This window comes from Spermophilus citellus (assembly GCF_964194105.1).
Source record: "Spermophilus citellus genome assembly, chromosome: 16".
NCBI classification, from domain to species: Eukaryota; Metazoa; Chordata; class Mammalia; order Rodentia; family Sciuridae; genus Spermophilus; species Spermophilus citellus.
The window spans coordinates 66,624,577-66,696,665 of record NC_138196.1 but is presented as its reverse complement, the minus strand read 5'-3'; positions in this window follow the sequence as shown (position 1 = coordinate 66,696,665).

Genomic DNA, 72,089 nt, shown 5'->3' with positions numbered 1-72,089 from the left:
AAAAATGCTTTACTGCTAAGAAATGCTGATGGTCAATCTGAGCCTGTAGAGAGTATTCATAATCATTTTGCTTATGGAGGGTCTTGCCTAAAGATAATCAGGATGGTGCTTACCAAAAATTAGGATGCTATGGCCATTTCTCAAAATAAGACAAACATAATGTCTTCTTCTCAATTAGCTCTCAATCTCACAAAAGTATACAATGTTGTATTACCCACGGTAGAAGTCCTTCCCAAGTTGAAGTCAAGGGCTGGCATGTAGCTCAGTGCTAGAGTTCTTGCCTACTACGCATAAGACTCTAAATTCCATCTCTAGCACCACAAAAGACAAAAAAAGAGACAATGGATTCAGGCCTATCAAACCCTGCTGCTGCTGTGTCAGCTAAATGACATAACATTCTAAATACTTTGTCTCATCAGCTATATTCACAGCATCTTTATCAGGAGTAAATTCAATCTCAAGATACCATATTTTATCATGAGGCTTCAGCAATTCAGTCATATATTCTTTCTCCACCTCTAATTCTTGTTCTCTTGCTCTTTTCACCAAACCGCTAGTTACTTCTGCTAACATTTTGAACCAAAGTCATTCATGATGGTTTCAATCAACTTCTTCCAAGTTCTTTTTTAAATTTTAATTAGTTACAAATGACAGTAGACTGCATTTATGCACTTTGATATATCATACATAGATGGGGTATAATTTAATTTTTCTGACTATACATGTGTGGAATCATATTGGTCATGCAGTTACACACACACACACATATATATATGTATATATATATATATACATATATATATATGGCAATAATGTCTGTTTCATTCTTCTATCCTTCCTGTCCCCATATTTCCACTTCTTCCCTCCCTTTACTTCTCTCTACCTAATCTAAGGTAACTCTATTCTACTCTAGTGCCCCCCACCTTACTGTGAATTAGCATTTGCATACTAGAGAAAACATTTGGCCTTTGGTTTGGGGGGATTGGCTTATTTCTCTTAGCATGATATTTTCTGACTCCATCTGTTTACTGGCAAATTCTTTAATTTCATTCTTCTTTAAAGCTGAGTAATAATCCATGGAAAATATATACCACATTTTCTTAATCCTTTCATCTATTGAAGGACACATAGATTGATTCCACAATTTAGCTATTGTGAATTGATCTGCCATAAACATTGACGTGGCTGCATCACTGTAGTATGTTGATTTTAAGTCCTTTGGTTATAAAACCAAGGAGTCAGATAGCTGGGTCAAATGGTGGTTCCATTCCAAATAATCTGAGGAATCTCCATACTGTTTTCCATAGTGGTTGTACCAATTTGCATTCCCACCAGCAATGTATGCATGTTCCTTTTTCCCCACATCCTCAAGCATTTTTTTAATGGTGATATTTCAACCACCTCCTATGAATCAGGAATGTCCTTAACAACATCTAGAATGCAAAAATCCTTTTCCTTTAGAAGGTTTTTAATTTACTTTTCCCAGACCATTCAGCAGAATCACTATCCATGACAGCTATAATCTTATGAAATAATTTCTTATGTATTAAGTTTTGAAAGTCAAAATTACCAGGGGCTACAAGAATGGACATCGTGTTGAAAGACATGTATCTCACTGTAAATCTCCACCAGAGCTTTTGGGTGACCAGGTGTATTATCAATGATCAGCAAAACCAAAATGCAAATATTGGTTTGCATATTGAAAGGAATCTTTTTTTAAAGGAATATTTTGAAAGGGATTTTTTTTTCCTGGACTGTAGGTTTTAACATTGGGCTTTAAATTGTTCAGTAAACTGTGATGCAAACAGATTTGTTGTCTTCGAGGCTGTGTTGCTCCTTTTGGAGAGCGCAGACAGAAAACATTTAGTATAACTCTGAAGAGCCCTGGGATTTTCAGAACAGTGTGTGAACACAGGCTTTGACTTAAAGTATGCTTCATTAGCTCTTCCCAAGAAGAGTTGGGCTGACCTTTGAAACTTGGGAACTGGAAATTGACTTCTCCTTTCTAGCTATGAAGGTCTTAGATGGTATCTTCTCCCAACAAAATTCTGTTTTGTCTACATTAAAAATCCATTATTTAGTAATGTGCACCATCTTCCATTGGCAGATTTTCTGAATGTGTACACCCCTCTATTTTTATGTTATAGAGACGGCTTCTTCCCTCAAACCTCAAGAACCAACCTCTGCTAGCCTTTTTATTTATTTACTTATTTTCCCAGCAGCTTCCTCACTTCTCTCAGCCTTAAAGAGAGTTGCATCTTTGCTCTGGCCTTGGCTAAAAAGGAACATTGTGACTGTTTTGATCTTCTATCAGGACCAAACCTTCTCCCTGTTAATAATAAGGCTGTTTCACTCTCTTATCATTTGTGAGGTCACTGAAGCAGCACTTTTCATTTTCTTCCATAACGTTTCCTTTACATTCACGATTGGTTTTGCATAAGAGGCCCAGCTTTGGGCTTATGTTGGCTTTCAACATGCCTTTCTCACTAAGCTCACTTGTTTTTAACTCTTGACTTAAAGTGAGAGACACAAGACTCTTCCTTTCCATTGAGCATTTAGAGGTCATTGTAAGGCAATTAACTGGCCTAATTTCAATATCACTGTGCCTCGGAGAATAGAGAGAGATAAGGAGAGGAAGAGAGATAGGGGAAGGCCAGTGAGAGGAGCAATTAGAACATGCACAGTTATTAATTAATCTTGCTCTCTCTGTCAGGCACAATTTTTGGTACCCAAAACAATTACAATAGTAACTAACAGCAAAGATTACTTTTCACAGATCACCATAACAGATGTGATAATAATGACAGTACTTAAAATATGTTGAGGATCACTAAAATGTAATGAGAAAAAATACAGAACGAATAACTGATATTGGGAAAATGATGCAAATAGACTTGCTTGACACGGGATTTCCCCAAACCTTCAATTTCCCAACAATGCAGTATCTGTGAAGCACAATAATGGGCAGTAAAAGGAGGTGCATCTGTATCATCAGTGTATCAACAAGTGTTATCAACAAAGACTACACTGGGGGTAGTTTTGAAATCTCTTCTTATAAATGAAAATATAAAGAAAAACATTTCATTCATTTAATACCATCACATCTTATGCCAAATAATCAATACATATTTACTTTTCAGCTATAATCTAAAGTCTTTATATTATCATGAAGTATGTTTGGAACAGTAAAAGACACAACCTATAGCCTCAAGAAGTTAAATAAAATAGCTGCACTCATGTACTCATAGATTATCAACCAAATATGGATTACAAGGGACAAATTGACAGGTGGAAATATAATAATTTATCAGTTTTGAAACCAAAGCTATTTGGAAAAAATAATAATTCATACCTAGGCATATTAACTATGTATTCATTCAATTATCTCTTTTTTTTTTGTCCTAGGTCCAGAGTTTAAGAGATTTCTAAAACAACATTCCTGAATTTTTCAAGTGTATGATCTAAGAGATAGAAGAAAACGTTAACTTCATAAATTCTATAAAATGTCACAGTGTTTGTAATATTCAAGGTCCTCATAGGCAGAGAGAAGAAAGGTACTAAAGTCCATTTGAGGATGTGGGTTGTAGTAGTTAACAAATGTTTCAACTGGGATGTGTAATGATTTAGATATGAGTGTCCCCCAAGAAGTTCATGAGGCAAAACAGTTTTTCTCTCCCATTCCCTTTTTCCATAATGTCCTGCTTATCGCCAGCCAAGAGCAATGGTATCAGCAGACTGGGGACTGGACTGAGTGTTAAAATACACTTTTCCTCCTCTAACTTGTTAATGTCAGATAGTATTGTTTTGTTGTTGGTGGTGGTAGTTTGTCTTGTTTTTCACAGCTACTAAAAGCTTACTGACATAGAAAGGATGAAATGTTGAATAGTATGTTATAATAGGACAAAAAAAAAGTGTGTCTACTTTTCAGACAGACTAAACAGGGATAGTCAAATTTGAGTCATATTTATTTCTTTCTCGGATTTTTAACAAATGAGCAGAGACCAGCATGCTAACCAAAGTCTAACATTAGGTACTGAGAAATGCTATAGTTTAGATGGGCTAGTGGTAGGATGGAAGATATAGGTCCTTAAGCCTTGAGATAGGCAGAGTTGGCCCATGTAACTGGGTTGTTATGCTTACTTGCAAATTCTGTCTCCTACAGTTCTAATTTGCTAAAGAGATGTTTTGCATCTTCATGGAGATGTCAATTCCTTCTGCTTGTTTCCTACTACAATTACTATATACTCTAATAATCAGGATTCTTCCTTTGACTCATTTGTGTACCCTCTAATTGATCTTTTCCTCAATTTCCACACTCACAATACATCTAGGTCAACAACCTTAGTACAGTCAAAATATTTTAATGTGTTTTAGGAATGACTGGAAGTATATTTTAATTCAAAATTTCAAAGATCTTCAAATTGCCAGATATATTTTTTGAGCCTCACAATAAACCTAAAACTGCACTGGTAGTCTCTCAGAGCTATGGCAATTGTGATTAAATAGCATACTCTAGATGATATCGTTTAATCCGCATGACAGTTAAACCTACAAATTGAGGACTAGATGAAAAAACACATGAATTTTTATGTGGTATGTGAAAAGTGCCATTTATGGAATATTTAACCTTTGCACGCAGCAATCATTCCAAACAACCCATTTCAACTTCATTTTTCATCTGCATTACTTTTTTTTATTAACAATAAGTTGAACAGATCATTACTTTGGCCAAGAAAGTTTTATGCTGAAAATTATCTTCCAACTTCAGGCATGTTGGCCTAAATAAAGAAAGACACACTTTATTGTTATCATACTGTACATAAACAAGAAATGGGAGTTTCAGGTACTGTGCCTGCTATCAGCAACCTGTATCAGCAACCTGCTATCAGCATATAGTGGTGGGACTTTTCTTGTTGTCCAGTGTCACCCAGGAACTTATTTTAATCTAAGATATTCACTTGTTATTTATAATAAAAATCAACAAACATTTAATACTGGACATTCAATGTTTGTTGATTTTTTATATAAATCACAAGTGATTTAATACAATTAAATATCAGGGTGGGTTTATAATGGGTAATGCTCGGTTGTTTATATGAGACCTAACTTAATGCATTTAATATTAGTTTACCAAGGTACAACAGACTAAATGAGCAAAAACTTTCAAACTTGCAAAAGTATAGTCAATAATACTTATGATATTTTAGAATCTAAAATGATTATATATATTTATATATTTGTATAGACATTTAAATAACAAAATATATTTTGGGGACATTAACTCTTCTAGAATGTGATATACTTTTATTTCTACTTAACTACTGTTAAGAGTTATTAATTTAATTTTTCTCATCTCATGGCCCATTTTCATCTCAGTAATTCATTACTTTCCAGAAATGTTCCAAATGTTCTGCATTAATTTTTTTTTGCTCCTATGTATTCCCCATCAATTTCTATCTCTATTCATGCAAACCTACCCATCGTTAAGACCCATCACAAATTGTTCCTTCTTTATCAAATCTTTTCTTACTTACTGATTAAATTTTGATGTCTCATTTCAATAAATATACACCAAACTTTACTTATAGTTTTAATCAGTATCCTTTATTTATAATTATATAAAGCAATGCCAATATAACTGGGTTTGATTTTATAGGTTCCCGTCAGGTTGTAAGATTCTTCAAAGGAGTGTCTCTAACACTTGTCTCTCTTGTATCCACCAGCATAGTGACTTGTGCATAACAGTTAATAACATGTGTGTTTATTTATTCCCAGCTTTGTTTCAAATCCTATTCAAAAAATATTTCACCAAATTGTTTAGCTTAATTGAACTGAATGAAGAATAAATTATCAGATACAATAATCTGTTCTCTGGGAAAAATAATAATTGCTTTTACAAATGCTGTAAGAATTAAATAATGTTTGTGAATTAAATGATATCTTAATAGGCATATATTAAGCCCAAACTGTGATAGTTTTGCTTATTTTAATTTACAAAAGTCCATTTTTTTTACTATTTGCTTAAGACATATTTAAACTGCCTTGACACATCTTCTAAAAATATTCATTAAAAATAAAATCCAACTGTTAAACCCATGCCAGTTAAATACTACAATTAATTTCAAAGCCACCATCATAAATGAAAACATTGGTTAGCTGTTCTACTTGAATATTAGGGAAGAAAATAGTTATTATAAATAAAGCTGGCAAAGTGCCCATTGGACAGATAGATCCAGGACAGAGTTTGGGGCCTTACCTAATCAAGTTCTTTTTTTAAAAATTCTAATCATCAGTATAGCACATTTTAGTCCATGATAACATGTTAACACCAAGAGACATATACGTTTTTACAGAAATGTTGTTTTTAATAGTAATTTAAAGGACATTTGTATTTCCACAGGCAAAGGTGATTTTTCCAGCAGCTGCCTATAGGAAGCACAGAAGCTTCTGATGTACTATGATTTAAACTAAATATTTTTTTATTATTATTTATGATGTGAAAGCCAAGTACAGTCAATAGAAACTGTGCTTCAGCTTTGAATTTTGCTTTTTTCCCCCAGGTAGTGACATGCACTACAATACTCCCCATAATTCCAGGCAGCCACAGCCCCCAGCCAGCCATGCATGTGCTGTGTTGCTAAGCTATGATCCCTGTGTTGCTAAGCTAAGCTTAGAGGTATCAAATACATTGAGTTTATTAGGATATAACCCCATCATAAGTCAAGGAGCATCTGTAGTACATCGAGAATCATGAACATCTCCATATATATTAAAACTTAAGTTAGGAAATTGATATGTAAATGTGTAACATAGCTCTATGATGACATTATGGTTTCAGACATAATGACAATAACTGGATGCACTGGAATAGCTAAACATGTTGTCAACATGACATTATTTGTATGCATCTATCATAAGTTAGTCAACATGGGAAACCAGTATGAGACCCTTGCCATAATTAAAGGTTTTGAAAAGATCTTGTCCAAACACTTTGTTTTAGCCAACACCATGAGAAGAAATACCATCTAGATCCAACCACACAGATCTACATTGGGCCCTTGTGTAAATCATCTTGCAAACAACAAAGGGCTTTTATCTAATTCAGCGCCTTGATTGTATATATGGGTGGAGAGAAGCCAAAATAGAAAATAAATAGATCAATAAAATACTTCCAGGCATTGTCATTTACATATTCTTATAGACAATCATAATGAAAGCCATAATGCTTTTCAGTGTTTGTTAACTTTTGTAATTTTTTTTCCTTGATATTGGAATGCTTTCTGGAAAATGCACTTTCACTACCACAAGAAGAGTCACAATCTGCACTAAATGATAACCTTTCTTCACATCATCAGCCAAGAACAGTGTATGCTCAGTGACTTTTCATCCATTTCAAAGAATGCCAAAGTTAATAAATTGGCCATGTGCATCTTCACATATAGTAACAGGGCATTAAAACTTTTGCATCTGTGATTCTTTCCTTAAAGATTACTTTATTTTTTCTCTTAACATATTCAATTTGGTTTCCATTAAACTATTTATACTAAACTGAGACCAGCTGCTCAAACCATTGATAGCACATTGATGTACTCACCAATGACATTGTCCATGGTGTGTACTCCATTCCCTGCTAGAATCATCCTTCCATCTGGCACTTACTCATCCTCATTCTGTCCAAGCTCAGGATGTTGATCTTTATAGACGTAGACCCCACCACTATATCTCAGATACTCCTTTTCAAACAGTTTTTATACTATTCAATTATAGGGGTTTGAAGAATTGTTACAAAAATTATTATTTTCAAGTATTAAAGTCTTTATGAAATGATTCTTTATAAATACAATCAGTGGGTTTTTGTTGTTGTTGTTGTTTGTTTGTTTGTTTTTGGTACTGTGGATTGAACTCAGGAGCACTGAACTGCATCCCTGGCCCTGTTCTGTATGTTATTTAGAGACAGGGTCTCACTGACTTGTTTAGCACTTCCCTTTTGCTGAGGCTGACTTTGAACTCATGATCCTCCTGCCTCAGCTTCCTGAGCCGCTGGGATTACAGGTGTGCACCACCTTGCCTAGCATAAAAACAATAAGGATGCTGTGATATAAAATGGCTGATAACTCATTGTAGGGGTGCACTGATAAGTATTTTGAACTTTTAGATTATTTCAGAAATTAGTATCTGCTCTAGGATACCAAGGTATAATCAGATAAATCTCAACTGTATTTGTCTATTTAAACTGCTTAATTTTAACTATCTGAATCCAAACGTGCTATCTCATAGAGTCTCTATTCAACCAAAGTTAAACATCTAAATCAGCATGAAGTAAAACTAGGTAAAAATTTTATATAGATAAATGCAAACACATAATGATGTTGTATTTTTTTTAATTACAACTGTTTTGTAATGAGAAAGAATTCCCCCTATTTTCAAATCAATATAGCTGTTAGCTATCAAGCTTTCTACTCTGCTTCAAATGAAGACTCAGGCTGTTCATCCAGTGCATTGTATGTGAGGGTGCAATGCTGTGCAGTTAATTTATGTGTGACGTAACACCAACACATATCCACATCCCCAGGTTCAGAGCAAGGCTGCTGTGAAATGCATGATGTTGGACACAGAGTATAACACACTTCAATATAGTCCCCAGTTCTTCTTCTTGTCAACACTTTTATTTCACAATCATTTTTCCATGCCTGTCATCTTTCCACTCTTGTTTGCATTCTTGCAATTCCCCTTGTATCTGTTCACTTGTTGCGTTGGCAATAGAGTACAGAGAGATAGAAAAAAAGTCAAACTCATTATATTTAAATCCTTGAAAAGTATTTTAAAACCTACTTTCCATCAAGCAGAGCATATGATATAGAGAGTCAATTTTTGTCCCCGACTCTTACAACTACAATTATTATAATTGAGAAAATATTGAACTGTAACACTCAATAGTTTATCCCTGAATAATGACACTAAAATATAATCTTTATAATGAAACATATTTTACAAAATTTTATGTTTCTAAGTTTGAAAAATAAAATTCTAATGGAAAAATTATTTTTAAATATTTCAAGCTATAAAAAGTTTCATAATTTTACGATGAAGAATTATGTAACAACATCAATTTCAGATATCCTTTTGGAATGTCACAGTTTATTTAAAAGCATCTTCATTTTAAGGAAATATCTGTGAAACTATTCAATTGCTTTTATGATTTTAGACATTAATGAATACTGAATTTAAAAGGGAGCATCTATTATTAAGAAGTTTGATTTATTTTTTATCAAAAAAGTAGATTTGGTTATTTTATTGATGAGTTTATGAGTTTATATTTTTATTCTGTAGTTGTAATAACTAAAGTATGTATACGTGTGTATACATTAAAATACTTTTGCAGAGGTTTTATATCATAATGAGTATTATATTTCCAACACTAAAATATTTCATTTTTCTATTGGGTTTAATTTTCCTCTCTTCCTCTGCCTGGCTATAGATCCACTCATCTGGGTGGCACAGTGCACATGCTCCTACTCAAGGTAAAATCCACTTTTAGATACCAGCATTTAGATTTATATCATTACCACTAGCATAAAGGCCTGGTCATTCTTTGGTAAAATGCTTGTTTTGGGTTGGTGTCCTCTTTCTGCATCCTATGTGCCTTTTCTTAAGATTTTGTCTAACATGACTTTCATCATGATATTTTGCCAGAAAGACATTTCATCTCCTTTTGTGAACAGATCAAAAGCTCAGACTTAAAAATGCTGAAATTGGTTCATTTATCTGTCAGGACATTCGAACCTCACCAAGGCCAGAAGCCAAAAAGAAGGTCTAAAAGGGAAAATGCTGTCAGAAATGGATCAGCGTGACAAGGTTTACAAGATTAAATCTCTCAGTTGCTGCAGAATGTCCAGGGTCTGTGAACCCCAGTTAATCTTGTAGAAGAAAGACCTAGAAAATTCAGATGGCGAGAGAAATCCACGAGTAAAACAGTCTACTCTGTTAATGGGAATCAGTCTTGTCCCTTTGCTTTTGTTGCCTACATACACTTATTCATAAATCATTTATCATTAATTGAGCCACGTCAACCAGGTGAGGAAGGGGTTTTGCAAAAATCTGACTAGTGGTTGCTGGGTCATCACTGTTGCAAATTTCATCCCAGCACTTGGACTGCCATCATAACACCACACCTGAGCAGCTGTGAAAGTATTAAATTAGGCCATGCAATGAACATAGGCACCTTCATGAGTCACTAACTCTAATATCTGTGCTTCACAGAACTCCTCTACTAATCAGTTACTGCTTATGCAAGACAGCCTAGTGACCTCCGCTCTATTCTCTACTTCTATGAGATCCACTAAATAAGTGAGATATCTTATGAGAACACACTCTTGAAATAGTTTTAATTATAAAGTTATGGAGAATTCTTTTATCACTTTGGATGTGTAAAGTGTATATGAAAGAATATAAATTGTGTCATGGTAAGATGCAGTGAAAATTTTTTTAGTTTTGCTGATCAGCCCTTATAGAATATGATTCTGTTGATTTTATCATCTATTTAGACACATGGGATGATTCTACACAACTATTCAAAGATTCTTTTTTTATTTCTCTTTTTCACTGAGAAAAAAAGTTGTGTTGTATTTTCAAATGAGCTTATTGGATGCATTCAGAATTGGAAATGTGATATCATTCCAATATTTTAACTCCTTTATCCTTAGGTCATTTAGCTCTTTACTAATGTCCCCTGTCTGAAAGGCAATACTGCCTGATATTTGGAGAGCTGCATAAATATTTCTACGGCTAAGGTTTGCAGGTTATACCTTTTTATAAATTTCTTCTACTTTAACTTTTGTATGCTTTTCATTTTTTCTCATATTTCTGTGTTTTCACCTGGGATCATTTTCCTTTTGTCAGAAAAATCTTCTTTTAATATTTTCTAACACAGTTATATCTGTAATATGCCCTATTTGTTCTTTGAAAATTCACTTCACCTTCATTTATGAAGGATTTTATCACTGGGTTTAGACTTTTAGGATAACAGCTTTCATTTTTGTTTTTATTTTGTACAATGTTTTGGGGCTTTCGAGATACCATTACCTTTTCTCCTGGCCTTTATTGATCAAACACATTATTGCTCTTTTCAAGGCAATGTTTTATTCTCAAGTTGTTGATAACTTCTGTTTAAATATTTTCTTTATATAGAGAGTTTCTACTGCACCTAGAAGCAATTTTCTCTGTATTTATCCAATTTAGATTTCACCTCAATATTTGAACCAATAAGATCATGTCTTATGTTATATTTTTTTGTGAAATTATCAGACATATCTATTCAAATATTCCTTTGGGCTTATTCTCTCTTTATGAAATTTCAATTATACATATATTATGACTATCAGTTTTGACTCATACCCTCTCCCTTTTTTTCATCTTTCTTTTATTTGGTGCTTTAGTTTGAGCACTTTATATTGATCTGCTTTCTATGTCACTGTTCTATCATATATGTGTATCATATATGTGTTTCCAGAGTTCTATTATTTATGAAATCTCTGATTAATATAATCAAGATGCAGACATGTTTAGACACAAAGACCATGTTGAAGTTTTTCAATGTGATAAGTATGTTCAGAGTTCCTACCTAGCATTTTTTCATGTTAGAAGCAGCTATGAAGTTTTTACATTGGTGATCTCTAATTTTGATTTAGTATGAATTTCATATCATGAAACACCATTATGTGTTTTATCATATATGTGGCAACATATTTATACAATTTGAATGAACAACCAAGATTGTAGAAACATTTTCACTTAAGACATGCATCACCTAATATATAAATCAAAATAGAGAATTTAAAAGTGTACAATTAAGTAATTAAAAAGAGATGTTATATTTTCTTTCCAAATCCTAAGATTAACTTGTGAGATATGCATGTACCATTCAGATTATTGGCCTTAAAATGCCATGTGCTTGAACTATGTAATTTGTTTCCTATGATACATCATTTTTAGAAATCTCAAAAATGGTCTCAATTTTTATTTCTTGGTGAGAACCTTATTTATTATACACAGTGTTAATTTTGTTAGGTAATTGCAGGAGAAGACTTCAATGTGGTGAAGGACTTGACAATACAGAGAAGAGTTTATCCTTCCTCTTTAGTAAATGTAATCTATCCACAAATACCTCTGTTACTTTTATATTAATATATTTTCTCTGAACGCCTTTGAGCCGTGTGGTCATGACTCATAGCAGGTAAGAAAATGCTAAAATAAAGGACTGTTTTTCTCAAAAAAGAATATAAGAAGAATTAGAAGAGGTCATGTACATTTTACTCTCTGCTTTAAGAAGCAAAAATCATGTACACATATGAATAATCTTTTGCCAAGTGTTGACATTGATCATCTTTCCATAGTGGTAATCTCTGTGGCTTTTGTTTCTATTTATTTTCTTATGTGTATTATTCATGTAATAGAGAAATTTTTACAAAAACAATAGTACCAAAATGAAATGAATTTATGGCATCTCTGTATATCGCTACATGGTTATTGAATGAGTGTGACCTCTATGAACTGTAAAATTTCAAGTGAAAATGAGAAATCAAACCAAGTAGAGTTGTACAAAGGTACCCGAGACATTATCTGTTAGCTTTGTAAACATGAGCACAGTTTTTCCTTTTACAAATGTATTTTGCAATGTTGAAATAAATACCTTACATTCAACCTTGCAATTACAATAACCATTTTTCAAACTGCTATTATTTCTTATGACAGAAGTTGCAGACTTCTATTTCAAATAACACAGTTCTCATACTATAAAATTTCCGAAACGGATGATATAAATATGGGTAATGATATTTTATTTTTAGAAAGTATGTAATTACTTATAAAATAAATTATATAAATATGTGAATATATTTATATTTGTTACATATTTGTTCTTTGCAGATATGTGTATATATGTATATGTACATATATATTTTTATTCTTTGCAAAAATGCCTGTGTGTATATACACACACATATATATATGTGTGTGTATATATATGTATATACACATATATATGTAGCTAAATGTAGTTGGTGACTCTATGTTTTTATTTTGAAATTCAACCAAAAGCAAGATATTTGTGCCTTTTTAGAACTATTTTGAGTCAAAAGAGAAAATCCATTGAATTTCTTTTCACTTTCAACTAAAAAAAAAACGACAAAAGAAATATAAAGGAATATAGTTTACATATCAAAGGCCTCTACCAAAAATTTGTGATTGCTATAAACTATGTAAATAAGATGTTATCATATCCCACTAAATGGTAGTTGATATAATTTAGACTTATTAAATTTCTCTATATCCCATACTGTGTTCTTGTTAAGAATTAAATATGTTTAAGTCTGCTACTTTGACATTTTTGTTTCAATCTACAAGATGCACCAAAATGAAAACAGCAGACTGGCATTAAAGAAAATATTTTTATTCCTGTATATTTCCATTGATTAGACTTAATTTGAGCAGGGGCATGGTGGTGTACACCAATAATCCCATCTACTCAGGCCGATCACAACTTTAAGACCTGCCTGGGAAATTCAGCAAGACCCTGTTTCAAAATAACAAATAAAAAGGACCCAGGAAGTGGCTCAGTGGTAGAGGGTCCCTGAGCTTCACCCCTAGTACAAAAAATAATCCCAATTTGAATTTAAATTTAAAGATAAATTGTCTTGTCCTTGATTTAAAACATAGGTGCTCTTTTGTCAGCTTTTGCTTCTGCTTAACTACATCAGTTGTCTTTATGTTATCTTCTTTGACAACCATGAAAAAAAAATGTAAGAATTGTGTTATATTGCATTGATTCTGTCACATATACCTATGCTCAGTTCTCAGGCTTTTACATTATCAGATAAGAAAACCATCAAAATTTAACAGGCCTTTGGAAAAGGGTATGAAATGAGGTGTCCTTTTTATCTACAGATTTTGACAGATTCAGTCGAGCAATACAGAATGAACACCACATACGGATACATCCTAGGGTTAGCTCTAAGCAAGTTACAAGAGTATTAATCCACTGTTAACGTATGCAAGATCACAGATGAGAGAATAAAGAGCCCTGAGAGTGGTATCCTCTTTAAGGAGAGCTCAGTTCACTGCGGGCAATGGCATTCCCATTTCCCGCAGGTAAAAGGAGGATGCATGTACCTCCAGCCAAGTGTGTTGGTGATACATGTATTGCCAGATCGACCCTCCTTTGCCTGGTTTCACGGTAGTTGAGCTCGAGCCGCAGTTATTTCTTCTCTGCCACCGGGCACACTGACAGACTTGTCAGGAGCAGGTGCTGGCTGGAGGGAGAGTGCATGAGGAAGGATGCTCTTACTGGTTTTAAAAGTTGCTCCTGCTTGTTTTCCTTTGGCTCCTATGGCACAGCTACCAGCAGAAGGTTCCCCTCTGGCTTCCTTATCAGCAAATAGGTCCTTCCCAATGAGCGTTTTCCATGATTGAACTACGCAAGAGACCTATCAGTGCAAACCCTGTATCTCATCAGAAGAATGCCTGTATCTCATCAGAAGAATCCCCAGTCAGTCCTGCTGCCCTCTCAGTATAGAGTTGCTCAGTTCTTCTGGCTGGCACATAGGCAAGCTCCCTATTCATGAGTTTCTCTGGGACTCCAGGAACAGCTTCCCATCAATGCCCCACCCACCAGACTGGGTTGATGGCACTTCATCAAAGTCTCCACATCCTAGTAGCCCACAGTATCATGTTCCCCAACTAATTCTGAATATCAGCCTTGAAGGGGTTTCTCATATATATTTACTCCATAAGCCCTAGAGTTGGTGGATGCTTCCTGTATCTGCTCGTTTTGGGATATTTTAGAGTTCCCTTTGTCTTAACAGGCACTCTCATGTTAATAGTTAATAACATTTTAATAAAAATTCCTGTTCACATTATAAATGTGGCTTCTGTTTTCTGACCAATGTACCAAAACAGTAAGACTCTGAGAAAACATTCGCTATTTCTCTGTTTTTATTTTCTATAGTATCAATCACCTGCTAGCATAATAGGAAAATTACTTGTTCTGTGGCCATGAAAAATTACAGCTTAGACATTAATTTCTTCTCTCTCTCTCCCTCCCTCCCTCCTCCCTACTTCTCCCTGTCTTTATGTTTACTATAGTCTTGATATTAGTACTAGTTCCACTGCAGTGAGTCTATCTTAAGTCCAATGGCTTCATCTTTTGTTTCATTGAGATTTTGTCTGAGGACACTCAGAATTATGGTGGTTCACTGTGCTTTGCTTCCATGTGATGTATTTCCTCCACACAGATGCTCTTGTTTACAATTGGCTGATATATGAAGACAATTGTAACTAGAAGGTATTTTGCCACCTTTTCTGCCCTGAGGAAAAATCTCTGAGTTAGACTTAGAGTCCCTGTGGGATAATGAAAAGGAATAGTAGAGGCAGACATCCTTTCTTGATCCCGGTCTTAGGGGAAAGCATTTGGTCTTTGATCATGAAGTATAATCTGAGCTACAAGTTTTCAGAGATGCCTTTTATCAGTTTGAGTTAGCTCCCAAAATATTCCTGGTTTGAAGATTTTTGTTATTATTCTTGTTCATGGTTTTATTATTTTTTTATTTGTTCTTATGATTTATACATGACAGTAGAATGTATTCTGACATACATATATGGAGTATAACTTCTCAGTCTTCTGATTGTATATGTTGTAGAATTACATTGGCCATGTAATTATATAGTGCATAGAGTTTTTAATTATAAAGTGTTATTGATTTTGTAAAAAGCTTTCTATTTATTCAGAACATCATGTGAATTATTTCTTCTTAATTCTCTGAATATGCTGAATGATGTCAATCCAAACTTATCCAAACTTAGTTTCCTGAGATAAAGCATACTTTATGTATTATTATTATGTATTATCATTCATAAATCTTGCTGGTACTTAGGTGTTTTGTGTGCCTGACTATTGCATTTATATTACTCAGTGAGATTCATACAGAGTATTCTTGCTATGTATTTGTTGGTTTTTACTATCACAATAATGCTAGCCTCATAAAATAAACTGGCAATTTATTCTCCTCCTCTATTTTTAAATTTTTTTTGCCAAAAATTGTTATTAATTTTATTATTATTTTTATTTTATATTTTATTTTATATTTATTATTATTTTATTATTATTCTTTATTATTTCAGAGGTATTACAAATGAAGCAGTTTTGATATCATATTTTTTATAAAAGTTTTTTTTATGATCAAATGAAACATTTTACTTTACATAAAAAATAGGATACTACAGAGTTATTTAAGTCCACAGTAATAATTTAAAAGCACCATGAAACATACTTACATAATAAAATGTGAAGTGTGTTTTGGTATGTAATTTTCTCTATATAATTTAAAAGAAAATTTTATAAAATAGTAATTATAAGTTTTTGTTGATGAATTTATAATTTTAAAATTTGTAGTTTGTATGTCAATAATATTATTGAGGGCAGTGTTTTAGCCAGCTTATTTTTACTGCAGTGATGAAAAGACCGGACAAGAACAATTAGAGGAGAAAAAGTTTATTTTAGGGCACCTCAGTCCATAGAGGGCCAACTCATTCCTTGGAGCCTGAGATGAAGCAAAACATCATGGTGGAGTAAGTGTGTGGCAGAGGAAAGCAGCTGGGGACATGGCCCTAGGTAGCAGAGAGAGCTCTCCTTATCATAGTAAAATGTATACCCCAAAGATATGCCCCCAATGCCAACCTCCTCCAGCCACACCCTACCTGCCTTCAGTTATTCCCTGATTAATTTACTGATTAGGTTAAGCCTCTCCTAACCCAATCATTTCACCTTGAAACCTTCTTGAGCTGTCTCACAGATGGGCTTTTCAGGGGACACTTCATATCTAAACCATAACAGGTACAGAGGAAATAGCATTTCAATGATAAATATTTTGTAAAATATTGAAACTAATTGTGAGCATAAAATTCTGAAGTTTATTAATTCTTTTGTTTTTTTTTCTTTTCACTCCTCTTTCCCACCCTCCCTTCTTCCCTCCCTGTCTTTCCCTCCACTAATTTCTTGCCACAAAGATGAGATCCAGTGCATAGGAATTCTAGCCTAAATCCTACTAATCTATGTGGATTGTTATAAAATTAGATTTAAATTTTACACCCTGGAGTGAAGACTAAAAAAGTAGTTAAAGAAGTAAGAAAATTGAAATGATCCACTGGAAAATATCTATTTAATACAAGTGAATGAAGTAACAAAGGATTAGAGAAATAAAATATGACATAAATCTTAGCTTATCAGTAATTGCATTGAATGTCAATGGATTAAATATCCAGTAGGAAGGTAGAGATTGGTAGATTTGAGGGGTTGACAAAATTCAACTACATTCTGTCTACAATAAACCCCCTTTAATCTCAAAGCAATAACAGATTGAAATCAAAAGTCCGTAACTGCCTTCTTTCCATTCCTCTTACCTCCTTTTATTTTCTTGTTCCCTCTCAAAAATATTTAGCAATAAATTTAACAAAAGAAGTACAAGACTTATATACTGAAAACTAGAACATTTTATTAAATTAATTAAAGAAATGGAAAGAAAAGTTAGTCCTAAATTTTATATTGAAATGTGTTCTACTCAACTTTTTCATAGCTGCAATCAAAAGACTTGACAAGAACAACTCAGTCCATAAACAGTCCATTGTTTAGGGCTCAACATGAAGCACAAATTCACAACAGAGGGAAGCAGCTCAGGACATGGTACCAGGAAGCAGAGAGAGCTCAGCTCACAAGGAGCAAAATCTAGAACCCAAAGGCAACCCCTCTATAATCTACCTCCTTAAGCCACCCACTACCTGTCTACAGTTATTGTTTAGTTAATCCACATCAGTAGATTAAGGCTAAGGCTCTGATTACGTTAAGGTTCTCATAACCTAATCATTTCACGGCTGACCTTTCTTGCATTATCTCACATATGGGCGTTGGGGGGACACCTAATATCTAAACCATAACAAAATGCAAATGAACAAGAATAGACAAAACAATCTCAAAATGAATAACACAATTAGAAGGTTCACACTTCTTATTTTAAAACTTACAAAGCCACAGTATGAGTATGTGGTAATACCATAGATAGATATAGAGATCAATACCATTCAATGTCTAAAAATATACTCCTAACATTCATTTCTATGATATCTTGTTTTTTTGACAAGAGTGGTAAATCAATTCAATGGGGAAAAACAAAATTTAATAAATGGTGCTTGTGAAAATAGACATCCACAGACAAAAACATTGAGTACAAAATACTTAACATTGAATAAAAAAAAAGTAACCCAAAGGGCTAGGGGTGTACTTCAGTGGTAGTACACCCCAGGTAGAGTGTTTACCTGGTGTGTGTAAGGCCCTGGGTTGGATCCGTTGTACCACACACAAAAATATTTACTCAAATGTATCAAAAACAGAAATGTAAAACCAAAACTATAACATTCTTAGAAGAAAAGATGGGAGTATGTTTTCATGTGTTTAGATTTGGCAGCTATTTCTTAGATGGGACCAAGTGGTGAGAAGAACATTGTCTCCAGCTTTGAGAAGCTGTGGAGCTTAGTAAAAGAATAACTTATATTACCCTTGACCTTGGTAATTTATCATCAAACTTCAATTCCCCTTTATTTGAATCAATTAAATATTTAACTGCACAATAATCATTTACTTTTTTGTTAGTTTTGGATATTGATATTGTACATATTTGTGTTTGTGTTTTATTGTATATTCATATTAATAGCATTTATTGTTTTATATATTATTATATATTGTTTTGTTATAACAATAATTAAGATACCTACATCCTCTGGAAAGACTGTGTTCCAATAGGTTTTCTGCCTTCATTTATATACAAATCTATTCTAAATTACTGAGTATCTATTATGAGTTGATGTGAGGCTGGGTATTGGCTGATGGCTGATGAAAACCATAAGATGTAAAATATTACACAGAAATATACCCACAGAAAGTATAATTTGTATACAAATATCTCACCACAAAAAGGGAACATGCACCATTATACCAAAAAAAAAAAATCTATCAATGAACTATCACTAAGAAGCTAAATTCTATGTTAATAGTTGAATAGCACTAATCCATTACCTGATGTCTATATTACCATTGATAAAAAATAGAATTCATAAAAAATTTCATTTACAGATATAAGAAACTCATATTTCTGCAAATTGATATATAAACAGTAATATAATTCAGAAAAGCAAGAGCAATATCTGAACTCATTATTCAGTTTCCATTTAATAAAATAAGGGTAAAGTAGGTGTGAGAATGACATTCTGAGAAATAATACAGTAATTATTACTTTCTGTTATTTTGGAAAGCTTATCACATGTATTTTTTCAAGAGCCAATTATGAAATGCAGCATTTCATCACATTTTCTAGGGAATATAAAATAGGAAAAGAGCAAGGTTATTTACTCCCAAGCACTATTTCCCAATTTATAAATATATAACAAGTTTCTGTCTTTTCCTATGTGAAAAAATTACTTATAGTTCTAAACAATCTCTTCCTGGAAGAGATTTAATTAAGACTAGAGAAGTTTTATGAAAACATTCAGAATCACACTATTATTTTCATAAATAATTGAGATTTAATGTAAAGGACAACATTTCCTTCATAGCTTGGATAATGAGAAAATATGTAAAGCTCTAGTTCAATGAAACAATTTATTCTATTAAATACAATTCTAAACATTATGAAGAACCAGAATAACCCAGGTCATTAGATAGTACACTAAATTATTTCACAGAATTATACAGTAAATTAAAAACTTTAGAAAACATTATTTTATAGCCAGCCAATGAATTTCATAATCATCATATAAATGTGACTATTACATATAACATAAACAGCTTCAACTTATTAGTACCAAATTTGTTTTTACATGTTTCAATTACTATTTAAAAACAAGTTCAAACAAAAAAATGTAATTTGTCCTCAAGTGACTACATAAATAGATTCCAAGGAGCAAGCAGAATTTCTCTTAATTCCATGACTTTTTCTTCCATCTAGTCTTCACTGAAGGGTCTCTCTTGTTCAGTTCAAGTATATCTAGTATTCTATAGGTCACATAATATACTACATTTAGAGGATAAATTTAAAGGTAACTCTTTTCATTCCTAGGTCAATTAAAAAATACTTAATCAAAGGAAAATATACTTTTCACAGACAAGCCTAGATAATATATTTCTAATACTTTTTTTTAAAAAAAATAAGTCAGAAAGTATAAGCATTCAATATAAAAAGATCATAACATCAAACAAATAACTCACAAAAATAAAGTACAAGTTTCTAACAAATGTAAAATATTAGCATACATTTATTTTTTTTATTTTTTTTATTGGTTGTTCACAACATTACAAAGCTCTTGACATATCATATTTCATACATTAGAATCAAGTGGGTTATGAACTCCCATTTTTACCCCAAATACAGATTGCAGAATCACATCGGTTACACATCACATTTTTACATACGGCCATATTAGTGACTGTTGTATTCTGCTACCTTTCCTAACCTCTACTATCCCCCTTCCCCTCCCCTCCCATCTTCTCTCTCTACCCCATCTACTGTAATTCATTTCCCTCCATGTTTGTTATCCCATTCCCCCAATAACCTCTTATATGTAATTTTGTATAACAATGAGGGGCTCACTCCATTTCCATGTGATTTCCCTTTTTTTCTCCCTTTCCCTCCCACCTCATGACTCTGTTTAATGTTAATCTTTTCTTCCTGCTCTTCCTCCCTGTTCTGTTCTTAGTTGCTCTCATTATATCAAAGAAGACATTTGGTATTTGTTTTTTAGGGATTGGCTAGCTTCACTAAGCATAATCTGCTCTAGTGCCATCCATTTCCCTGCAAATTCCGTGATTTTGTCATTTTTTAGTGCTGCGTAATACTCCATGGTGTATAAATGCCACATTTTTTTTATCCATTCATCTATTGAAGGGCCTCTGGGTTGATTCCACAGTCTAGCAATTGTGAATTGTGCTGCTATGAACATCGATGTGGCAGTATCCCTGTAGTGTGCTCTTTTAAGGTCTTCAGGAAATAGTCCGAGAAGGGCAATAGCAGGGTCAAATTGTGGTTCCATTCCCATCTTTCCCAGGAATCTCCATACTGCTTTCCAAATTGGCCGCACCTGTTTGCAGTCCCACCAGCAGTGTACAAGAGTACCCTTTTCCCCACATCCTCGCCAGCACTCATTGTTGTTTGACTTCATCATGGCTGCCAATCTTACTGGGGTGAGGTGGTATCTTAGGGTGGTTTTGATTTGCATTTCCTTGACTGCTAGAGATGGTGAGCATTTTTTCATGTACTTGTTGATTGATTGTATGTCCTCCTCTGTGAAGTGTTTGTTCATGTCCTTGGCCCATTTGTTGATTGGGTTATTTGTTTTCTTATTGTCTAATTTTTTGAGTTCTTTGTATACTCTGGATATTAGGGCTCTATCTGAAGTGTGAGGAGTAAAAATTTGTTCCCAGATGTAGGCTCCCTATTTACCTCTCTTATTGTTTCTCTTGCTGAGAAAAAACTTTTCAGTTTAAGAAAGTCCCATTTGTTGATTCTTGTTATTAACTCTTGTGCTATGGGTGTCCTATTAAGGAATTTTGAGCCCGACCCCACAATCTGTAGATCGGAGCCTACTTTTTCTTCTATCAGATGGAGAGTCTCTGATTTGATATCTAGCTCCTTGATCCACTTTGAGTTGACTTTTGTGCATGGCGAGAGTCCTCAAAAAAAATAAAATACTTGGGAATCAACCTAACAAAGAGGTGAAAGACCTATACAATGAAAACTACAGAACCCTAAAGAGAGAAATAGAAGAGGATCTTAGAAGATGGAAAAATATACCTTGTTCATGGATAGGCAGAACTAACATCATCAAAATGGCGATATTACCAAAAGTTCTCTATAGGTTTAATGCAATGCCAATCAAAATCCCAATGGCATTTCTTATAGAAATAGATAAAGCAATCGTGAAATTCATATGGAAAAATAAAAGACCCAGAATAGCAAAAACAATTCTAAGCAGGAAGTGTGAATCAGGTGGTATAGCGCTATCAGATTTCAAACTATATTACAGAGCAATAGTAATAAAAACAGCATGGTACTGGTACCAGAACAGGCGGGTGGACCAATGGTACAGAATAGAGGACACAGAGACTAATCCACAAAGCTACAACTATCTTATATTTGATAAAGGAGCTAAAAACATGCAATGGAGAAAGGGTAGCATCTTCAACAAATGGTGTTGGGAAAACTGGAAATCCATATGTAGCATACATTTAATTGAAGAAATTATGACAACATTCTGTATTAGAAAAGATACAGACAAAACCATCTCATCTACTAGATCCCTGGTGAAAGTCTAAAAACTGATACAACACATTGGAGGGAATTTAGCAACAGTTATCAAAAGCCTTAGCTTTTGATATTTTACCTGAGCAATGTCCTCTAAGAACTTCTGTGAAAGAAGAAAAGAGAAGAGTGGGCCAAGAATTTGACTGGGGTGCCTACTCCAATTGGCCTAACTCCTATTTTGGTCTCAAATGAGAAATAAATTTTATAGATTTAACTTAGACAATAATTAAGTAACATTACCAACAAAAGCTACTCAGGTGAACAAGATATTTAATGAAAGGGCTTATTCTGAATATAAAATAGGTCTAACACTTGACAAATTTCTTCAGTTAATGGCCCAATGGAGCATTGTGAGCTTGTGTTATAAACTAAAAGGAATGGTCTAAAATTGGGGGAATGTAAGGCCACAGGGACAGAAGAAAAAGATTGAGAAAAGAGGAACAACCTTGTGGAATTTTGCTGAGAAATCAAGTAAAGACTGAATGATGCCCTATCCATTGGATTGATGATTTTAAGGTCATCAGGAGATATAACATCAGCTTATTTATTGGTTGTTTCTTTTTAGTTATACAAGACAATAGAATTTATTTTTATATGATTATACAAGCATGGAATATGTCTTATTCAAGTTCAGATTCCCGTCATGTGAATGTACATGACATTGGTATTCACTGTGAAGTTTTTATATGTGTACATAGGAAAATTATGTCAGATTAATTCCACTTTCCTTTTCTTATCTCCCCTCCCTTTTCCTGATTCCCCATTGTCTAATCCATTGAAATTTTTATACCCACCCCTTATTATGGGTTAGCTTCCATATATCAAAGAAAACATTTGACGTTTGGCTTTTGGAGGACTAACTTAGTCCCTTAGCATGATAGTCTCCAGGTCCATCCATTTACTGTCAAGTGTCATAAAGTCCATCTTATTTATGGCTGAATATTACTCCACTATGTATATATACCACATTTTCTTTATCCACTAATTTGTTGAAGGGTAACTAGGTTGGCTCCATGGCTTGGCTATTGTGAATTGACCTGCTGTAAACATTGATGTGACTGTGTTTCTGTATTATCCTGATTTTAAATCCTTTGGATATATACCAAAGTGTGGGATAACAGGGTCAAATGGTGGTTCCATCATGAAAACTGCTCTAATGCATTATTTTCCTTTCAAACTAAATATAACTCCTTTTTCTCACACAGCAATCTATTTCTCACTTAAGATGTATGAAATTAATTGGGAATCATAGTGTAAGTCAGTTATCATAGTATGGAAGGGCTAAGGGAATTTTCCTCCTTACTAAGACTACCTGTAAGGGTGGGGTTGCCAATACTATACTGGGTGACAATGTCCAACTCCTGTTCTTACCTTTCTCACCTACCCATCGAGTTCCTCATCTCAAACGATAACTCTTTCAGTTTCTTTGGCCACAAGGGATGGCATCATCTTTCACTCATTTATTTCACTTCCACATTGGATATGTCAGAAAATCTTGGGGGCTCTGTTTCCAGAACCCTGTCATACATTATTATTTACTATTACTCTGTTCCAAATCTCTTATTTCTCACACTTAAATTATTGCAATAAGTGACTGAATTTTTTACCCTGCTTCCATTTGTTCTTTAACTAAGGCAAGATGGAACTATAAATCAGTACAAAAGACTTCTTGGATTTGATGGTTCTAATGATGACTTTTTTAGCACAAAGAATACGCAAAGTTATCTCTCTGATCTCATCGTCTTCTAGTTGGCCCTCCTCTCAGCTACCCACACTAGCATGACAGCCAGGCTTCCCTAATGATTTTGCAGATGATTTTTCTCCATTCTTTATCTTCAGTTCGACACTTTCTTTATATCTGTTTTCAAAGTTGCCCTTCTCATCAAGACACTCTTTGATCACCTTACTGAACAAACTACACCAACCCTGACCCAGTCTTTTTTTCTCCCTTTCTTTGCCTTTGTCCCCAATAAAACATAAATACATAATGTGTTATACCTTAATAAATGCTATCTATCACATTGGTGCATACTAGTTGCTCAATTGAAATTACATGAATAAATAAATCAAATGTCCAGTGAAATACCAAGCTCATGCTTGGTCCCTAATGAGATGCTCCTTGTTGTATCTGTCTTCTGCAAGTCCAGAGGGTCCTTCTCTCTTCTGTATTATAATGAGGGATTGAAAATATTCTGCTTCTACCCACCTGTCATGGTAATTTCAATAAGATAATCAGAGTCCTATTAATTTTATATTATAGCATATACAATTCTTTAGAAAGAATCTTATAATAGTTTTCTTTGTGGTTTTGAAAACATGTGTAGCATATTGTTATTTCCATGCAGGAGTTTTGAGAGAAAAATAAACTGCAGAATATTTCTTTCCAGAACTCCTCAACATCTTTACTCCTTGCCCTTTTGCCCTTTAGCTCGTATACCCTGATCTTGAGAGAAAATTTTTCCTGTTTCTATTTTTTTTCTATTTTCAAGCAAGCAAGCAAGTACTCTATATTTGATCCTATACCTCCCATCTCCCTTATTTTTCTATTCTCCTCCATAACAACACCACCAAAAAAAAAATCAAAATGGCAAAAATAAAAATCTAATTGCTAGCTGTGCTTTTATCTGAAAATCATATTGCAAAATTTTGTTAAAATTGAATTGTAGTATATGGCCTATTTTCTATAATTCTGGGCCTTCTACTGCCCTACACTCAAAATAAAATCGTAGATGCTATCATTTGATAACTAAAGGCAATTGCAATGCTCATCCAGTCAGTGACAGAAGAAATGGAGACTTGGAAATGGAGTGAGAGTGCATTTGACCCTCGGGCCTGTGTGGAGTGGTCCTCCTTGCCTATTTCATCTTGACTTTCTTGTAGTGAGATGTTATTAGGAGGAATGGGCAGTAGATTGGTTGGAGGATGGTGAAAGCATCGTGTGTTAGCTTTGCATCACTGTGACCAATATATTTCCTATATTCAAAACCTAAAGAAGGAAACATTTAGTTTGGCCCATAATTTCAGAAGTTATGGTGCGTGATTGGCTGCCTCCATTGCTTTGGGATTGAGATAAGGCAGGACACCATGCAGAAGGGCAGGGCAGAGAACTGCTCATGTTGTGGCAGTCAGTGAGCAGAGAAAGAAGGAGTGAGGAAGAGAGGGAGGGAGAGGCCTGGGGACAAGATATAAACTCCAAGGGCTTGCTCCCAAGGACTCAACTCCTTTTGCTAGGTCCCCCCTCCTGATTTTCACCATCTCCCACTAATGCCATTAAGCTGTTAATCCACTGGGGAGGTGGGAGCCCTCATGATCCAGTCCCTTCCCCAGGGCCCTACCTCTGAACATTAATGCTCTGGGGACCACATCTTCAACACATGAGTATTTGGTACATACCTGATCAAAGCCACAACAGGTGGCTAGCAGATTACCCTTCAAGCCACACAGGAGGCAAAAGAACACAGACCAGAAAGCCAATTGAATTACCAGGCTATATAAAAACAATAAGGTGAAAAGTGAGAATTCCAGTCCTTTATATTTCCAGAAATTTCAATGAAAAGTGACACCACACAGAATTTGACTTCAAAAATAGCAAAATTAGAAAATTTTCCTTGGGCTTGTTAAGAGGTAAAGTATGTGATAGAAGAGACGTGAGATTAGAACAATCATCCCCATCTTTCTAAACTTTGGAATGGCATGAATTGTGCTTAAAATTTCTCTTTTGGGATTAAATTCCTCATGGAATATTGCATGTGTTTATTCGGTTTAGACTCAGGGGTATCTAATTATCCAATAGACTTTATATAAATCTTATTTGCAATTTTAAAATATTTCATTTACCAAAAACATACATACAGCCTTTGATATCCTTCTCTGCATTTAATTGTTCTATTTCCTCTTCTTTTGTCTTCCCCCCAAAAAACAGTCACTAAAACAAGAATCTCAGTGTGATTAGTTACTTACAAATAAATTTCAGAAAATACTGCTAGGGAATGGGAAAGTAAGATAAAGAGAAAAGAAATCAATAAAGGGTCCATTATCAGGGAAGTTATTCACTGTGGGCAAAGGAATACCCTGATGGTACTGAGGATTCTAGGAAACACTGTACACATCATTTCTCAGAATGTACTATGACGGGCAAGGGAGTTAGGTTTTCAAATGCCAAATCCTCACCCATCATGTCTTACTTGACAACTGTTTCCAGGGGCATTAAATCTAAGGCAATTCTCATTTCCCTTCCTTGAGCTAAATTGCCCTTGCAGTGAAGGAAAAACTCACCAACAGAGATCTACTCTGACTCCAAAATGCATGGGTGTGAGGTTGAGTATGGAGGAGGCCTGGGCCTCTGCGACATTTTCTTTACAGAATAGAGAAATAATTATTTTTTGTCTTCATAAAACTCCATTCCACACTTTGTGCAAAAACCTGCTTAGATCTTTATTCTTCTGCTGATTTCTTATTTCTTTTGTCAGCTTTTAAGAAATTCTGTACCTACCAATCTCATGCAGAATTTCTGTGGATTTTATTCTTGATTTTAGCAAAGAATCTGTTGGAGTAGCTGGTTATGCAAACATGATGTTTCCAAATAGAAAGTGCAATGCATTCAGGAAGAGTATCCATATGGATTTATAGATTTTTCTTCCACCATGAAGCTACTAAGTTGATACCATACTCCATCTTGGGGCAGGCTAACTGCAAAGAGCAAACCAAGCATGTCACTATTCTCTGAGGGAACTGTGTGTAGGCTGTAATTCATTTGCGTAAGTATTACCATATGTTCTCACATATTGCAGTTTCTAGTCCCTTGCCATTTATACTGTGGACCTTTCAATTAAATTGATAGTTGGTGGTGAAGTACTCAGGGTGTGAAGTGGTTTGTAGGAAACGCTGAGGATAGTTTCTTTCACCCATGTTATGAGTCTGATAACTTAGAAACAGGCTGGCAACTTAAATTAGAAGAAAATGATAAAAATGATCATATGCTTAGGTGGTAGAAAAATAAGACAAGTGACAGGAGAACTTTTTCTGAAGTTGAAAGAATTTGAAGAACTAAAATACTACCCTTATGAGTAACTAAGCAAGAGAATAGGGGGAAGACTGATAGAAAAGGAAAAGAATTCTGGTACAATTTGTTATACATTTTTTTTTACAAAATTTTAAATATGTACATGGATAGTAACATGAACCTATCTGAAAAAAAGGAAAATAATCTGAAGTTAATGAGCATCTTTTTTATGACCATTGACCAGTTGTATAACTTCATTTTTGAATTTTTATTAAAAATTTAAAATATATTTTCTATTAAAAAATTCTATAAAGAATTTTCTTTTAAAATTCCTCTATTGACTTTGCATCACACAACATTGAAAGATTTACTTATTCACTGAAGTTTCTAAGATACATTAAGAATTTCTATGCCAGAATTTTGTCATTTATAAATGATGGCAACGTGACTTTTTTTGCAATCTGCAGGTTTTCGTTGCCTTGTTGTATTGTATGTGATGACCAAGACATTCCATAAAACATAAATTACTTAAAGTGATAAAAACAACCTTTGTATTGTTCCCACACTGAGGAAGAAAGCAGTGTGTTTTGTAATAATTTTTATAGTAACAAGTTTTCATAAATGACTTTGTCAAGGTAATGATATTTCTTTCTATCGCTAGTTTACTAAAGCCATTCATCATAAATAGGTATTGCATTCTCTCCAATGCAGTTACTCTGCCATAACCTCAAGTAGAAAGTTCTTAGTAAAATATTTGTAAGAACAATTCAAATGTTAATTGACTACTATAAACTGAAATGTTTAATGCCCTCATAATGGTGTCAAATTGATATATTTTTGTAGATTAATAGCTGAACTATCACTCTGGAGGCTTACCAGTTAGTCTGAAAAATTACCTGTACTTTGAATTAGATTACCCTCAGGTGTTCAACTTCTGATATAAATGTTTTGGCTCTTTCGATATCTTCTTCAGAAATTTTTCTATCCATTTGCCATAGATAAAAGAGTTATATTTGAAAGGTACCTATTGTCAGTTATTGACATGAGTTTGACATTGAAGAAAGGAGACAGTTCAAGGCTGAGTAGGTTTATATTTTGGCTGGATTACTTACAATCTCTTGGGGCCTAATGTATGTTGTTAATGCTATTTTTAATTGCTTGACTATGTTGCTTCACTCTGTTTGATCCTTAAAATACAGCACACTATAAAATCTCTGCAACGTTTTGCAGAGTCAACGATTCTAACTTGTTTAAAATTTTTTATGGTCAATTTTTTGACCATACTAAAATCTTTACATTGGTAATTTTTTTTACTCTTTTTCAGTAATAAACCTATTGTGAAAAATTAATTTGAAATTAAGAAGGGTTAAGGTATGCAATCAGTTAAATTATCCTTTTCCCAGGGTAGTGTCAATATTACATCTCCAATCATTATGATTTATATGAAGAGTTGAATCATGCCAACTTAGATGGATATTTATTTCTGAAAACAGTAACTGCATTTATGTTGCTTAGGTTTCTAATAGAGCATGGTAATGTTTGGTGTTCATGGATATACATTTTCTAATTGTATGATGTTCAAAAATTTAGTACAAAATAAAATATAATTTGCATATTTCAACTTCAGAGTAAATTGATTATGTTTTGCTTTCTGATGCCTTTGTTCAATTGTATAATTACCCCAATAATTATGCCAAAGTCACTTTTAGGTATAAGAGTTCAATTTGAAAAACATTGTCTATTTCTGCCTTCAAATTTGAAGATGATTTCTGAATAATTCTTCCAGTTCTTGGAATAATCCTCAAATTCTTCTTTTTGCACACTTTTTTATTTCATTGAAAATTTTAAGGAGGCTCTGATTATCTTCATCATTGTTCTGAGTTTATGATATTTTATTTTATAATGTTTTGAATGTTTATATAAAATCAAGAAAGTTCTTGGGAAATATTTAAACCATGCTACACTTATTTTTAATGTGCCAGCCTTTGGAGTCTCATATTAACTTGTCCTTTAATAGGCAAATACGTCATTGGTAAAGAGAGTCTTGTTTTGTTTGCTTACATGCTTGCTCATGGAAGAAAAAATGAGAATGTTTTAGGATTAGGCAAAGCACTCAAACATGCCAAGATAAGTCATGTTCAGTCTCTCTTTTGTAAACTGAAGCAGACAAACTATTCTCTGGCTAGATGTAAGTCTACTCAGGGGGATTGACCTTGGGCTTCATCAGAATTCCAGACACCTCCACAAATGGTTTTGTAGAGAGAAACAGAAAGACATGACAGCTCTTAATCATATATTGAAAAACTTGATTGTAACCCCTATTGGAATTTGAATGGATCCGTATAATAAGAATGTTCACTGATTTGATTTTTGATTCTTCATTTAAGTTCCCTGGCATTGAAAAAGCCTTTAAGATGGTTATAGATTTTAGGGGTATGGACAAAGCTTACACACACACACACACACACACACACACACACACACACACACGCACAAAATGTTTCCAAAGTGTTATGGAATAGATTAATGTTGAATATAAGTAACTTGGGTAGAAATTTTAGCCTTTTATTAAAAAAAACTCTTAGAAGATATCATATTTCTATTAACTATTTCTTTCAGTGATGATAACATTTTATGAGATTCTCTTTTTAAGTCCAGTGGAAGTGATTTTCATTATCTCACTAGTCAGAAGTTTACCGAATAATCTCTGTCAAATGCAAAACCAACTATGAGTCATTTGAATGTGGTTTAACAAAAGCTAGAAAAGTTGACTGCTGCCTCAATAAATGATCATGATGTAATTTTAGGATAAAAAATATTGTGAGTTAGTGGAGATATTTAGAATGAACTCAGCTTAAATTTAGAAGAATAAACATATACAAAAAGTAGTCATTTCATAGTAACTATTAGGTGTATAAAATATATAAAAGATGATACCTGTGTACTACTTATTTTTTGTGAAGTTATGAATAAAAATATTTTAAAAGTATAAATATAAAAAGTTGCATGGAATAAAAAAACATATAAATAAAAAAAGATAACAAACATCTTCTGATTGATAGCTTCTTTGTGGTAGTTGAAAAATAAAGGTTTACAATGATAATTCTACTGTTAAACACCATTTAAAATGAGAATAACTGATGTTCAAAATTGGAAGCATTTAAAATTAGAAAGGAAGAAGGCAAATACAAAATTCATCAGAGTAGCACCTCTTTTGTATGAAATAATGTTTTATATTAACAAAATATAGGCATAGTTTAACCAGCTTTTGCATTGCTATGACCAAAATACCCAATATGAACAACTTAGAGGAGAACAATCTTATGTTGGCTCACAGTAGCAGAGGACTCTAAATGTCTATGGACTACCCACTTCATCACTCTGGGACAAAGTGAGGCAGAACTTCATGGGGGAAGGCCCAGTGGAGGAAAGCTGGTCCCCTCATGGGAAGGGGCCATAGGAGAGAACCACACTTCCAGGGCATATGCCCAGTGATCCATCTCCTCTAGTTACACCCTACCTACCCAGTTACCATTCCAGTTAACCTGTATCAGTGGATTGACCCACTGATTAAGTTACAATTCTCACACTCCAACTCTTTCACCATTGAACATACCTGCAGTGTCTCGTACATGGATTTTTAGGGCCTACCTCATTACCAAACCATAAAAGTGCATTATAATTATGGGGTTTATTGTTACATATCCATATATACATACAACATAATTTGGTCAATTCTATTCACTACTAACTTTCTTCTCCTACTCCCTCCCCCTGGTTCCCTTTTCGAATCAACTTATTTGTTTTCTTGCTATTGAGCTCTTCATATGATTTGGATATTAGCTGTTTCAATGATGCATGGTTTCAAAATGTTTTCTCCCAGCCCATGTGTTATCTCTTCACTCAAATGATTGTTTTCTTTGCTGTGCAGAAGCTTTTATTTCTAATGCAATACCATTTGGCAATTTTTGTTTCATTTCTCAGGCTTTCGAGGTTATATCCAAAATATCTTTTCCTAGAAAAAAATACATGGAGTTTTTCTCTAATATTTTCCTTTCAGGTACAGTTTCAAGTCTTATATTTAGGTGCTTAATCCTTTGTGGCTTAATTTGTGGAAGACTCAGCTTTTTCTTTGATGGAATATTCAAAAATACTGACTTATTCTTATTTGTCATTGATCTTTTCAGGTATTCTGTTTTCATGATTTAGTTTTTGTATGTTGTAGGTTTCCCTCAACAGATGACAATATAAATGACCAAAAGATATAGGAAAAGGGACTCAACATCAGTAATTGTCAGGGAAATGAAAATCAAAACCTACCTCCTAACTGCTAGAATAACTATTATCAAAAACATAGAAAATAATGAGTGTTGCAAGGATATGGAGAAAAAGGAACCCTTGTGCACTATTGGTAGAAATATAATTAGTATAGCTGTTATGAATATCAATATGGAATTTCCTCCAATAATTAAATACAATTATCATATGATCCAGCAATTCCACTATTGGTCATATACCCAAAGGAAATGAAGTCAGTATGTTGAAGTGATGCCTACATTCCCATGTCCATTGAAGTATTACTCACAATAGCCATAATATGGAGTCCACCTAATTGTCCAGTAACAGATTACATATATATGTATATAGAATATATATACATTATATATATGTACGTGTACACATATGTATGTATATGTATATCCATTCCCACTCTTTTTCCTATCTAGCAAGAATAAGTCATAATAAGCAGTAACACAGCTATTTGAAAGTGATCTCTACATCTTTGTGGGGGGCAATCAATAGTAGCATTAATTTCTTCAAAATGAATAATAAACGTAAACTCTGCTCATGTGGAAGTGTGTTCAAAAGTTTTTACTAGCATTAAATCTCTGTAATTGTACAGCAGGACAAAAAATGGAATATCTTTAGGAAAAACTGAGAGCTAAAATAGATCTTCATATTGAAGATATTTCTTCAAAAGGGTGCCCCCCTCACTGAAGAGATGGCTTCACAATGAATCATCACCATCACCCATGTATAGCTTATATGTGTGTTAGAGTGCACCTGTTTCATCCCAAGGCGATGATTCACATGTTTTATTTACATAGTGCAGTGATATATAACTTAATGAATGTTAGAAGTAAAATCATAATTTACTCTGAAATGTATGAGAGTTATAGTAAGAAGTATATTATGTAATGATAATTTATAGTTTAGTCTTAGTTGCATGCTTCTTTAAACCAAGATGTTAACTTTCATGGCTATATCCCATAAGCCATGGTTTTTAAATTTCTTTACATAATTCCAGGTTTTCTTTCTTTCTTATCTTTTTTTTTTTTTTTTTGGTATTGTAGATTGAACTCAGGGGCACTTGACCACTGAGCCACATCCCGAGCCCTATCTTATATTAGATTTATATACAAGGTCCCACTGACCTTAGTGGGAGGTGCCTCACTTTTGCTGAGGCTAGCTTTGAACTCCTGATCTTCCTGCCTCAGCCTCCAAAGCTGCTGGGATTACAGGTGTATACCACCACACTGGGCTGAGAACACACTTCTTCTTCCAAACAAATTGAAAATCCTGTGATTAAGTTTAGTAAAGTATAAAGCTAAGATGGAGTCCTTCCCCATCAATGTTTATAGCAGCTCAATTCACAATAGCTAGACTATGGAACCAACCTAGGTGTCCCTCAATAGATGAATGGATAAAAAAATGTGATATATATATATATACTCAATGGAATATTACTCAGCTTTAAAGAATAAAATTATGGCATTTGCCAGTAAATGGTTGGAGTTGGAGAATATCATGTTAAGTGAAATAAGTCAGTCCCAAAAACCAAAGGCTGAAAGTTTTCTCTAATATGCAGATGCTAATTTATACTAGGAAGAATAGCGTTACCTTAGATTAGGTAGAAGGAAGTGATGGGAGAGGAGGGGAGTGGATGTGGGGATAGGAAAGATGGTAGAATGAAACAGACGTTATTACTGTATGTATATATGTATATATGTGACTACGTGACCAATATGATTTTGCAACATGTACACTCAGAAAAATGAGAAACTATATCCCATCTATGTATAATATATCAAAGTGCATAAATGCATTCTACTGTCATGTATAACTAATTAAATAAACATTTAAAAAACAAAAGAGGGAACAGTCACATTATTATAGACCTAAGGATTCAGATTCTCTGGCTCTACCACTCTCTTGCTGAGACACCAGAAACATTATATCTTGTCATATTTAACAATTTTACATCAAATGGTCCCAAATGGTGATATTAGAAAACCCCAGCACAAGTGCTCATATTTCTCTGGTTTATTATGGAAAGTGGTACATTGGTGGCAATGAATTAACTGAGTTTATGAAGACTGAGTAAAAAGATGATGCTGAACTTTCGTAGTGAATTAAAAGCAGTTAAATGTCAAGGCATGTTTATTTTGTAACTCTAAGTGACTGTATTCAATAGTCAAGTGCTTTCTAGATTTTTGAGATATTGTCAAAATGCATTTCAACTGGAAAATTTCCAACTACCTCTTAAATTCTCTCCACAGTCTTGTAAATCGACCATGCATTATGATATGGCAGATTTCCTTTAATGCATTTCATATTTCCCCAGCTATCTTTCAAGTAAGTTCATTTTCTTTTCTAGCCTTATATTCAGCTCTTTACCCTGCTATTGAATAGTATTTCTAATGATTTTCAGAAGGGCTGTGTCCGTGAGTTTATTCAAACTCAGGGCAATCTAGTTATGGAAAAGACCAAGAAATAGATACTAGATTCAAATAAGCAAGCTTGCTCTATCTGGCCCCATGGTCCCTGTGCCACCTTGGGACTCCGCAGAGAGATACAACCAGCAAGAAGGCTTTTACCAGAGGCAGTCCCTCACCCTTGAACCTCCCAGCCTACAAAACTTTAATTGCAGCTAGCATTGACGCAGGAGGATACATAAGCTTTCACAGAAACTGGAATGAAGAAAATACTCTCCTCTAGCATCCTAGGAGTAGAAAAACATGGATGTCACATGGTTCTGCACTAAACTAGATGATTTTCTGCTCCTTTGTGTAGAAGAAATTTGACAATCAAGTGAGAGCATCGGCTGCCTTGGTGATCACACAGGATCACCTTCCATTTTTTTCTCAAGTCAGTTCTGCTTTGGTTTGAAGTCCACTTCATCTGATGTGAGGATGGAAATCCCTGCTTGGTTACGCAGTCCATGGTCTCACCGTGTTTCCCAGACTGTCTCCAATTCCTGGGCTCAAGTGGTCTTCCCACCTGCACCTTCAGAGGATCTGGGACTACAGCAACCTGCAAACTATGCTGAAATGGTAAATAAAGGCACCAGATGGAAATAGACTGAATCCTTGAGGAAGGGTGTGGGAGGCCATCCTCGCACGTGATTTGAGGTACCACCCTGGCTGGGTGAGAGGCTCTCCGACACAACAGTGCCAGAGCCTTCCCCACCCTGTCCCAGGTACGAGGGCTTGTCCGTGTAGAGGCGTGCCTGGCCACTGACCCGAAGACCCAATTGTCGCCCCTGACCTTGGGATGCTGACCCCCTCAACCTTCATTGGATGGAATTTTCCCTTGAATTTTTTGTTCCCCAATAAAAGCTCACTCCCTGGCGTGCGCTCTCTCTCTCTAGCCTCTTGTGTAAACCTCACCACCGCATTAGGTGGCTGGAGGTGGGAGCTAGGAAAAACCGTCTCAGAGCTGGGAATAAAGGTAAATGAGAGTATGTCTCTTTAATCTAAAACTCACTAGCAAATTTTGGTCGCTGCGGCAGAAAAGGGTGTACGGAAAGGAGCTGTATTTATGTTTCCTTAGTCAGACCTTCTTAGGTGACAAGCACCAGAAATCAGACAAAATATCCAAGTGAGACTGAAGGAACAGGTTCTGAAACACCAGAGACTCAATAACAAGAATCAGAGTCCAACTCAAGCCATAGGAATGACCCTGCATAGGCACTGCTGCGGGCCACACCCTCTCTGCTCATTGTACATCACCGCTGGACTCTGTTTACTGTGGTAAATAATTTCTAAGAGGTCCCTTTGGTCTTTGTGTCACTGGTTTTCAGGGTAAAGTTTTTCTCTCCGAGGGGACAAATGACCTCTGCCTAATTATACACCCAAACGCCAGCTACAAGAAAGGTAAGGAGGAAGGCACATTGCCAGTTCTTATTCCATCTCATGAGAGCTTCATGTGGGGTATTTCCTCAAGCAGGAAGGAGCTTGAACACAGAGAACATGAAGGAAAAAAATTCTAAAAATGCCTGCTACAGTTATATGCTACTTTATTTGTGCTATACAACCTGGTCATTTCTTTATTGCCTTTATTTTAGTAGTCAATGAATAAATATCTGTGACTGATGAAGAACTAGGCAGTTTAGATTTGTTTAGAGGACATCAATAAGAAGTTGCAGAATCTCATACCTAAATAGTGAGGTGTTTATTTTTTCTGATGAAGAAAAATGAAGATGAAAAAAAGGCAATAAAATTTTGGAACAAAAAATTCTATGTCAATGGTGCCTATCACAATAGTTATTTCCAGCCTTCCTTGTAGATAGAACCTTATCATTTCTTCTCTGTGGATACCTAGGTAGTACCTCCCTGTTTCTGAAGCTCCATTTTCTGGGGAAAATAGAAATCACCAGATCAGAATATTTTTCTTTTTGTGTGTTAAAATAAACACATGGCCCCAAATATCACCCCTAGTTCAAGCTCCTCTGTCGTATATGCCTTAGGTAACCAATTCCTCTTCTCTATGGAAAGCTTGAGATGTAAAAAAAAAAAAAATCCATATTCTTTCATCTTTTTGGTGCTTTCTACCCTATGGTATGCCACTATCTATTTCAAGAAATCACTCTTAGGCGATTTGTAGATAAGTTCCTGGAGGTAACTGAGCCATTTCCGTAACTTTGTAGACTCTTCATGAAGCATTCTTTGGTATAGAAGCCAAATATCAGTATGAATGGACACACAATCTGGTCAAGTCAGTATGTCTCATATCTTAAATTCTCCCAAAGCTTAACCAAATCCTGAACTCTGAGATTGAAGATTGTTCTTGTGATTCGTATGGAATGAAGTGGAACAAGGTGAGTAGAGACAGGTGGAAAAGACCAGGGTACAGCTTGTGAAAATTAAATGGGAAAGCATAAGTCTGAGCACCTAGTGTCTGCTCTAGGTGAGTTTCCATAACAGATGCCAGGGGGAATGGTACCACCTGAAGCAAGGAGTTTCCAATGGGCAAAAATCCCAGTTTCTCTGAGGAGCATACCATGGTACCCCCAGGGAGAGCGCTAGGACAATGATCGCCTTGGCCATAAGCAGCAGGACAACATTCAAAGGTAACATGTCCCCGGGGAATAAGACTACTTCACTTATAGCCCTGAAAACATGTGAAATGGCTTCAAAGTAGCTGAATTAGAGGCAACTAGGGAAAGATTGAACTTCTTTCTTTAGTAAAAACCTTCAATGAATGAGTAGTCACCAAATGAGAACCACTAGATATTTGACATTTACTGTCTTATACACTGTTTATAGACTTTTTAAATATGAGGATTAAAATTAGGAGAGTATCACATAGCAAATGAATGGGAGATCTAGAAATTGAACCTAAGGATGCCTGATTCCAAGATGCATCTTTTACTTAGTAGAGGACAATATCTCAAAATGAATAAGCTGCACTCACCAATAACCAAGATATGGAATCAAGTTAAGTGTCCATGAATTAAAGAATAGACAATGAAATTAAAATATATATACAAGATGGAGTTCTATTCGGTCTTGAAAAAGGAAGGAAATACTGTCATTGGCAACAGCGTGGATAAATGTAGAGGACATTGTATTAAGTGAAACACACAGATACAGAAAGACAAATACTACAGATTTCAGTTACATATGGAATCTGAAAAAAACAAACTGGTGAAATTAGAGAATAGAATGGTGGGTACAAGAGTCTGGAAAAGGAGGGACATGGGGAGAAGGTCACAATGTTCTAGTTAGAGGAAATAAGCTTTCCAGATCTATTGTAAATGGAATTTTATTCAACCATATAGAAAAATAAAAGTATTTCATTTGAAGGAAAATGGATGGAACTAGAGACCATCATGTTGAGTGAAATAAATCGAACTCAGAAGGTCAAGAGTCGTATATTCTCTCTCATATGCAGAAGCTAGACAGGAAAAAGAAAAAAGAAAGATGGGGGTAGATCTCAAAAAAATTAAAGGGAGATCAGTAGAGGAAAGGGACCAAAGGGTGGGAGGTAAGGAGGGAGGGGGGAATGCTGGGGAGTGATATTGGGAAAATTATATTGGTAGAGTGTGAGCATGAATGAATATGTAACAACAAATCCCATCATCATGTATAACTATAATGTACCAATTTTTTAAAATGTGGGGAAAAATAAGAGAAAATTAGAGGCTACACACCAGAGACAGACAATAATGCTTTTGAGGATAAGAGTGAACAACTTCTATTGAATGTCTTTCTACCATTTTGGATCAAAAAGTTCTGTCTCATAGAGTGCTAATGTATTTTTCTTGTCATAATAGGCAATAAAGGGCTTCAGGAAGCAGATGTCAGAGAATTAAATTAAAAAATCTACTGTGTATCAAGGTTACTATAGTAAAAAATGTGTTACATATTTCAAAATTGCAAAAAAAATAGATTTTGAATGTTCTCACTACAAAATATGATGAAGGAGTTGATGGATATGTTAAATAGTCTGATCAGTGGATAAACTTTGGCATATATACACAAAATGGAATATTATTCAGCATTAAAAGAGAATAACATTATGGCATTTGCAGGTAAATTAGAATATCATGCTAAGCAAAGTAAGGTAATCCTCAAAAACCAATGGCTGAATGTTCTCTCTGATAAGTGATGCTGATCCATAAATGGGGTGGGGGGCATGGGAAAAATGGAGGAACTGTGATTGGGCAAAGGGGAAGTAGGAGAGGAGAGGGACAAGGGGGAAAGAAATATGGTGGAATGAAATGGATATCATTGCCCTAGGTACATGTATGACTGAACATATGGTGTGACCTTAAATCATGTGCAACCAGAAAAATGAAAAGTGCTGCAACTGTGTACAATGAATCAAAATGCATTCTGCTGCCATATATACCTAACTAAAACAAATAAATAAATTATTTTTAACAAATAGTTTGATATATGCTACTTTATTTGTGCTATACAACCTGGTCATATATGCATATATCAAATATCACATTGTACCCCATAAATACACAGAATGAATGTTTTTCAATTAAAAAAAATAGATACCAAATCTTCTGTTTACTTTGAATCACTTTGGTAAGGAAAATAGCTCTAAATTAAATTGCATGAGAAAAAAAAAACAGCAATGATTTCTATTTTCCACTTAGGGTCAATATGTCCATACTGTCCTATTTTTTTATTATTTTCTATTTAAGTGGTCTATTAATTATTATAATCACATGATGGGTTTTTTATCATCTTTGCAGTTCTTTTTTTATTTATTATAATACATATTGCTACTTAGGTTAAGTATCTCTTTTCCAAAATATTTGGGAATAATTTTTTTTTTTTAGATTTTAGAATTTTTGGATGTTGCAATGTTTCCATACATTTTACCAATTGAGGAGCTTACCTAATCCATAAATCCAAAAATCATAAATGCTCCAAAAGTCATTGCTCAAAAAGTTTCAGATTTCAGAGCCTTCTGGATTTTTAGATTTTCAGATTAATGATATCAAGTTTGTACTATATGAAATAATTATGTATTATGTTTGACTAGTTACAAATAACTTTAGATTTTCTTGTATGATATTTAAGCAATTATGCCAAATTTTATTTGCAAGTAGTTTGATAACAGTAAAAACAAGAATTTCAAATTATCTAAAGATTAATATTACTATAAACAGAGTTCCTTTCTGAATTGAAATATACCTTATTAGTAAGGAAAGTTAATTTGTCTCAAATATACCTAATATAGTTTCAATATCTGATAAATACATCTTTATTGTAACGAATTATTTGATAGTTTTTGTAGGGAGTCACTGGAAAGGAAATCCCCCCCCCCCCCAAAAAAAAAGTAGCAGAGAACAAAGTATCAATTTTTAAAGCCTGGTATCAACAAAACTCTGACAGACAAATTACTTTGATAAGGTATTGATTAATGCTTTTCAGAAGTAGGCATCCTCCATAAGTATGGGTAGATACAGATCTCTGGTCACCAGCAGCAGACTGAATAGTGGGAGGTCATTTCACCTGCTGCTCATATCTGTCACTACTGGGCTTCTGGGTTTCCAGGCTACCCCGGTGGATTGTGTGGGACTAGAAACACTGTTTTCAAGCTGTGATTGGAATAGTCTGCTTATTTTTTCCTAACAGTAACTACTGCTATGAGGATATGAGATGAGAGAGACAAGCTCATTCAGTTCTCTTACAAACTATGAAAATCTGTCCCTTCCTGCAGGAATAGCCCCCTACCTCATTTACTATCTCCACATTCTCCCAGTGGCCTCCCAATCCATTTCATATTAGCCATTAAATAAAGAAATGTTATATTTACAGCAAATGTCTTTTGGCAAGTCCTTATTGCATCGAAGGCAGCCCAAATAAAACACAGGACTATGCAGAATGGGGAGAAGTAGTCTTTAGGTGGAAACGTAATAAATAAGGGGAAAAAATACATTAGATTTCTAACTGCCTCTGCAAGGTCAGCATCAGGGTGTTAGAGTGAGAAAAAGGATTGAGATAAGAAGACAGAGAAAAATAGATCGTCTTTATGGGCTTTGCAATGGATTAAATAAATAAGCTGAGCAATGATAGCAAGTATAAGCTGCAGCAAGTATCATGCTTTTACTGACCACAAGTGAGTGTGGGCTCCTCAACTGAATAAGAAAACAGCAGGCACCTCTCTAGGGAGGATTCATGACAAAAATAGCAACATATATTCATTATGAATCACATATCCTGCCTGAAATAAGAGGAAACCTTTTAGGAAAGTCGAAGAATTCCCTAGGCCCTCATTACTGTAGTCAACATAAAGAAGAGAAGAAAACTGGAGGAAGCTCTTCTTTCCATTTGAATGAAGAATGAGGATAAAAACTGTTAGAGTCTGTAAACAGGTCAGGATGGCGCCTGGAAAAATGCCAGAGGGAGTGGTTTGTGAAGTAAGGCCAGTGAGCCATTAAGTGTGGAGATTTCTTATTGGTTGACTGATGTATCTAGTTTATGTTAATTAGATAAGCTGTGTGGAATGTATAAATACCTCTCCAGTCCTACAATAAACGGCTCCCACTCCTGCAGTATCAATGTACACAAGTTGTTCGTCACCGCCCCCTGGTTATTTTGCTGCAGCCGGACTGTGGCAAAAAACCACAGTTTGGCTTATTGGAGCTTCTTGGCTTTTTAAAGAATGTTTTCAATTTGTCAAACCTAAGAGCACTGTTGTGAAAAGCACAACACTTTTATCTTTAATTTATGATGTCATGTTTACTTGCATTTATGGATGTCCCCACGTGTTTTTGCAAATCTGTCAGAGTCATTTGAGACCTGGCAAGCATTTGACAGAGGATTATAGAAGCAAAGAGCCGTTAAAGATCTTCCTTAGGTTACAGTCCACTCCATTTACTTGATAAATGGAGATAGAGTCCAATAGGAATTAACTGATTTTCACAAGTTCACTCCAAAGGACAAATGAGCCAAAATTTAAATGGCTACTGATTTCAAATCATTGTGATTCTCATTTTGCTTCTATCTTGACTCTTAATTAACTTTGAAGTCTAACGTACTGACGACAGCTTGCAAATTAACTTCTTTTAATTTGGATTTCCATATACATTTTTTTTTTTTAGGGACACTGGGATTGATCACAGAGGCAGTTTACCACTGAACTACATCCCAAGCCTTTTTTATTTTTTATTTTAAAACAGTGTCTCACTAAGTTGCTTAGGGCCTCACTAAGTTACTGAGTCTGGCTTTGAATTTACAATTCTTCTGCCTTGGCCTCCTGAGTCACTGGGATTACAAGCATGCGCCACTTTGCCCCACTCCATACACAGATTTTGAATATATTTTTTTCTCCTTTTTCAAGATCCTAGTCTGTGAGTGGTACCTAAAAATTACAGTTTACTATACACCCAATCTATAAACACTTGCACACTATTATGACACTCCATTCCTGAGCTTTGTTCCCGTCCTGGAAAACAAGTATGTTTATTCTGATGTCTTGACCTTTCCTGTCTGTTCTTTGGAAGTCATCCATATCCATGCTTTTGGAATAAGAGGCACAATAACTTATTTGATTAAAAAAAATCAAAGAATACAATCAATAAGTGGGGAGAACAATCGATTGGTGTATCAAAATCAGTTAATAGTGTGTTATTTATTGTCAAACACAAATTGAATTGTGAGTTATACCTGCAGTAAATATACATTTTGGCATTTTTCACTGTTTTGTATATTCCATTAACAATTCTTCTATTGGTTGTTTAAATTTTCTTACCATTCTATGTCATTTTGTTGCCATAGAACTTTAGTTTGAGCAGAACCCTTTCGGTCACTTAGTATTTAGTGTCTATGCTGTTGGTAACTTTGAGAGTTGAGTAACTGATACAATTTTCACTTAAATTTAAACCCCTTATTTGACAGAAGAATGACTCAGCTCTAAAAATTTTCCATTTTGCAAGATTTCAGCCTAAAAAAGAAAAGATCTGACCAAAAGAGAAGACAAGGTAAAAGACAGGCATGATTCTGTGTGGAATTTTGGGACGCATCTGGTAAACACTGTAATCAAGAACTTGAGTATAGAGGTAAGCATGACATACGAGAACATTGAGAATTTGCTATTAATATTGATTGTTATTTTCCTCAGGCTGGGATATATTTTGACTATCAGCAAGTGCCAATTGCACAAATTGCACTCAGTGGGAAAGCTTTTCTGAAAATAAGACTCTGTGCATTCCTTTGTGCATTGTGTATACACACACGCACACACATACACATATATACTTTAAAATTATACAAACTGTATATGCATACACACACTTAGGAAATGTTTAGACATCATATAAAATAAAGACAAAATTAAAGTTAAGAAGATGTGTCCCCAACTGTTCCTATACACTCAGCCTACTACTCACAAAAACAATTATTTCTTTTATATTCTTTCAGAAGATAAAGTTACATATGAATTCATGTGTGTTTGTTTAAAAAAAAAACAATCACTGTAAAACTGACTCCAGGACAATTGCCAACCACTTATTAAAAATGCATGAACTGATAGTCTGACATGATTTCTCTACTTTTCTCAATTCACTAAGAAAAGAAAGAATATAGAATGGTTAAAGTGAGGTTGATCAGGGATAGAAGTTTTGGACCAGCCTCTCTGTGTCCTGAAGGACCCAATCATGTCATCATGGTCTTATCTGCTTCAGACCTAGAGAAAGGGGTTGTTCTGGGATCATCTGAGAAGCTTACTACTGTCACAGTATTATTGAAATTGGTGTCCCATTTATCCACTTGACCAAATGAGAACCTGACAGATCAGGAGACTGGTTGGTGAGCTGTTCCACTCAAAAACAGAGAGGTTCTGCCCTGAGTTGGTGCATATTCCTTGAGCAAAGAATGTGGGGGTGTTTTCTTCAGACCATATGTGAAAAGTGGGGAGAGTACTTACTATGCTGAAAAAGTTAAAGGTACATTGTCTCCTGAAAAGTCTACAGAAAGGTGACACAGTGATCTAATCGGGGCAAAAATAAAGATAGACCCTACATTCTACCTTAGTCAGAAACATGATTAATATAAGTTGAATAAACCTAATAGGGTACAGGTAATTTCTAATATGTAACCAGGGAGGTAGTTTAATCTGATAAAATTTATTCCCAAAGAAGTGACATGAAGAAATTTATTTTCATGTCTGGAGATGATCCTAGCTTTCATGGGTAGTGAATTATCAAACTGAGGTCACAAAATGGCACAAAATCTCTCAATGTTGTGGGAATGGGTTAAAAAAAGTGAGAGTTTCCACATAATTGTGTAGCTCCATCCTCACTGAATCATAGTAAAACACTTTTAACAAGAAAATGTATTTATGACCTTATCAAAAATGTGGGTCTGTGCTCTTGGCACCATCATGAAGGGATTGCAGTGCTCAATATGGCAAGGTAGGCTGACCACTCAGTATGTTCCAAACCCTGTTGCTTCTCTATCTCACCCCAATATATACACTTCATTGTACTTTAAATAAAGAACTAATGCTCTGGTCTAGGAAGTATGAATAAATTATAAATGCGATGAGGCATTTCCACCTGACCATATTACATTAGACAAATCTACTTAATGTGTTTTGAAATTTACATGCATTCATAAAAGAGATTATACAACATATTTCATGCATTTTCAAAGTTTTCATATTCGACCTGCACTCTGAGATCATGAATTGCTCTTTTAGCTGAACACATTCCTATCCACACCTTCTGTGGTTAGCTGGTGAGCTGGTGAGCTACCTCTCCCCTTCAGTTCCCACAAAGAGTTCACTTTAATCAGGAAGCTGCTTCCAGATTTTAAAGCCTTGAGTGGTATCCTGCTCTATGCTCTAGAGAATTTTGCTCCTTCATGTAATTTTTAAGCAAAATTTATCTATGTTTAGCAGAAAATTGCTGTAGTTATACAATTATTTTTGGATAATATTATAGGATATATATATATATATATATATATATATATATATATATATATATATATATATAACAGGATCCATCTATCTATGTATATATGTGCACACACACACATACACACATATATGGCTATGCAACTGTTTTTATAAAATAGGAAACAATGAAAAAATTTTAAAAGTCATTGACATTAGAGTTTTAGTTCTTACCTTTCAAAGTCATAAAGTACAAAAGTTTTTCACAAAATGTACCTTGAAGCTACTGTATGAAAAAGGAAACTTATCTAAAATGCCTGTTGCTTTAAACTCTAAGAACTATTGCATCAGAATAATTTAAAATAATATGAGAATGTCAAGATTAGCACTTCAGCTCCATGTTGATTGGGAATTAATTATGAAAATATAAAAATAAGACCTTTTTTCCTTTGATATTTTGGCTTGCAGTCTTGTATAGGTTGATCAACCATCTCATTACATTGTTCTTGAGAGTTTCATCTACACTATTAAGAAATTAGGAATCTCCAATTATTTGATATTTTTGTGTATAATTTCTTTGTCTTTGTAGTACTGGAGTTTGAACCCAGGACCATGGGCACTCTATATAAGTAAGTGCTTTAACACTGCTACACCCCAGCACTTTTTTAACATTTTATTTCAATTCAGGATCTCGCTAGATTGCCCAAGCTTGCATTGAACTTGCAATCCTCAGCCTCAGCCTCAGCACCACCCCTCCCAGCTTATGGATAATTATCTACATCTTTTACAAATTTTTTCCTCAATTGCTTTCCCTGTGCCAATTTTATTTGCCTTTGTTCTGTGATTTATGAATTGATGTTAAGAATAGATTTAGGATGGCAGTGAATATTTATTATCCCCTGTGCCTTACTTCTTTACAAAATAAAGTGCTATATGTGAAAAAAAAATTAGTTTACTTTAGTCCTTTCTTGATTCCATGTAATTTTTTGTTCATCAGATCAACTCATGCCCATGTAAACATTAGGCAGAGTATTCATTTTTTTATTGAAGGAACAAATAACATACATTGAAAGCTAAACTGGGAAACGTAATGTACCTTTGTAAAGAATTAAAGCAGAAAGTTCAGCCAAATTAAAATGAATAAAATATAGAAAATTACTGTTTGAAAATTTATCTGAGGAATTATATAATTGTTCTCAGGAATACCTGTGTTAGGTGATTTATAGTTTTCTATTTTCTTTTATTCTTCATAATTATATTTTCAATTTAAGGGTAATTTGCTTACATGGGGTGATTTTATTAAAAATGTAAAATTGCATTGTTAAATTAACAATTTAAATACACCAGCTCCCTCTTTTAAATGCATAGTCTTGATGACTGTAAATGTTTTGTTCATAATTATTGCCTTCATAATTCATGTAAGCTGAAAGTGTAGTGAATTTGTGGAAGCCACACTACCTAATATTACCTTTTCTTCGGCATCATCAAATTAAATCCCCAATAAGTCATATTAACATATGACTAAAAAAACTCCACCTGGAAACTAGAATTTTGCAACATTATATGAGTTGCTTAGTTGATAGCATTTCAAGCATCAGCAATTATGTATTCAATGATTGATTCCTAATTCAAGCAACACTTTTTAAAGATCGACTTTTCTCATTCTAATAGAGTTCATAGAATTAGAGAAATCACTAAGCGTTTAAAAATTCCCAATTATTAAATTTCTTTGCCTAAGGATTGACTACTGAAGAGGAAAAGACACTCCTCTGTGTTGTAAGAGATTTTCCATGTCAATAATTTCACTGGATTTGAAATTTTGGAGCTGACACATTCATGCTAGAAAATGATTACCCAATAAAAACATTAGGGGTAACACGGATGGCACCTCCCCTGCCCCAGACAGGCCTCAAATGATTCCAGTTCCTGGCAGAAAACAGATCTGAAAAGGATTGTTCAGGAGGGAACTGATAAGGGTGTTGTCTCCAGAGACTCCAACAGTGAGAAGACATTATCACTTTAAGTCTTAAAGGGCCACAAGCAAAGAACTTGTTGCATGACTAGGCAGTGAATCCTGAGCCCTCTACAACACAAAAAGGAGGTAGTAAAGGAATAGCTGACTGGAGAGGTGAGTGACAGAATAAATGCTCTTAGGATGCAAAATTGGACAGCTGGATACTTGGAGAGACTTGAAGTTCAGTTATAGGAATAGAAAATAAGGACAGAATTTCTTTACCCCAAACAGAGACCAGGTGTCATGAGAGGGAAGGGGCAAGAGAGGGGGGGGGAGGAAAAGCACTTGAGCTCACTCTTACAAAACAGCTAAAAAGAAAAGACCAAATTAGAGCATCAGAACCAATGAAGGAGGTCAGGCAGCGTAACCCAAATTGTAGCCTGAAAATGGTACTGGGCACAGTAGCGATTTTGTGGAGCCCACGACTAGCCAGCCACCCTAGAGTAAATTACATCAGCATGGTCTACCTTCAGATAGCAACAAATTAAACCAGAGGGAGTATCCCTGTAGCAGATGTCTCAATAAGCCATCTAAAAAAAGAAACCACAAGCCAAAAGTCGCTGAAACCCCCTTCCCCTCACTACAATCAAGGTCAGCGAGGAGGCACAGAACCACTCCACTTAGCACAGCTTCTGCAGGAGCTCAGGCAGAGATAGAAATGGATGCCCACAATTCAAAATGGCAGGAAGTAGCACTCATGTGCAGGTGAGATGCACCATTCATGTGTAATACACTAGAGAAGCTAGGGAGAGGTGGAACCTACCTCAACATTGTAAAAGCTACATATGACACACCATTTAGGTCAAGCCAAGGCCAATATCATACAGAATGGAAAAAAAAATCCGAAAGCAGTTTCTAAAAACAGAACAAGAAAAAGATGTCCACTCCTACCACTTCTATATTAGATATAGTTCTTGAAACTCTAGCCAGAGTAATAGACTAGAGAAGGAAATGAAAGGGATGAAAATAGGAGAAGAAGAAGTCAAATTATCTCTGTTTGCTGATGACGTGACCCTATATTTATAAAACCCTAAACCTCCAACAGAAGAATTCTAGAGCTGATAAACAAATCTAGCAAAGTAGCAGGATATAAGATCATAAATAAATGAATTGCTTACATGTACTACAAAAATTATTATATAAAAAAGAAATTAGGAAAGCTCTTGTATTTACAATAATCTAGCAACAACAATTTAGGAATAAATCTAAGCAAGGAGATGAAAGACTTCTACAATGAAAACTATAGAATACTGAAGAAAGAACTTGAAGAAGATCTCAGAAGATAGAAAAATCTTCCATGTTCTTGAATAGGCAAAATTAATGTTGTCAAAATGGCCATACTTACCAAAAGCATTATACAGATGTAATGCAAATTCTCATCAAAAACTAATGACATTCTTAACAGAACTAGCAAAAACAGTTCTCAAATTCATTTGAAAGAATGATAAGAGAACCGCTTTAATTATACTAGAGAGATATGATAACACAAATAGCATAGTACCAAAACCAAAACTAGAATAGAAGACACACACAAATACATATCAGTGCAGTCATCTGATACTTAACACATGTGTCAAAAGTGTATGTTGCAGAAATGATATCAATTTCAACAAATGGTGCTGGGAAAACCAGATATTCATATGTAGAAAAATTAGACTTGATCCCTATGTCTCATCCTGCAAAAAAGTTAGCTCAAATTGTATCAAAAAAACCTAGGAATTAGACTAGAAATTGCACTACTAGAAGAAAATGTAAGCTCAACCCTCCAACATACTGACTTAGTCATCAATTTCCTAATTAAGACTCTTCCTAACCGGACTTCTAAAGTGCAAGAAATAAAACCAAGAATCAATAAGTGAGATGGCATCAAATTAAAAAGCATCTGAACAGCAAAGAGGAACATGAAGTAAAAGCCTACAGAATGGTAGAAGACCTTTGCTACCTGATCCTCATGGAATTAATACACAGAATATATAAAGAACTCAAACAACTTAACATCTTAAGATCAAATAATCCAATATATGGGCAAAAGAATTAAAGAGTCATTTTTCAAAAGAAGAAATGAAAATGACCAACAAATACATGAAAAAATGTTCAACAACTCTAGCAACCAGGGAAATGCAAATCAAATCTACATTGAAATTGTATCTCACCTCAGTCATAATGGCAATTGTCAAGAACACAAATAAAAATGTTGCTGAGAAATTGGGATAGAAGATACACTAATATATTGGAATGGAACCACTATATGACCCAGCTCTCTCACTCTATGATGGGATAAGAGCTAAGATCAGTACACAATAAGGATACAGCAACATCAGTGTTCATAACAATGTGATTCACAATATCCATCCAAGCTATGGAACCAGTCAATATACCTGTCAACAGATAAATGGATGAAAAAAAATGTGGTATACATAAACAATGGAAGTTTAACTCAGCCGTAAAGAAGAATGATATTATGGCATTTGCTGGTGAATGAATAGAACTAGATACCATCATACTAAGTGAAATAAGCCAGACTCAGAAAGTTAATGGTCAAATCTTTTATTATGCAAAAAGAAAACCAAAATAAGGAATAAAAAGTGCAGGAAGGAGGAAATCTCATGAAAATAGAAGAGAGATCAGTGGAGAAGTGGAAGAGGATTCAGGGTTTATTGGGGAAGAGGGTATGGGAAAAGGGAGGGATGGTGGAATGAGTCAGACCAAACTTTTTCTTTGTACATATATGAGTAGACCACAGTGAATTTCACTTTTATATAAATCTATAATGCAGTAATCTAAAAAAATCTATATATAAGTATAAGGAAGTTCAGTAGAGGAAAAGGAAAAGGGGGAGGGAGGAAGGGAGGAAACAGGGATATGCTAGGGACAGAACTGGAGCAAACTGTGTTCCATGCTTGTATAATTATGTGGAAATGAATCCCAAATAAATGATGATTAATTCTTGGAATGTTTCTTGGAGTTTTAAGCCAAGGAGACTGCTAAGGAAATGTGGCAATATTGGCAGATGACTTCTAATTTAAACCTTGTTTGTATTATAATAGAAAAACAACTTTGCATGATCCATAAAATCAAAATATTTTTTGTGCAGAAACAAACAAAAATTTTATAACAGAATGGGGGTTAGAGAAAGAAAAGGGCTTTGGGGTCCCAGACTATGAGTACATGGATTAAGGATAGCAGGCATCCTGGAGAAAAGGCCTGTGAGCTGTACTTTGAAACAAAAATAGAAATTTAAGCTGAAGGGATAAATATAATGGTAGGCCAGTTGGAGCCTGATGCACTTGTATCAAACTGCTCAGAGGACAATTATCAAATTAGTTCATTAATTTAATTACTCCTAGCCAGAACCCTTTCTGTTATATGAGATTATATGATTACCAAGGAAAGAATATGAGAACTATAAATTTGTTAGTATTCATAATAATAAAAGTTTATATGTGTGTTGTAATGTCTATACAGATCACAAAATATTTCTTGGCAAAAAATTAGGTTACTGCAAATGGTATAAAGTGAACCTCAACCCTATGGTATCTGACATTAACTATGGAATGTTAATTATCAAAAACTCCTTTACTGTTTTTCTTATTTGGAATAGTTCACTAAAGCTTTCAGTACATTAATTAATTGCCAAATGATCCAGAACTTTAGCTCTAAGAATAAATATTTCCCTTCCTTGAAGGAAGAAGGTCTTACACTGTGTTATTCTTATTGAACCCTTCCCCCAACTAAACTATTAAGGTTTAACTACAGACATAAGGATGCCCTTTCTGTCAGTCAGTAAGCTTACTAAATCCTCCATGTTCTAAAGATATTCTGGGCCAACTGGTCAGCATGAAAGGCAAGAGTTTCTCTTATATACCAATAAATCATTGCCAGGAAAGAGTATTATCAAATTCAGATGTATTACTGGTTCAACCATGAAGTATAACTTATCACATCTTTCTTTTTCTAAGCAACTAGAAGGTTCTAAACCTCCTAAAGAAGCATGGTGGCTCTAAACATTCAAGAAACAAATGCTGGAAAGCAGAACACAGGGCCTAGTGTAGGAAATTCATTTTCACCTTTTCACACTCCCTTAGAGTACTTTCAGGGCCACGTTTTGCTCTGGGGTACCTGGTTCTCATTGAATCCAAAGACTGCTGCCTACAATGAGTTCAATGTGACCATAATTTTCAAAAAGTTTTATTTCTTAAAAAAAAAAAAAACACCTCAAAGAACTCAAGAATGATTTGCTGTCTTGAGTTAAATGGTGTCATAAATTTCAGGGACGTATTTTCTATTTTTCAGGCTTTGATTCATTTTCGTTTACATTTGCAAGATAGGAAAGAGGTGATTATCTAGACAATTTCAAGCCTCCAAATTTTGTTTGATCTTTCCAGTAAAGGGAAGTCAATTGTTTTATATTCTAAAAGCGATAATTACCTTAATTATGTACCCATCATGTGTAGAAGTTACCAGAAAAGACAATACTTAATGATAAACCCTTCAATATAATTTCATAAACTCACAAGTGCACCATGTTTTATGTGTGTTGGCAGGAGCAAGACAAATAACAGAATGGGGTATTGTATGAACTATCAGGCTTTGGAGTGCTGTGATAAATGAATCTATTAACACATAATGTTCCCATTTACTCTAGAATTATCTTAAGACTGAATTATAGGCTAATGCTATCCTCATTAACCCTCCAAAGAGTGGCTTGTAAAATAATATTACTCACCATAACATTAATTACTGGAAATATCAATTATAAAGATGTGCATTGATTCAGAATATTTTTAGGTGAGAGGAAATTTTTCTAAGTAGAGGTGAAATTTAATTATAAATTTTCAACTTATAGACTCTCGACTCTCTCATTCAAATAATTTTCTTTCTTTCTTTTTTTTTTTTGGTGCAGAGATTGATATACTAAAACCTTTATGTACCAAAGCTTTCAGCAAGTTGATTGAAGCTCTAATTGGATTAGGCCCTTTATTATATCAACAGAAAATAAATGAAGTGAAGCCAAATATAAGATTTCCCTTCTCCAGCACATGAACTTGAGCCACTACTCAACCTCTCTTTCCTGTAGGTAACTCTTGTGTACAACTGAAGTAATAATGAGATTAATCTCCAAATATTATTGCCAGTGTTAAATGAAAATTACATGCAAAGATCTTGGAACAAAGCCTGGAACATAATAAGCTCTTGATAAAAAGTTTTCGTTCCACCTTTTATAAATTATATAGGCTTTAATAAACATACATTCAGTAAGTTTTCAATAGATAAGTGTTTGCTTTTGTGGACATACATGCAATGTTTATTGCTGAATTTACAGACTCTATTTTAAAGAGCTTTTGAAATATTTTTTGTAAAGAACTTATAGGAACATGGAGACTGAGATAAGGGAGACCTCAAGTGATCATAGCAAATTCCCATTAAAGCTGTAAATAGAACACTGGAGTTCTATCTTCCAGTCCAGTGATCAGACTAATAGGATAGACTTTAGGGAGATTTCTAGTTTCTTTAAAGTGACAATATTCTTCACAGACTTAGAACTTCCTGGAATGATTCACATGGGGCCTCTTAAGAAAGATGTGATAAAGCTTTCAGCTACATGGCCCCGTTTCAAGAACCTAAAGCTTTGTGCCTCCTCAGAAATAGAGCTGCCAAGGACAATTTTGTTTCCAGTGTCCCTTGAAAAACTGCATACAAACCTTTTTGGTTTTGTCACTTTCCAAAAGAAAACAAATCTCATTAATTTATCTCTTGACATACACAACTAGAGAAAATTTGCTAACAGATATGTTGGTCAGATTACACGAATCATGAGAAGTAATATGAGCCTTGTCCTCATGGAAAAAACACCTACAGTTAAGCTTCCCTACCTGTTCCTGTTCCCCAAATAGCTTAACTGCAAACAACCAGCCTTTCCCATATAACTTACATAAGATTCATGGATGCCCCTCATATTTACCCATGACAAGGTCTGACAGATCTCCAAATTTCCCTTCTTTGCTTTATAAGTGAATAGCTGGACTGTTTATACCCATTGACCAATCTAGACAAAGCACCTGCTAACTTGACTTGACCAATATTAGATTTCTTTCCTTTCTCCTGTTCTTGCACTTTGACTCACTGTGTCAAAGCCAGCAACAGCCTGAGGTGTGAAATAACACTTTCTTAACAGATCCTCCCCTCCAGGGAATTTTTTTTTGTTCAAAATTCAGATCATTCTACCTTCTGATCATACTAATTAGCTGCACCCAGGTTTTTTTCTACCTTTATTTACTCCTGCCTAAAATAAAGAAAGTGCCTTTATGTCTGACCTCAATGAAATTTGCAGATCTCAAGATCATAGCTGCCTCCCCACTAAAATACAATCCTTTTCCCTACTGACAATACCTCCCTTCCCCTTATTGCAATATTCTTCCAAATAATGTGTCTGCTTATCTACGTTCAAATTTGGTTTTATTTGACAAGCCAAAGGTCACAAATGAAAGCCTAGAGATTAAGGTCACAGTGGAGTATTTTCACATCTAAAATGTGAAAAGTAAAACTCTTCCAGTCTCTGATTTTATAAAGCACTAAAACTACAGAATGCATATCTATCAGTTGCACTATTATTCAAGACTTCCAAAGCAGAAATCACAACATCAGTTTTTCAACTCCAAGACACATTTCTCCATCAATTAAAAAAGATTTTAAAGCCAAGAGAACAGAGAATGAAGATTAATTAATAGACACTGTTTTTGTTGAGAATCAGTGATATTCAGTGAGTCTCACCCCCTGCACCACCATCACACACAGCATCCAATGAAGGAAGTAGGTCTTAAAAGGGAGTGTTTGAAGATATTGACATGTGACCCCTGCAGTAAAGACACAGGTATGACTGAATTCCATGTGAGTAATATAAAAGATAATCAATTAGATTGCAAACCACTTATAGAAGGGCTAGAATTCAAGTGGGTTCATCAGGAGATCTGAAATCCCAAGTTCATTAAAGCATGTTATTGTTTGGATGTGACACGTTCCCCTAAAGCTCACAAGTGAGACAATGCAAGGTTTGGAGGAGAAATGATTGGGTCATAGCCTTAACCTAATCAGTGAGTTACTCCCCTGATAAGAATTAACTGAGTGGTAACTAAAGTGGTAGAGTGTGGCTGGAGGTGGTAGGAATTGGGGGGTATGGTATAGGGTATATATGTTTGCATCTGGCAAGTGGAGTCTCTCTCTGCTTTCTGATCAACATGTAAGCGGTTTCCCTCTGTCACATTCTTCTACCATGATGTTCTGCCTCACCTTGAGCCCCAAGGAATGGAACCAGTTTTCTGTGGACTAAGACCTCTGAAACCATGAGCCCTGTAATAAACTTTTTCTCCCCTAAAATTGCTATGGTCAGGTCCTTTATTCACAGCAGCAAATAGCTACTAAAACAAGCAAGAGGTGGAGTTTCATTTGCCATGAAATAATTGTGGGTCCTCTGATGGAAAGATTCCTTTAGTTACTCAGGACCTATTAAAAAAAAACGAGTAATACATCTCAACAAAGAGAAGCAGAGAGTATCTCCTGATTTTTAGAATGCAGAACAAAGAGAAAGTTAACATCCAGAACATAACACATTACTCCATTAAAGAAATTGCTCTGACATGTCTCAGCAACTGGGGGCTCTAGAGAATTCACAAATGTTCTTGAGAGAGTATTCAAACATCTATCTAGCTTAGAAAACATGCCATATGCTTAAAACAGGAGCAATTGGGTAAGATTTCCACAGTTCCTCATGTATTTTTTCTTTCCTACACAATGTGTCTGAAGAGTGTATCAGATGGATAGACGAGGTAAAGAAAAAATGTCCAACATTATAATTTTGGGGGTGCTCTGACTAGTTCATTCAAATAGTTTATTTTAACTTTTTATTTGAGAATACTATTTTGCAACTCAGTACAGATAAAAGTTAACTAGTAGAAAAATAATTGTAAGGCAAATAATATTTATCCATATAAGTGCAAATCACTGGTGTAATATAGTTGATGTGGACATTGGACATTGACCAGTTTTACCAGTTTTTTTCTTCTGCTTGTAAATTTATTTCAACATTCCAATAAGAACATAATCAATAATTTCTGTGATAACAGAGACATCTAATATAAAAATCACTAAATTTAAGTTGTGCTGATTAATTTTCAAGGCTGTTACTTAATTCCAACATTATAGATATGTTAAATTTCAAGATGATATGTGTTTGACAGAGGATGACTTCAATCAAATTCTTTTTTTTCTCTAGACAGAATAGGGGTTACTTATTTTTGTACAGGTCACCTTCTACTTAAAAATGAAAGTGACAATCATGAATCCCTGAGTGTTTCTCATCTCTGTACGCATTAGGGGAACATGAGCTCCATTCAGACACTCAAAATGCTTAGGATTCTCAAATAAATGCTAGGTTAAATGAAACCCCAACATAGAGATTTATTAATTACTAATAGGCAGAAATCCAAACCCTACTTTCTTGTAAAAGTTGATATCCATGCAACATATACAACATGTTGCTGAGGGCCATTACCAAGTAGGAAATTTCCTTGCCAGCGTACCCCATGTTAATTTCGCTGTTGACATTGCATGTTAGGTGACCCTGCCCAAGGACGAGGGTGGATCCAGGATTAGGGTGTATCCTGCAGTTTGAGGAAGTATCCCAATCCTTGGGTTTAGGGCGTTCCCGGTTTAAGACAAGTTTAAGGCGTTCCCAGTTTAAGACCTTGGATTTTAGGGAAGTTCGATGTTGAGGATTATTGCTGCTGGAATTAGGGCGTTCCTGCTGCCTAAGCTCCTGTTGAACTCTCGTGAGATTCAGAGAGCATTTTTGGGAAAAAAGCCTCGTGGAGGAGGTGAATTGGGTGGCAGTAGAACGGGATTGCCAGAGAACGTGTGTGGAGGCTGGTCTGAGTTCGGGAATAAAGATTTGCTGTTTGAATCTACAAAGCTGTGTGGTGGCTCGTGATTCTGTGCCCAGCCGAGACTGCGGCAACATGTAGCATTTTATTACGAAGTCCTGGAGAAAAAAGAGAATGAAATAATAGAAATGACCAAGACAATTGAGAAGTCAATTTAAATGTTGGACTGCTTTGAAATATAATTTTATTTTCTGAAAAACATTAATGTTTTCTTTCTTAAGTTCTCAAATAATCTTTCTCTGTCCCTTAGTGTTTTTGTGTTCCAAATTTAACTAATGTGATGGTCTACCCATGAAGAAAAGTCACCAAATTAAAAAATCGTTTTTCATAAGCGTTTTTTTTCAGAAAGATTTGTTCTACTATCATATTATGTATGAAATTTTTGGTATTAAAACAATAAAATCTGAGGGAGATACTTATATAGAGAACTGTATTTGAAAATTTGAAAAATCTGGTAGAATATATGCACAGTAAATGTACAGAGAACATATTTTCTACTTCAGGTAGTATAAAAGTCTAGTCTGGTGATAATAGATTGCAGAAGGAATTCTCATGTTTTTATTAGTATATAAAAACAATAACAAAAGTTCAAATATAATATAATGTTGAAGAATAATAATCCACTTTTTATATATAAAATATTAACATCCTAAATAAATTGATATTCTCTGTAGCTGAAAGAGAAAAAAATTAATGAGAATATTTTGACAATATTTTCCAACTGCAAAAAAAATCAAAAAAATAATAGGACATGGCAACATATAAACATACTAACACATATTAGTGATAACTTGATTCATTTATTTCATCAACAAATATTTGTTGAATTCCTTGAAGTCACTAAGGGATTTAGCAGAAAATAAAACAGATTAAAAATATCAGCCCTAATTGAGTTTATTATGTATTGGGGGGAGAAAGTCAATAGACAGATGAAAAATAAAGTAAATGTTAAAAGCATTATTAAGTGAAACGAATTAAGACTGCTGCGAGGTAGAAGGTCCATATGTTAGCAGAATTGCTGTTTGAAGTAGAGTCAGTCGGGGAGGCTTCCCTGAGGAAGGAGACTTGTTAAGAGATCTAAAAGTTGAAAGTCAAGTGGATATGCAAAGAAGCACATTCCAGAAAGAAGGGCTATTAGGTGCCAAAGGTTTTGAATAGGAGGCTGCCTGAAGTGCTTCAGGCACCGTCAAGGTGGAACAGATGTGAGAAAGAGAAAGAGATGATGGATTAAAAAGATAAGGAAGAAGGTCCTTAAGTACCTGTCAGTCATTTAAGCAATTCATTTTTTTCCCTTGGTATGAGAGACTTAGGATTATTTTGTTATTCTTTGATATGCCTGCATTCTAAACACTCTTATCATGGGACATAAAAAATTAGAACATATGATGAATTCCCACCTACTTACTACAACAATCAACCAAGATCATTCTTGTTTAATCATATCCCTATTCAAGTTCCAGGGTTATTTTCAAACAAATCCCAGATGTGATATATTCATACCTACAAATACTTCAACATGTTTCTCCAAAATATAAGGACGTGTTTTAACAGTGGAAAAAAATCATTATTTTAGCTTTAAATATCTTTTCAAATAATCCCTTCATATCAAATATCTAGTAATATTAAGGCAACCTACATTTTTTACACTGTTTGTTGAATACAGATCAAAACAAGTTCCACATTCTATATTTGCTGACTTGTCATGGAACTGTTGATCTCTTGGCCAACTTCTCAGCAGATGAAAGTGCCAGATCAGCAAAAAGAGTCAGTCTTAATTTTTCTATTTCTGGATATGAAACTAAAGGACTGAACAATGTGAGCACTAAGCATTTAATGGCATCTGACAAAGTGACTGTCTTACATAGCTGTTTTCCAGGAAAATCCTTAGAACTTGTAAAAAATTTAAAGAAATAATTAAAATATGTAATTATTTAAATAAAATAACTAACTGGAGAAAAATTAATTGATACAAATTCTTTACCATGATAAAGCAGGATTCTGACAAAATATTTTATCACAATAGCAAATATAAATTGAATACAAAGGCAAGTTGATATTTTACTGCTTTCCCTAGGACTATAACAATTCCAGTGGTTTGGAACAGAAAACCACAACCAAAGCCATAGATTCACATTTTATAGGCATAGATTACCCAAGATCTTATTATCTTATTAGCATGCTAGCTGGTTGGCATTCTAGCTCTTTAACCATGGTAAAGAAGTTAGAATTTTAAAACTTTAAAAATATCTAATTCTGAGATATCAGACTATTGTATTACACAATCATTAAAGATCATTGGATTTTTACAATATTAGCATACACTGTGGGTATTAAAATTTTCACCAAATTATTCTCTCAAAGACTGGTGAGCATGTAAATGACCCAGGTTGAAAAGCAAGCATAAAGTAATAAAAAGTAATAAAGTGCTATTAAGGAAATACACCATGACAGAAAAATAAAAGTATGTTATATCTGTACATGTCACAATTGCTAACTAAGAGTACCTAGAAAGATAAAAAATAAAATATTTTAAAATTGGAACAAAGAGACACTTGAAGACTTTATGCATAAGATAAAAACAAACAAACTCAGTTGCTTAAGAAGAGGAAAGAAAATAGGGAGCTGATAGTAGCAGATAGCTCTGTTGCCTCCTTTCACCTCCCGTCTGCTTTTGTGTGATATGAGCTGGAGATGTGAAGGACAGTCCCTTGCAACTCAGTCTTTTTGTGTGACAGTGGGTTAGCCCTCATTCAAACCTGGTCAGGAAGTGCAAGAGAGTTCATTTCTCAGAGGACCCACTAGAAAAGCATCCCAGGAGTAGTAAATCCATCATAGCTGCAGAAGGATTTTTCCTTCTTTCCCATCTTTCCCTGTTCTGCCAACCCTACCTCCTGGATCACATTCTAAGTAAACTACCTGTACCAATGTCCTGTGCTTGGCGCTGCTTCCAAATGAAAATACACCAAAATCCTTACTCACAGCAGCATTAGGACAAAATTTTCTTAATTAAAATTTTGTTTGCATTACCCTAACATAAATATCAAATTAAGAATGAGTTCAAGATAATAGCTCTCCTTTAGTGTTTCCAGTGTGAGAGAGAAACTGAAAAATTGGAGAAGCTTTGGTTTTGACATGGTTCTTTAACATTTATTGTATTCATGATGGAAATGAATTGGGATTATCTAACCATTAAATAAAATTTCCTCTTTTGTTCATGAACGCTTCCCTGTACTGAAAAATAAACTTAATTAAAAAACACAGTTACTCAAATTATGATTTATGCATTTTCAGAAATGACAGCTTAATGCCAATACTCTGCAATTAATTATTGTTATCAGAATTTTCACATGAGGTCTCATCAAGTGTCCAATACAATAGGCTGATTTGTACCAACCATATTTTAGTGTAGACATTAAATTATCACAACTGTAACACCTCCCCAAAACATCTGTTTACTAATTGAAATCAGATAACTGATAACTGCTGCCTTTAATATGGCTAAACCAAGGGGTATTCTGCCAGTCTTCTACTGTGATGAAGTGATAGCTTCAAGCTATCATTTCTCTGTGTTTTCTTTTCAGCTCTGAATTTTCTTCCTGGCAAATATTTGAAATTTTCCTATTATTGCAGCAGTCCTCTGTGAATAGATCTTCTACAGGGAAGAGATTGCAGTCCAGATTATTTAATTATTACAATATGTCAGTGTGCCTCCAGCTAGTTGATATCTGAGAATACTCTTCCCATTAATTGCATAGAATGCCATGACTTCAAGCCACTGAACAGTATCATTTGATACAAACTATTATCCAGGTCCTGGCAAAGATTCAAGTAAAGAAAAAGATTCCTGATGGCATTCCTTTTAGGAATAGGCCAAGGTTCTTACATTTCTTCTCTTCCTTCTCTCTTCCTTTGTGCTTACACAAATTATTATTATAGTTTGGATATGACATGTTCTCAAAAAGATCTGTTACTGCAGGAAGCTTCAGAGGGAAACAACTGGACTGTGAGAGCTGTAATTTAATCAGTCTATCCTAGTTCAAATTGCCTGGGTGGTAACCGAAGGTAACTGCATGTCAGGAAGAGGTGGATCACTGGAGGTGTGCCAAGGAAAGCTGTACCTTCCTTGTAGACCCTTCACCTCTCCATCTCTCTGTCTCCTGGCCATTGTGAGGGGAGAACTTTTCCACCATGCCCTTTGTCATGAAGTGAAGCGCCACCTTGGGTCCAGAGTAATGGAGTCTGCCATCTACAGACTGAGACCTCTGAAACCATGAACCCCAAATAAACTTTCCCTCCTCTAAGTCGTTCATGTTGGGTATTTTGGTCACAGTGATGCACAAACTAAATAAAGCAATTATATGTAACATACATCAAATCAAATGACTAGAAAAATCCAAAGTGCTTCTGAGTTAATTTAACTCCCTAAAAGAAAAAAAAAAAAAAGCATTCACAGAACAACAATTTAGCCTTTTGTTTCAAATTAAGAATGAATCCTACAAAAATATTTTCCCATTTCTTATAATACTACTTTTTAGCATTATGGTTTTTTTAAAGAAAGAGGAGAGGGAGAGAGAATTTTTTAATATTTATTTTTCAGTTCTCGGCAGGCACAACATCTTTGTTTGTATGTGGTGCTGAGGATCGAACCCGGGCCGCACTCATGCCAGGTGAGCACACTACCGCTTGAGCCACATCCCCAGCCCCTAGCATTATGTTTTTCAGACTAAGTATTCTCTGATAAGAAAGACACATATGTGCTAAATTTATATTAGCAATAAAAGATTTTTATATTTTTATTTGATCATATTTTTATACTTGCATTTCCTATATCTTTATTTGGGTTAGACAATAATCATTAATTTGCATTTTAAAATTATATTCTCTTTCATATTTTAATGCCATCAGTCTCAGGAATCCATGTTTACCAATTCTTTTCCCCTACTACAATCTCCCGGCTGTTTTTTCACTATGTTCAAGATATGGGCTCGTGAGAAGCAAATATTATCTCAATGAATGAAAATGCACTCCACAGTTATATAACTTCAAATTTAGAAACAAACTGCCACACACATACATACACACCCACACAGAGTAAGTTTTTACACTGTAAGAGAAGAGAAGCAAAGCTGGATATGATTTTTCATGAACGTTGGGGAACAGATTCTTAAACTTGAGTTAAAGAAGAATACTTTCATGTCTAAACTCTCGGCCACACACAAGGTATTAGACTCAGTGTTGACTTGTATTATCTTATACAATATTATAATTATCTCAAGAGACATGATATTTTTATTTACAACATCAAATAACTGAGGACCAAGTGTTTCTGTTGATTTACCCAGGGTCACCTAGAAAGTAAGCTGAAGAGCCTATATAACAAAGAATGTTTGTTCCACTATCTTACTTAGAAAATTTTTGTGTATATAATTATGTGTGTTACATATATAAAATGCTAGAATGTATACACAAAAGTTCAGGCACAATTCTTAGCACCTAATACACCTAGTGCATTATCATCACAAATCATTTCTTATTCTAATTCCATTTTCTTTTCCTCTTGGCAAATTCAATCTCTGGTGATTGTTAAAATTCCTTCCAAATTCACATTGTCTGTCATACCAGAATCTTCTTTTTCAAACACTGCTGGGTTTTTAAATGATTTTATAGAAGGCATCTGTATCATCTTGTAAGTGACCATTTCAGCATATAACAGAAATTATTAGCCCAGCAAAATTATTCACCAAAATTATTCATCATTATGTATTTTTTAATGACTACATGCTGCTTTTTATTAGTGCCTTTTTGAAAGACATTGTGTCCATAGTGCAAATTTTTGCCATAATTTTATAACAGTTATGGCAACATTTATGCTTTCTTTTACCTTTTAAAACTTTAGAGCCTAATTATCTGTGCATATGAAGTTGCTTTAGATTGATATTTGTACAAAGTATGTATTTGTGATTTAAAACAAAATGAGATGCTGATGGGGAAGCTGTTCTGTTAGAGTATTAAGAATCACAAATGGAAAAACAGTTATGTTTTTATACATACTTTGGGGGTTTTAGTACAATATCAATGTATACATATATATGTAATATACTTTTCAATTACCTTCAACGTAGTTTAAAATATTGTGGCCTTATCATTAAATGATATAATTTAGACTCTTTATTATGAAATACTAGGAATGTTTGTATTAAATTATTTTAAAATATTATTTATTTTGGCTCAGATATTGTGCTCCTGGATATAAACAGCTGTGTTAAAACTTTTTAAATAACTCTCAACAAGTCAGAAAAATTTTAACAACTCACTGGGCCCAGGTCCATTTCTAACATCATATATATATATATCTTTCCTTAATTTTTTTTTTGTGGTGCTTGGAATTGAACCAAGGGTCTTGTGCATGCGAGGTAAGCACGCTACGCACTGAGCTATAGCCCCCACCCTCTTTATTTAATTTTTATGCGATGCTGAGGATCAAACCCCTTGCCTTAAGTGTGCTAGGCTCTACCACTGAGCCACAACCCCAGCCTTCTAACATCATATTTTTAATCATTCAAAATGCTTTGAGTATGTACTATGTAGCTGTCCAAGATCTAGACCAGCGCAGTCCTGCCTTTCTTAGATTATCCTACAGTGCCAGAGATAAATATGAAACAATCGTGCAAATATATGAATCCAAATTGAGATCTAGATTAAGGAAACACAGGGTCCTTAAAGAACATAATGAGAAAAATCCCCATCATCCTTGGAGGACAGAAGCTAAACAAGGAGAGTGATTTTGAGTAGTTGGGGTCAGAGTGGCTCCAGCAGAGGGTGACCCAGGTGGCTGAGCCAAGAAACAGTTCCATGAGTCTGAGCCCCACCCAGGAGCTAAGGCAAGTGTTCTTCATGACCTAAGGGGATTCACCTTCTCTAGTACCATCATGTTTTATTAAACTTGTGTTTCCTGTGACTATTTAGGAATTTCCAAACCTTAGCTATTCTTCCTGAAAAGTCTATTATTCTCTCTGTTCTGGTAACTATTTCTAGAGTTGGGCATTGAGTCATCCTAAAGAGGGGGAAAATCAACAATTTCTAAAAAATTATTTTCCTAAGATAATCAATATGGAAATATTTTGTTAGAAAGAAGAAGCACATGAGAAATTCATTTTGCTCCACACCTCAGCCAGGTCTACACGTCTTGTCTAGTGAAGATGATCTAAAGGAAATTGGAACAGTTAAATCTCTATTTTCTTTTTAGTTGGATTCTTTCATATGCTTAAACAAAGGAGAATTATAAAAGTTTGCCTGGTGATTGACTGAATTTGATTTTGAATGTGAAAATTAATAACTTATTCTCGATGGTTTTCACACATCTTTGACTTTAGTTTCTGCTACTTCCTGTGTTCTAAGTGGATCCAGCTCTAGGTAAATCACAACTTACCTCTCCATGACTTGCCAAGACCTGCCCATCAGTCCAGGACACGTAAAGGTAGGAATTGATTCCATAGCTGCAGCTGTGTCTAGAATGCATCCTAAACTTGAACTTATTCCTGCCCCAGACATGCACATCTTCTTTTGTTGCCTGTCTCAGTGAATGGCCTTCTCCCACCTCCACCATATAAAACTTGTCACCAATCCTATTAATATTTTACTTCTTGAATTTTTCATCTATCCACACTTTATTGTTACTGCCTCCACCATAGCAAAGCTATCATCATATATTATCAATGACCAGCTACTGTTTTCTATAAGTCTCTTCTGGCCCCTCTCCAATCTATTCTTCAAATTATAGCCAAAACAGCAATTTGGTCATCTTAATTGCTACCCAAGTTTAACTTCCTTGAATGCTACCATCATTGCTCTGAATATAAGAACTCATGTCTTCAGTTTGGTTTGCAAGCCCAGGGAAAACATTTCTCTTTGTTTCCTTCACTGCACTGCACACCGACCCTCTTTCAGTTCCTCGATTCTTGTCCTTCTTTCTAGAGCTCTGTCATGCAGGCTTCTGTCACTGCCTGGGACTCCACTTTCTTCTCTTGTCCCTTCAATTGGTTAGACCTTAGCTCCCTCCTCTAGCTTCATGTTCATAGAGCAGTCATCCCTGAATTCCACTCAAGGCCAGTGTCCTTTGGCCATGCTCACACCACTTTGTATTAATTTTCTTTAAATCCCTAGCTCAGTGTGTACTTGTGCATTCATTGTTAATTGTTTTATTAGTATGTTCTACCTTGCCTCAGTAAAACCTCCAGGAATTAGGGGCAAGATTCATTGTTAATCAGGACAATTTCCCTAATGCCTAGCACAGTATTTGATGAACTCAATGAGAATTTGTTAAATATAGTAATCAATTACTTTTTCTCTCAGGACTTCTTAATCAGTTATAGTTATATCTTTCCTTTTTTAAACTCCCATTACTCTTTTCTGCACCCAACCAAGCCCAAGATTAACAGAGTAATTCCAGATTCAATGGCTAATGAGGGGGAGAATTAAAACCTTATGTCATTTCTTCTGAATACAGATTAACTGGCTTGCATCCTATAACTGAGGGATACATCCAGATTCAGTGGCAATTCAGGGCAATCCTTGCAGTCTAAGGCTAGTGGGTGACTTCTTCCTGTATTTTTTTTTTTCATAAATTTAAATTAAAAATAAAATAGATGACCTTTACACAATATGAGGGGTTATGGACCAACACACAGTGGGAAATCCATGTATATCTCTCTTTTTTTTCTTTTTGGTACCAGCGTTTGAACCTGGGGTGCTAAACTATGAAGCCACATCCCCAGCCCTTTTTTTATAAGTGTTTTTAGAGACAAGGTCTTGTTGAGTTGTTTAGGGCCTCACTAAGTTACTGAGGCTGGCTTTGAACTCACAATCCCCCTGGCTCCCATGTACAATAACTTTTAACTCCTCCAAATCATAACCTAGTGTTGACTCGAAAATATTGACAACATAAAAGTGGATTAACACTTATTTTGTATGTTGTAAGTGTTATGTAAAAAACAAGAGAATCAAAAGAGATCATTTTGTACCACAATTCTAAATTTATTGGAGAGACAAACAGCATTTAAAGTGGATACTTGCAATGCTTGAGCTCACTGCAATAGCCACAGGAGGTGGCTACAAGGTTATTGCAGTATTGTCAATGTGCTACATTTAATTTTATGCAATTGTTTTTGAATACTGCATCTCTTTATGTTTGTTTACATTTCTCTCCACTACAAAGAGCACAAGGTACCACCTGTTTGTGTCCTTTTCATAATAGATTGATATGTATATTTTAAAAAATATACACATGGTAGTGAATGATAAAAGAGACTACAAATATTTTATTTGTTCATACTTTTCTTGAATTAGACTATATGTTTGTCTGTGAATTCTTTCAAATTGTCCCAAATCTTAAAAAAAATCCACTTATAAATGGATTGCACAGAGAATCTGTTTTGTTCAAGAGTGAACTTTGAAAATATAATGTCATTCTTGTCTCTTCTTCATTAGGTCAAGTGAGACAAATCATTTGACCTTCAGCTTACAATATACACATAAAATTTTTACTATGTAAACATAATAAATTTCCAAAAAAATAGATTTCCTAAATTTCAAATAGTGTCTTGAAAAAGAAAATAAAAATCTTCTAAAAAGACAAATTAAAAAAAAGATTTTTAAAGAGTTAATATCTTCAGAATTATTTCAAGGCCACTGACCTAAACCATATAAGGATGAAGTTTACCTAAACCTTAATTACAAGTACATAGAAATGTAAATATAAATTAAGCAAAGGAAAAAGAAATAATCAATGTGGTAAAAAGGAGTATAAAAACAGTATAATTAGATTAAGATAAATTCAGAAGAGTTAACGTTAAAATGAGTAGCAACTTATAGAATGTATCTAAGACAAATAAAACAATTTCAATCTTGTGACACTGAAATGAAAGCACTGTGATTTCTGAAGGTACAAAAGTGGTGTCAGTGTGGCCAAAGGCAGACAGAATCTTTGATTCTCTTTCAGGTGTAGTCTTCAAATTCAAGAGTCATCAATTAACTACAACAAGTATCTCCTAAAATAAGAAGAAAAAAAGAAAAAACTCAACATGAAAGAGGCAGAAATTCTCTAAGGAAATAGTAGATTCTTTTGTGAAGCCCTTTATCACAGAGAAATATTTTTGGTAACATGAAATATGAAGGACATTCTGAATTACTGGCATTGAGAAAACATAGTAGAAGTTTACTTAAAAAGAAAAAAAAACAAAGAACAAAAATAAAACAACAAGAAGGACAATAAAACCTTGGTGGAATAAAACACAATTTCTCTAATTTTATAGTTCAGAAAATTGCTGTACATAGAAAAAACATGACTCTTCCAAGGTCTCCCAAAGTCTGTCAAATTACCCTTAATGAATTAAGATCCCTGTTTTCCAATTCCACCAGAGAAAATGCCAGATTCATTTTTTTCTTATGACAAATATAGATCAGAACCATCTGTGCAGTTAAGCTCTTAAACACTGGGTAACTCCAGAATTCAGATATTGGAAGGGTTTGGCTCATTACATTTTATACTCACCAAACAATACAACAAAGGTCGTGAGGCTTCCATATTGTATTTTGAATTATTCCTTAGCTTTCACTTTCAAATCAGTTATTTAATACGTTTTAATAATTTAATGATATGATTTCATTTATTCAAAGAGCTTTAATATGTTCCAACTAGACACTGAGCATTGTACTCGATTCTTGTCCAAGCAATTTGTGATAGATTTAATGAATATAAAATTATTTGCCCTTAAACTGATGAATTGAAAGAATAAGATTTGCAAATACAAATATTAGTAATTATATTATTGGTCAGTCCACTTATATAATATGAAAGGATTCTATGATTACAGGGGTCCTCCTATGGGCTTATATTTCCTGAATCTTTTAAATAGTTCAGAGATAGTCAACATTTCCAGACATACCTTGAGATGAAGTAGTTCTCACAAGAGGTTGACTATAAATCCACATCCCTCATGGATCTTTCCCTCACTAGATACTTCCTTACTTACTGAAATGCTATTGGTATTCTAGTTCTCCTTCTTTTGTGTCATCTGTTTCTATAATATCATATATGTGCATACTAAGCTGTTTGCTCATTTAAGTCAGCATTTCTGTTAAACAAAATTGTATTAAATGACTTTATGATTCTTAATAAATTTATAAAGGAAATGAAAATTTAAAAAAATCAGAGGTGAATTTCTTTTTAAATTTCACTCCAACTATTCATTCTAAATTCTCTTTTGGATTTTTAATACACTAAAGTATCCTTTGGGTTGTTTCCACTCTCATTGAAAACTTACTGCCTGTAATCAATACTTGGGCATTATTTGAATGATAAAATTCATGTCACTGAGACTTTTTCTCTGTTTCTTCCATTCCATTGTTAACCTGTCCATTAAGTTTTTAATTTATTTTATTTTCACCTCTAAAGTTTTCATTTTGTCCTTTTTTTCTGACTTTCATTTACTCTTATGACTCTCTGTTATGACTTTTGCATTTCTTTAAAAGGTGTTTGCAGTTATTAGTTGAAGCATTTTTTATGATGGCTGCTTTAAAGTCCTTGCCAGATCATTTTAGCATCTCCTTCCTAACAGAAGTAGTCTCTATTGATTATCACTTATCATGGAGTTTGAGAACCTGTTTTTGATATGACTTAAACATTATGGGGTCTATGTTATGAGAATCCAGATCACATTTAAATGTATTTTAGTTTGCTTCCCCTAATACAGGAATGGGGGAGGAGGTGTTTCTTTCTTATTGCCAAGTGGGGTGAGAAGCCCAGGTTCCTCACTCAGGTGCTGGTAACATGAGATAGTGTGGGGTTTGGGGTGGAGAAGGAGGTCTTCATTGTTGGTCAAGAGTGATGGAAATTTTAACTGCCTGCTATGTCTCAGTTGATACTAACTTGGCTGAGAGAGGCAGCAATACCTCATTATTTCTCCCATATTCCCTCCACTGACACCTCAGAGGGAGTGTTCTTATTGCTTCTGGGAAGCAAGAGATGGTATAAGTCCTGATTTACCACTGGGCCTCTTCAGACATCACCTCAGTAGGTAAGAACAGGGTGCCTCACTGTCAGATGGGAATGGAATTCCAGCCTCCAACATGTTCTCCATTCCCATTGCTGTTGGTATGAAGGGACATTACTATCTGAGGAAGATGAAAATCACAGCTTTCTACTTGACTTTCTCTTACTCCATCCAGAGGGGGGAGGGTGAAGTACTTTGTCATAACCTGACAAAGATGGAAGTCTGGGCTCCTCACTTGGCTTTTTCAACACAATGTTAGAGAGGCCACAGTTTTTCCTGTGCTATTTGGCTAAAATTGAGTGGTTCTCATTTTTCCTGGACATTGGGTTTTTATTTTTCCTGGACATCTCTTTAAAGACAAGGCTTTGGAGTCTGGGATGGGATTGGGGTTTCTGTTTGAACTCACTCATATTTCAGCATTTCTGGCTTCTTTGTGTTCAAGTCTGGTATATATGAGGCAAAAGGAAAATACCACTGCCATGCCATTTCTTGGATCCCAAGTTTCCTAGCCAATCTGTCATCTTTCCTATGCTTTTCAGAATCTTCATATTTTTTTTCATATAATGTGCAAGGGAACTTAGGGTGAAGGACGAAAAATGCACATTTTATCTTCCAAGAAGCAGGACTCTTTTATTTACTAATAATTGTTTTAAATATTATGAAATTTATAGTCATTTATCATTTTTAATAGCACAGAATCTTACCACCAATACTTCCATTGGTACTTTGGGTTCTGCCTAATTAAAGTTAATTTTAAATTAAGTCAAAAAATAAAACTCTGCTGGTCCCTCGCCCTTAGAAATAGACTTTTTTCTAAGTGTATGTATTTCCATTTTATTTCCTATATATTTTAGTCCTATTTTATTTTACTAGAAAGACAAAAGAAAACACTGAAGCAATATATCACCTTTTGCATCATTTGGGCATCTTTCAAGACCATCAGTGCTTCTCAAAGACTACTCACAGAAATTAAGTAATCAAATCCACAACTTCTCCCAGCTCCTGTGGTTTACTTCATCTATCTCAGAAGACCTGAATTAACTTAGAGCAACTTGGTGCCAGCTTTTAATACATTTAGTTCTCCTGAACTGCAATGCCCTCTAGACTTGCAATAGACTCCTAACTGCATCTAAGCTCTCCTCATTCTAATTGCACAAAACTGACAGACTAATGCATCTAACGTTCTAGTTTCATTGCGCCCCTTCAATGCAGAAATAAAGGATGTCTTATCATTACTGTGTTATTCAGCTTTTCATTGTTGTGATCAAAACACTCAACAAGAATAATTTGGAGGAGGAAAAGTTATTTTGACTCATGGTGTCAGAGGTTCAGTTCATGGTGGATCAACCCCATTGCTCTGGGCCCAAGATGAGGCAGAACATCATGACAGAAGGGTATTACAGAGGACCATTGCTACAGTCATGGCAGCTGAGAGAGCAAGGGGAAAGGGTCCCAGTGAAGCTGAACCCTTCCAGAACACATCCCAAAATGACCCACCTCTTCCAGACTTATCCCACCTGCCTATAGTGACAACCCAGTTAATCCATCAAACTATGGTGCACTGATTAGACTGCATCTCTCATATCCAAACCCTTCACCTCTGAATATTCCTGGATCATCGTCAAGGGCTTTTAGAGAATACCTCATATTCAAATCATCACCACTACTTTAAAAAGTAAGTTTAAACTCTAGCCTTATATGAAAACGTCTTATTCTGATTCTAAATTCACTTTCCGACATGTCTAATTATTTATATAAAGTTTTTATTCCTATAAAAATGTCTAGTTCATTGTTTAAATATTCAATGACTTCAATTATCAGATTGTTCTCCATCAAAGAATTTTCCACCAATCTATTTTAAATGTTTTGACTTATACTGAGTTAGTCAAACACTATAGAATAATATGGTCATAATTCCTTAATCTACAATCCAGTTAATATTTTAAAAGACAATCATGCTTCCTCCATCCTTGCAAGTGTTTGAAAAGATAGTCTATGCACAAATAAGTTTATGTGATTTATTCTTTCTTGTTATGACTATAATTGCTTACAAATACATGCATGTTTACTTTGTTGAATCCAGAAGCATTTATCTCACAAATTTGCTTTCTAACAACACTTGAATAAACTCATTTATTTATATCACTGTATGTAATTTAATTATATGGACTCATGAAATGTTATTCCATATTCTTATTATGAAAACACATAACTTCTTCCATCAATTGATTTGTGATTTTTCAACTCATTCCAACAAAAGGCAGAGTCTACTTTTTAATCCCATAATTTCAGTTATCTCTGGGAATTTCTTAATAATGGAGTTTTGAAGACATTTCAATTGCTGCTCGAAGGTAGGACTTCAGGCCTCTGTGTGTGTGTGTGTGTGTGTGTGTGTGTGTGTGTGTGCGTTTGTGTGTGTGTGTCTGTTTCTCTCTCTCTCTCTCTCTCTCTCTCTCTCTCTCTCTCTGATTCTTTGGGTCTATCCTTTGATTTTCCAATTTTTTTTTCTTTCCTGTGTCTAATTGTAGCTATTAAAACCATGATACTCTCAACTTTAATTTTTTGCATTCAGTTTTGTAATTTTTCTGATTCCTTTTTCCTAAATCCCAGATTTGTGCCAAAATTTTCTTCTTCAAATTGTAGACATTTGTCCACAATATTGTGTGTGTGTGTGTGTGTGTGTGTGTGTTTTAACAAGTGGATGTTTTTCATTTTAGTTTCAGTGATCACATTTGTAATTATAACTTTATATATTAATCCACTATTTATTCACAGGCTCTAAAAGAAAAGCCATTGTCTTTTAGTTTTTAGGTATTTCAAATATAAACATCAGATTGGACTTTTTCACTGTGAAGTTAATTTTGAGCCATCAGCACACATTGTGAAATAAGAGAGAGTGAACAGGGATAGCACTCTTCAGACCGTAAGTGCTGATACAGCAGTCTGAGGTGTCTTTTTTCCCATGGGTGTAGATGCTAATTTGTTTCAGATGACAAAAAGCATTAAAGGGAGCGTTGCATGATAAATGAATAAGTGAAATTCTGAATTGAGAAAACACTGCATTGTTTAAATGTCAACATCTGTCATTGAATTCAGCCTCCTTATGCTTCTTTTTCCTTCCCTCTAATAGAACAGGGTTCGCAGAAATGATCCTCAGATTTGTGGAATGCCTCAAAATATCAAATTAAAATCCTCAGAATTCTGTCCTGCCATGTAGATATTTCTATTCAGAGGAATATACTAAAATTTCTCATCCAATAGAAGGTCCTATTTTATTTCTGTGAACTCAGTTCCTAAGTGTCACTTGTAATTGAGATTTTTCTTTATATCCCTAATTAAAGAAATGATACATGGGAGACTATCTCTGCTTCACATGTCTCAAATTTGCTTGCTTACATCACTTCTACTACTGATTTAAAATTTTTAAATGTTGAAATAGTTTCTTGATAGTTCAGGTCTGCTAGCCTTATAGATCTAACAACATAGACAGACATAACAGATGTGAACTACACAGCCAGTTTCTAACTCCACTCACTCACGAGGAGAGCATAAACTGTCTTACGAGATTTAAAATCCTACTTCAAGAAATAAAAGCCTGTGGAACAAAATACCTATCAAAGGACTTGAGATTTTGCCTAGTCATACACAAAAGTCGTTTTGTAAGAAGACCATTATTTCTCACAAGTTTGAACAAATTAATTGACAGAGAAGGAAATGACTGGACTCATAACCTCATGAAGCCAAGAAATTATCTCACAGTCAGAAATCTCAAGAAGACAAAGATACAGCATGAAACCAAGAACACTGATGGAAAATAAAAATAAAATGCAGCTTTGGTAAAATGAAAAAGAAAAATTACTTAAGAGAAGATGGAAGAAGAACTATAGGAAATCACACTGCTCTAAGACCATTTGTTATTAACAAGGCTATTGAAAAGTAGTTATTCCAGACTGTTCCCTTTCAAAGGTGACTGGACATCCCTTAGTACACTAACTTTATCTTCTTTTCTTCTCATTTACTCTTTCTGGAGAGAGATGAAGATTTACCGATCAGACTAGAAATTGATTTCAGAGAGGTGCTCAAAGAGACTCCCCTGGGTGACTTCCCTGACTTTCACACATCTCATTCCCATTTCCCATTTCCCCCCTTCTGGGATCTGCCAATCTACAGAGAGCATGTGCTTTGAGATTCTCAGGGCCAGACAAAACCAAGTCGTTTTAGTAGATAACAGTCCTTGCTGGCAAAAATCGAACAAAATTTGGTGACCCTGAGACCAGAGCCATGTCATCCTTTGTTTGTAAATCCTTGAATGCTCTGAGGTGGGGAACATCAAAGGCCTGATCTTGATGATATAAATTCTTGATCACATTGTATTCATTCTAGTGTGAAGCAGTCAAGAACACAAGGGCAGAGATAAATCCGAGATGGTTCAGAAGCATTTAGAACCCTTCTAGCTGGGATTTAGCAAAATGTGTATTGGGGTGAGGCAGATTTTAAATTTTAATTTTTTTGACTATTAATTCAAAAAAACAGAAGAATTGGAATATGAATCTTAGCTCCTTTAAGTTTTGAAGTGCAAAGCAATCTGAATGCTTGATATTTATTTTCAGCCTATAAAATGATAACAGGAAGACATACATAACCAAATGTAGGATGCCCAATTATTGGCAATTTAGTATCAGAATACTTAAAGTCAATTTAACTTTTATTTCAAAATCTCTATAGGCTTTGTTTTACAACAAGAGTGCTGATAATGATCTTTGAGTGTTGAATAAAAATGACCTATAAAGTTTAACAAATATGTCTTTATAACCCACTGTAGAGATTTCTAGGCCCCAAATCAGCACTGGCCATAATTTCATGTTATATTCTTCTCCTCTTTGGATTTTTGACTATAACACCCTTGGCTTTAAAGCATGAGGCTACTGTTGTTGCATAAATATAATCTAAAAACAAAATTTTCTGACAACCCAGAAAATCTCTCCCCAACAGTACAAGAGAAAGAAAAGTTTTTAAAAAGTTTTTAAATTGAACAAGCATTAA